Source organism: Azolla caroliniana, unplaced genomic scaffold (genome assembly GCF_043228905.1).
Source record: "Azolla caroliniana isolate FFs.n. ecotype wild unplaced genomic scaffold, voAzoCaro1.0.p SCAF_5, whole genome shotgun sequence".
NCBI lineage: Eukaryota > Viridiplantae > Streptophyta > Polypodiopsida > Salviniales > Salviniaceae > Azolla > Azolla caroliniana.
The window spans coordinates 18,770,208-18,842,296 of NW_028230440.1; the positions used below are offsets into that span (position 1 = coordinate 18,770,208).

The 72,089-nt window shown below is 39.7% G+C and overlaps 3 protein-coding genes across 3 annotated transcripts; 1 reads left to right on the forward strand and 2 right to left on the reverse strand.

The window, feature by feature from the left end:
- The first annotated feature begins 15,808 nt into the window (after nt 1-15,808).
- Nucleotides 15,809-26,798, forward strand: AAPT1 (aminoalcoholphosphotransferase 1). The gene is made up of 20 exons (XM_087320085.1): nt 15,809-15,922; nt 16,610-16,744; nt 21,507-21,658; nt 21,875-21,884; nt 21,991-22,041; nt 22,176-22,253; nt 22,817-22,892; nt 22,986-23,008; nt 23,098-23,198; nt 23,321-23,415; nt 23,507-23,575; nt 23,667-23,736; nt 23,853-23,916; nt 24,057-24,097; nt 24,761-24,845; nt 24,957-25,019; nt 25,520-25,578; nt 25,705-25,757; nt 26,120-26,192; nt 26,298-26,798. Exons 3-20 carry the CDS (start codon nt 21,522-21,524, stop codon nt 26,317-26,319), a joined length of 1,170 nt encoding a protein of 389 aa, XP_087176211.1. The 5' UTR covers nt 15,809-15,922; nt 16,610-16,744; nt 21,507-21,521; the 3' UTR covers nt 26,320-26,798.
- A 15,041-nt stretch (nt 26,799-41,839) lies between these two features.
- LOC147864336 (putative xyloglucan galactosyltransferase GT20) lies at nt 41,840-43,838 on the reverse strand. The gene has a single exon (XM_087319180.1). It carries the CDS (start codon nt 43,822-43,824, stop codon nt 41,989-41,991), a length of 1,836 nt encoding a protein of 611 aa, XP_087175306.1. The 5' UTR covers nt 43,825-43,838; the 3' UTR covers nt 41,840-41,988.
- Nucleotides 43,839-45,465: 1,627 nt separating this feature from the next.
- LOC147864337 (metal tolerance protein C4-like) lies at nt 45,466-55,376 on the reverse strand. Its single transcript, XM_087320087.1, has 13 exons — nt 54,560-55,376; nt 52,339-52,405; nt 51,511-51,643; nt 51,316-51,371; nt 51,037-51,151; nt 50,902-50,959; nt 48,825-48,943; nt 48,615-48,734; nt 46,695-46,796; nt 46,536-46,608; nt 46,274-46,341; nt 46,133-46,193; nt 45,466-46,044 (listed from the first exon to the last, which is right to left on the reverse strand). The coding sequence occupies exons 1-13, from the start codon at nt 55,140-55,142 to the stop codon at nt 45,920-45,922; spliced, it is 1,680 nt and encodes a 559-aa protein (XP_087176213.1). The 5' UTR covers nt 55,143-55,376; the 3' UTR covers nt 45,466-45,919.
- Nucleotides 55,377-72,089: the final 16,713 nt, after the last annotated feature.

The window sequence follows — 72,089 nt, forward strand, 5'->3', positions numbered from 1 at the left end:
CCCTCGTCACAAGACGGCCGAACGTACAAGGAAGACACAAACACACATACAAATGCTCATATGCCTTTATGAGGAGGAGAGGTGCATGGGCAAGCCCGAACGGTCCCCTCGTCACAAGACGGCCGACCGTACAAGAAAGACACGAATAAAGAAAGAAGGAGAGAAAGAAACACGAATGATATTGACCAAAGAGATAAATACGTGTTCGATTCTAACGCAAGAGGACCCTTTATAAAATAGGGTTTTGTTTACAATGGCAACTTATAGTTAACCACAAGCTCAATCAAAACATAAATATTAAATGCCCTTAGAGACAAGGCAAAACCGAACACGGCGAAGATGAACACACGAGCACCACCAAAATGCCACTCCCAACGAACCACGACCACCCGAACAGCGAGCACACGGGCTCGCAACGACGAACGGGGCGGAGCAACGTCGAACAAACGAAGTTTGGGCTCACGAGCACTTCGAGTGCCGACGCGAATAAGACGAGCACGTGGCGATGGGGGGATGAAGGGGTATGAGATGAAGAGAAGTGGTGAATAAGGAGATGAAGAACTTCGAAGGAAAATTGGCGATAGTCTCCTCCTCCCAAAACGTCCTCCTCAATGAGCCCCCCTCGACCTCCTTTTATAGGAAAAAAAGAAGGGGGGGTCGCCAAATTTGTTCTCAATGAAAAAGGAATAAAATTCCTTAAATCACATTGCACTATAAGACTAGATTCAAACCATACACCTCTAGCTAATAGTCAATGTGACTATCCACTAGCCCACTAACTCTCTCTTATACAATATATAATTGTATCTCTATAAATTTATAGCTTGTCTCCCCTCTACCTTTTATCTTCCCTCTCTCTTACTTTTTGCACGAGCTTCTATACCTCATTTTCACCCTTTCTTTTCCTTTTTATTTTGCATATGCACAATTAATCGCTTTTGTGTGCACACACATTGCACATGCACATTTTTTACCCCCCCTTTCGCCGGTTTTTCCCACCCTCGAGCACGCCACATCACGACACCGAATCAGTCGAATCCGAAAGAAAAGCAAATCTGGAGAGGTATCCAGAAATGGCTACATTTGTAAATAGGTTTCGTTGCACCTATTTAGGTCAGATTTGTAAATAGTCCTAACTTGTATAAGTATAAAGACAACTAGGGCAAAACTTTATGTACTGAGAGAAAAGCGACTCTAAAGTTTTGACTGTGTAACTGTGAGTGATTAAGAGAAGTGTAGCATCTCTGTTGTATCCGCTTGTAGGTGAAGAAGACGAGCTCAAGGTTGTTGCCTATGAGGCTCTCTATATACCTCTCATATCGTGAACAATTTGGAGCCTGTGAACTCCAGTGGTTTTCCCACTTTGGGTTTCCACGTTAACATCCGGTGTTGCCTTGTCTCTGAGCGAGCGAGTGAAATTTTTTGTTTTTCTTTATTTTGTGTTTGAACCTTGTTTGTGGTCGAGGACCCCTTTTATATCAAACTGGTATTAGAGCAAAGACTTATAACCTTCAAGCAAAGAAAGAAAATGGAAGACTCATTCGGCGGCATGTTTAAGTTAACTGGCTCCAACTAAGTGTGGAAGTCAAAGATGAGAGACGTATTGGTATGCAAAGATCTCTGGTTGCTAGTGCGATATGGGAAGACCAAGCTTGACAAGATTGATGCATCGACTTAGGAATTCATGCATCTAAAGGCGGTTGCTTACATAAGGTGTTTTATAAACAGGAGTCTATACAACAACTTCAATCAAGAGAACAAAGTGGATATCCTTTGGGAGAAGATCAGCATTATGTTCAAGAACAAGAATGTCGTTAACAGGATCTCAGTCTTGAGGAAGATAGTGAGACTCCGGTATCAAGATGGCTTGAGCATGGTGGAGCATTTGAATGCCTTCCAAGGGATGATAAACCAAACCACTTCTCTTGAAGTACCTCTTGCCCACGAGGTACTAGCATTACTATTGTCGAGATCCCTTCTGGACAGCTGGGAGATGCTCGTTGTCACGTTGGGCAACACCAAACTGGAAGGTAAACACTTATCCCTAGAGAAGGTGAAGTCGAGCTTGTTGAATGAAGAAGCTCACCGGAAGGACAAAGATTTTGGAACTGACCCAAAGGCCTTAGTCACCGAAGGTGACGTGAACCAAGGAAGAGGCTGAAATAGAAGTCCCCAAAACCGAGAAAAGTCGGGGGAGTTTGAAGTCGAGGGGAAGGCCCACATGCTTCTATTGTGGGAAGCCGGGGCACTTCCAGAGAAATTGTTGACATTACCAAAAGGACAAAGGAGGAGCTGATGGTGTCGAGCCGAAGAAAATCCTGGACAAAAAGAACACCTCAACAATCCTCGTGAGTGAAGAGGAGTTGTTCATTAGTGAACAAAATGAAGTCAACCTCGCCGGTGAAGAATCGACATGGGTGGTCGATTCTAGTGCATCATTTCACCTAACCCCCAACAGAGGATGCTTCTCAGCATACAAGGCCAGAGACCATGGATATGTGAAGATGGGAAATGACGGCGCACGCAAAATAGTCGAAATCGGAGATGTACATTTGCTAGCATTGACAAGTTGTAAAATGGTGCTCAGCGACATACGCCATGATATCCGCCATGTTTCGGATATCAGATTGAATCTTATATCAAATAAATGGCTCGATATCACCTGATGTTATGGAACGACCATCAATGACTCCTATGGCTACTAGGTTTGGGAGCTTATTCAAAAGGATGTTTTGTGACAATGCAAATTCACGATCCATGAAACAAGAGTTGGCTCAAAAATCTAGGAGGGTAGAGGCTAGGACTCGATGACATGTAGATGTGGTAAGCTCAACTTGTGTAGAAAAAACTCTACTCACTTGACTCAATGAAATGGAACCACAACTAGGAACTAACTCTATATATCTAGGATGGTCCAACCAAATGGCTCCTATTTTGGCCAGACTTACTCGTTTAACACATCCTCTAATTAACTCAAGACATCGAATCTATTCTCATGGCATGGACTATTAGGCTTATTTATGTTATTAGAAGTAAAAATGGAACTCCAAATAGGGATGTCATGTGCACTTACTTGGTATACTTGACGTCTAGGTTTATGTGGACAATTCACGGCTATATGTCCTGGACCGCCACAATATAGGCATAGGTGATGCACTCGACATCGTTGCTTCTCAGCTTCTGATAAAGGCCCTCGACGTTGTGTTGTCTCTATTTCCATCGTAGTTGGGTCATCCCTTGTAATGGGTCTGGAAACTTGTGGAGGCGTTGTGACTACAAATGCATACGTTTGTTCCGGTTGGTGACGTAACATTTGTTAGCGCTCAGAACGTCACTCAAATAGGCGATTATCACATCGCACGACTCGACTAATGGCCTTTGTTAAAGACTTCGGATCTTCATGGAAAGTAAGAAGAAGATCTTTGACATCATTACGCAAACCTTGACGGAATTGATCCATTAAGGCCGCCTCATCCCAAGGGATATCACATGCCAAAAGATGGAAATCAGCTGCGTAAGCCGACGCGGGACGATCTCCTTGTCGGAGCCTTCGAATCTTGTTTATTGCCGTCCTAGTGATGTCGGTGTCTCCAAAACTAGCTTGAAACTCCTTAACAAATGCCTCAAAATCCTCCATCAATGGTGATTTCTTCTCGAGAAGTGGTGCAAACCATGCTAATGTTGTACCACATAGCAAGGTTACCACTAATCCCACACGAGCAGCATTAGTTGGGAACCAATTGGGATGTAACTGAATAACCAAACGGACTTTATTCAAGAAGCCTCGAAATAAAGACCTTATACCATCAAACTTGGCAAGGAGGCTAATCTTTGGTTCTCGAGGGGAGTTTTGAGCCCCCAACGCTTGTTCTCGTAATGACAATATAGTAGCCTCGAGTTGAAGAACCCATTGTGATAACTCTTCATATTGTTGAGCTTTTTCGGTACTCACTTGTTGTAGGTCGCCCAGTAGCCTTTGATTTTCATGCTCTAATGCCACAAATTTATTCTTGAGCATGTCGAGCTCAAAAAGAACATACATGTATTCTTGTTTGCTCACGGACTCTATAACTTACGAGGGGAGAAAAGAAGATAGAAGAGAACTTGTTGGAAGAGGGAGAAATGAAAAATTGGTTCAAACTGTCAACATAAAGAGAAAGAGAGAGAAAGAGAGGAAAAGAGATATAGTGTTAAGATAGAAAGAGAATTGAAATGAAAGTATTGTATTGCAATATAAGATGGAGTACAAAGAGAAGACAGTAGGGAGCTATAGGATGGCGTTGAACCATTTTGGTTTTTGGAGGATTGATAGATCCCTATTTATAAGTCCCCATAGATTACTCTAGATTATTCTAGGACATTCTAGAATATAGAGTAATCTAGTAGTCTAGAAGGTTCTAGAATATAGAACACTCTAGAATATTCTAGGAAATTCTAGAATATTCTTATCATATTAGATTATATATTCTAAAAACTATACACATAAACATGTTACTACAATGGTTAAGGATTTGACATGTATATAACAAGGTTGTGGGTTCAAATCCTTTTGAGGCATGATGTGAGTATCCTCATGACCATAGATTGACACATTCGTGATATTCTCCATGCGCAATATTATCAATATTCGAGAATACAAAATGGCCCCAAGAATATTAAAAAACCATTCGTTTTGTAAAATAAATATAAAAAATTATTTATTTATTTAAATAAATGTATTTCACCAAAAAAAAACAATTATTCATTAATAGATTATAGTGTCAAGAGAGTTTATGAAACTTATTTTAATTAATTAATTTTTTAAAAACGAATATTTTTATATTTATTATAAAACTATGATTAGTATGAACTTTTAAGATATGATTAGTTTGAAGTACCATTTTTAATGTCAAGATAAAAATATTCATAAATTTTGAGGAAATAAAAAGTGAGAAACTAATGAGCCTTTATTTTATTTTATTTATTTATTAAAAATAAAACAACTATACATTTATTATAAAAATTTAGTAGTGTCAAGTCCCCAAAGTCCCTCTTTTATTATCCCTATTTATTGTTAAGTTCCTTTTTTTTATCTTAGGAATTTTTATTTTTATTTTTTTAAATTTGGGGGGGAGGGGGTAAAAACGAATACTTGACTACCCATTCGTATTCATATTCGTTTGCATTCGAATGGGAAACCCCACAAATGCGAATATGTCAATCTATGCTCATGACAACACACTCATTCTCATCTCCACTCAATTATATTGGCCTAAGATGCGTCCTAACATACATAGCTATGTGACTAAATGTCAACAGTGTCAAGTTAACAAAGCTGAGCGACTTAAAGCCACCTGACTTTTACATCCCTTGGACATTCCCAATAATAAGTGGGAAAGTATATCCATGGATTTTATTGTTAGCCTCCCTCACACCCAAAAAGGCCATGATGCCATCTGGGTTGTGGTTGATCGACTAACTAAAATGGCCAAATTTATTGTTACTAAAACCACGGTAACAGTTCTTGAATTGGCTTACCAATTCATTGCTGAGTTATTTTGTTTTTTTGGTTACAATGGATATCGTGAGTGATCGAGATCCAAAGTTTACTAGCGACTTTTGGACGCTAGCCTTTAAGAAGTTAGAAACTACATTGAGCATGAGCTCCACAGATCCACGGATCATCCTCAATCCGATGGACAGATAGAATGAGTAAATCAAATTATTGAGGACATGCTCCGTGCATATGTTGGTATAAAACCAACAAAATGGGAACGTTATCTCCCAATTTTGGAGTTTTCTTATAACAAGTCCAAAAATACATTGATGGGATATAGTCCTTTATGTTGATGTATGGTTTTTAGCCACAAGCCCCGATTGATGTTAATATACATCATGATGAGTTGTGAAGTACGCAAAACTTTCTTCGGGATATGCAAGAGATGTTGCATATTGCATGAGATAATATAAAAACAGCTCAAGATAGAGCGCTTTTTTATGCCGATCATAAAAGGCAACCTCGTGTATTCAACTGTGGACAAAAGGTATTTTTACGTGTACCTCACAATTCTAAGACATTGTCTACGGGTAAGTGCGCTAAGTTAGCCCCATGGTTTTGTGAACCTTTTATAGTCCTCAAACGCATTGTTTCATCAACCTATCATCTCGCTCTTCCTGATGGCGTTAAAATCCATCTAGTTTTTCACGTAAGTCGTCTAAAAGAACTTCTACGTTCTGGCGACAATACAGGTACAACTGAAACTTTGGTTACTTCTGAAGAATTATCTTCTAAACCACATGTACCAGAAAGAATTCTCGATGTTAAAACAAAAAATTTGTGTTCTAAAATAATCCGAGAATTTAGAATTAAATGGATGGATAAATCTATAAAAGATGCCACACGGGAACGCAAAAATACTCTTAGAACTAACTTCCCTAACTTTCCATTGCAAGAGTGCAATGTTTTAAAGAGGGGGAGTATGTTACGGGCATGACGATATAATATCCCATAGTGAGAATTTATTGTAGTATTCTATACATGTGGATAAAGTGTGAGGGTTAAACGAGAGTGTAAAGAAGGAAAGCATTACTTTTAATCATCAGGATTGAGACAACCCATTAGGCCAAGTGTGAACTTTCCTAGGGGCCTTGGGTCTGGCTATAAATATGAGGTTTATCTACCCTCATTTCATCATCTCTTGACTATGTCGAGACTCCGTTCTTGTGGTGGGTCAACTCTTATAGCGAGCGCGCCAGCACTAGGTACGACTCAATGCCACAACGGTGGTATGGGACGCCGATGGAGGCTTGAGACCATCTCGATCCCTTCGCTCGGGGGTGGATGGGTGGATTGGCACCCTTCTTTCTCTCTCTCCTTTCTTATTAATCTATTATATCCTTATCATATGCTTACTTTAGAACATAACTCTAACACAGGACATCTTTGTAAATATGTCAAAGGGTAGTTGCCATAGCCCAGTTAGTATATAACGGGCTTCGTAACCTAGTTCATAGTTGTTGCATTTGTTAGAGAGTTGTTGTTGCCATTGTATTGTAACCATTTTCTAAATAAAAAAGATTACATTGTGTGCTTCTCTTTCTCTCATTTTGTTCTTTGATCTTGCCTTCACTTGTACACTCGGTGATCATCATCTCAAGGTGTTGCTGATGTTTCCACATTGACGGCCTCAGTTCCCAACATCTGGTATCAGAGTGAGGTTCTTCAACTTGCTGCCAGCAGTCATCAGTCTTCAACAGCATTCTCACTTCGTCTTCCTTGAAGAACCTGAGTTCAAGATCTCATCTTGAGAAGAGAAAGAAAAACAGAAGATTTGCACTCCACTGAGCTAGGTCACTTTTAAGGTAAGCCAGTCGGTAGTACCTAGTTCCTTGTTTATGTGATTGCAGCTGCTCAGAGTGGAACCTCTATCAAATCGGCCTCGATCGTGCTTTACCAGGTTAGACATTATCTACTCATTTGTTGTAACCTCTCAAAGCAGATCAAACCCCAAGGAACAACCCCAATATGTGCTTCATTCGGCTGAATGACATTCAAGAGAACCAGTCGGCTTCGTCCCTCTCATCATTGCAGTCATCCAAAGCAGGGTTGGCCTAGATAATCTACACAAAATATGTGATCGACATCTCGAAATCGGCATCGGAATCAAATCTACAAATTCAATTGTCCAACTCGGCAAGTTGATTCGACTTGTGTTCGAATCCGACTAGAACGATATCGGGGGAGCCGGTCGGTTGCATCCCACCAACATTTGTAGTCAACTACAAACAGATTCTCACAAGCCGACACAGATGGCATCAACATGCAGCTCGTCAGAAATGAGTCTAAGGAAGTTTGATGGATCAAACTTTAACTTCTGGAAGGAGCAGATGCAAGACTATCTAATAGTCAAGAGGCAAATCAACCCCATCCAAACCGAAAATGCTCTAGAAGGATACAAGCCGAACGAATGGTAGAAGCAAGATAGAATTGTCTGTGCCACAATTTAGATGCACTTGTCGGAGTCAATACTTATCGCCGCCACAAATATATATTTGATTTGGCACCTCTACAACCTGCAAATGAAAGAATCTGACTCGGTCCAAGCACACCTGAACAATTACGAAAGTTTAAGCTCCCAGATTTTAGCTCAAGGGACGAGAATCAAAGATTAACTAAGAGCAATGTTGGTCATGAGTAGTCTCCCCCTTTCGTGGGACACTTTCGTTACAACTATGTGCAATGCTTCTATTGTTGATGTGAAGTACTCCGAAGTTACGAGAGCAATACTGACTGAAGCAGTTCGAAGGAAATCATTTGCAAAAGATTCGGTAGATGAAGCTTATGTAGTACAAGGTTCAAGTGACTGACCGAACAATCAAGGAAGAAGTTATTCCCGGCCATGGTTGTTTAAGTACTTGTATTTAATGTTTAAATACATATAGTACCTCATCATTTGTATAGTACGTACTATACCTCAATGTTGTTCAGCCAAATATCATGTACATTTGTCCAATACGGTATTTAACCTATTTATAAAAAAACAAGTATAATACGTATGTATAAAGAAAATGTAAGTAAAAGCCCAACAAAAACCAAAAGAAAAAAAAGATTTTAGTGAAAAAGAAGCCAAAGGAAGGAAGGAAGAAGAATAGAAGAAACGACGATGAAGAAGAAGAAGAAGAAGAAGAAGAGAGAAAAGAAGACATAAACATGTCCTAACTCAAAGTGTGATAATCGCAGAAGATAGAAGAAGACGAAGAAGAAAACGAAGAAAAGAGAAACCTATCATGAGTGTGATAATCGTAGACGAATCCTCAATCTATGAAGGCATAATTGTAAATAATTACAATTTGAAGTAGAACATCGTGATACACACTTACATTGATTTATAGAACAAGGGAATGTCGACATCCATATTGCTACAAGTATTTTAGGATGTGAAATGTTCAAATGTATTATATGCATTTTAGGATGTAGAACTATATTGTACATCACAAAGTTGTGTAAACATAGATGTTTTTTATAATATTATAGATATTTTTAGAAAGGTAAATAATTTTCAAATTCTAGAAGTATTTAACGTACTATACGTAAAATACGTATTTTATGTATTTAACATATTAAGAAAATGTATTTAACGTATTTTTAAATTGGGAGGTACTATATGCGTATTAATATGTTATATACGTATGGTATCCGTACCGTACTTAACGTACCTAACAACCTTGTTCCCGACCATTGACAAATTAGGAAAGCTAGAGCAAGTCCAGGGAAAATCAAATATGCAATTATTGCAAAACACCTAGACATATCAATGTTGACTGCTGCACCCTCAAAGCTAGAAACGAAAAAGCTCAGAGTTAACCACAAGGGGTGGCCGGCAAGAGGAGATCAACTACATCGGCGCCTCCGCCGAAGTATTGTCGAATGACCCGAACATACTATCCATTGAAAATCGAGTCCAATCAGAAGTTCTACTTACGATCGAGGAATCGAGCACATAGTTCTTGGATTCAAGTGTGTCCTACCACATGACTCCCCATAGATCCCCATTTCAGCAATACTCGAACCGGCACTCCGACGCAATTCGAGTCAGAAACTCGCAACATTGCGCTATAATTGGAATCAACATTGTAGAGCTCAATCTCCCGGGAGGCTCTACATTAGTACTACACAACGTCCAACACGTTCCTGAGCTGTCAAGACCATTGATCTCAGTCGAACAGTTTGACGAAGACAACATTCGTGCTAGCTTCTCATCAGGAGGGTGGACACTTCACAAGGGGAACCTCCTGCTTGCGTGAAGACCAAAAGTACATTCTTTGTGCCCATTATATGTCACACTTAGAGAGGGTGACTTGTTACTGGCTGATATTCCTATGTCATCGTTATGGCATGGATGACTCAGACACCTCAGTAAGGCCGACATCACACATTTATCCAAAGCCGAATATATCCCCAAACTCTCCTTTTTGGATCACCAGTTCTATGAGCATTGTCAGTATGGCAAGTAGGTCGCAGCCTCACACCCAACGGCATCACCAAAAGAATCAAGTCCACTTGATTCAGTCCATTCGGACATTTGTGGCCCGATGCCACATCAGTCCCTTGGTGGTGCCTCCTACTTCGTCAGTTTCATTGACGACTCGACCAGGAAAGTGTGGGCTTATCTTATCAAAACCAAAGATAAAGTGTTCTCAGTCTTTTTCGAATGGCTCGCAATGGTAGAGAATCAATCCAATCGAAAGCTGAAATGCCTTTGGACTGACTACAGAGGAGAGTTCAAGTAAGAAGAATTCATCAGATTTTGTCGATAGCGCGACATCAAATGTGAATACTCGGCACCACACAGTCTGGAGCAAAACGGAATTGTCGAACGGATGAATCAGACAATTAAAGAACGGATAATATCCATTCTCCAACACTCCACACTATCGGATGGCTTCTGGGCAAAGGCCCTACTTGCAGTAGTACACATAATCAATATGTCACCGAGTAGGCCTCTAAGACTTTGAATACCTCGAGACTTATGGACCAATAGAAAGCCGAATTACAACAAGTTGAGGATTTTTGGGTGCGAGGCATACTCCCTCATACCAAAAGACGACCGCCACAAACTTGAACCAAGGTCCAGGAAATGCATTTTTCTTGGTTATGGACCAGACGGCAAGTTTGGAAACCGACTCTAGGACCCCGAGCACAGACAAATAATTTAAAGTTCGACCGTAGTGTTCAATGAGCTAGTTATGCACAAGACAACGGAAAGGCCTATTGAAGTCCGAAGGGTAACTTTCTCATATGTGCCAGCCCTTCATGATGGCCCAACCCATAACATGAGGTCGGCTTCATGGGTAGCCGAATCCTCTCAAACCAACTCGACAACGCCCGACTCAGCACAACTGAATGATTTGGCTTTGGACCATCCGACTCTGACACCTGATGCGACTAGTCCACTCTTCGGTCGGGATTTGCCAAGCCAGCTAGCAATGTAAGTTTTACATGCGGATCGTGAATTGAGGAACTATCTCCTGGGGCTCTTGAGAGATGTCATAGAACTGACTCAGTAGCTCTGGCTTAGGGATCTACCAATGAAAGAGGCGAATGAACCTATCTTGGAGTTCTTGGAAGGATGAAAACTCCCCCAAGTCATGTTGGGAGTACCGGTTCACTGCTTGCCCATCAAGAGACAAGTCGAACTCCGTGATCTTTGATGTCTTTGCATCAGCCACGACCAAGCGCTGGGACACATGGTTAGCTTGCCATGTGGTAAGGAAAGTGCGAACATGCGCTTCCACGTCGGCTCCCTTGTTGTATCTAGGGTAGGGGTAGGGCATTGTGTCGATGTTGGAATCCTCCCGTAACACCGAAAAGGGGTTATCGTCGGGTTGGTCAACCTCAGAGGTACTGTCGCTTATCGAGATTGGATCGAGAGCGACAACCGATTGGGCATCCGAGTCTGGGGGAGGTTGCACTGTGAGAGCGGAGTCAATAACACTCTCTTCTTGTTCGGCACGTCGGGATGTCGTCTGAGTGCGTATCCCTTGGGGCACGTTGTTACGGCGACCAAGTCTTTCTCCTACGCATGTTCATTGTGGACTCACTGCGTGAACTGGGCGTGCCGAATTGTGTTACTCCCTTTTGGAGAAAACACCTTCGATTACCCCTCCTGAGTAATTGGTTCAAGGTATTGTGATGCAAAGGAGAGTTGAAGTCTCAACGCCCTATCGAGATTGTTGGCCGAGTCGCTAAGGGGTATATGAATTTCCCAATGCTCTTGGCTGTTATTTGGATTGTTCCACTAGGATGGGATTATGACCCCCGAAATAAGAAAGATATGTTCTGGGATCAGCCACAATTGATCCTCCAATACAAACCAAACTTATATATGTATGTATGTATATATATATATACATATCAGAATATAAAAGAGACAGAACACTGAAGTTACCCACAAAATGTATATTCAATTAAAGTGCAACACACAGATACAAGTACCAATTACTATCAGTAAAACACTCACCCACCCACTATTCTTCTATTCCTATCCTAGTCCTCTCTTTTTCTCCCTCCTCTTCTGTGTTCACTAATACCCGATATATATAGTCCCCTTATGGTTGGCGTTTTCCACCCGTTCCTTCCTTAATATTCGGCTTCTTTTGTTCAGTTGCTAGTGCTCAGCTCTCTTTGATTCATTTCACACCTTGTGACACTTGTCCCACCGGGTAACAAGCAACACTCCAAGATTTGGATGGTGGCATCATCAAATTTCCAAGTGTAAAAAACTGAAATGATGTTGGGATTCGTGAATGGGATAAGAGTCATCATTCAAGGAACCATTGGGCTCGAGCAATGACAAAGGCACCTGCAAAAATTGGGGAACAATAAATTCCATGTATTGTTAAAACCAAGTATAAGGACTGGTTAGATAACATAAAAAGAATACGACAAAGAAAGGTGCAAGAGGGAGATTGGGTGTTAGTATATGACAGTAGCTTGGATAATCAATACAATATTATTCACAAGTTCGTAAAAAAATGGTTTAGACCTTATGAAGTTAGGAAAATAACAGATAAGCCCACATATTTCCTCAATGAATTAGATGGGACAGAAATTCTATTCCAATTGTGGAAAAAAGTATTAAACTATTTAAAAAGAGGGAGTCACTAAAGTCGGAATTTTATGAACAAGAAGAAGAACTAAGAGAATCTAAAAAAGTGGTGGATGAACTCTACACAACCAATGTGCAAGTTCAAAGGGGGTGGGGTGTCATGAAGGAATTGCTTCACGATATTATATTAAGAGACATTTGAGAGACTTGAACCCATAACTAGCAATGGGCATGGTTTTGGTTCAAACCAAACCAAACCATTAAGCCATGGTTTAACAGTTCATTGGTTCCAAAAAAATGTAATGGTTTGGATTTTCAATAAACGGTTCAATTTGATTTTAAAACTCGGGTTTATGGTTTTATAAATTTAAATGGTTTGGTTTAAAGGTTTTTGGTTAACTTTTTTTTCACCTTAATAGTTTATTAATTTAATGGTTTAATTAATAGTTTTTTATTAATTTAACTTAAATGTTTATTTAATTTAATGGGTCAATTAAGGTTTCTTTTATTGATTTAATAAATCTAACTTAAATTATTATTTAATTTAATGTATTTTTGTTTATTTAGATTTTTAATTAGTTTGACTTAAATGGTCAGGTTTAAAGTTTTTCTTAAATGATTCGATTTGGTTTCAACTTTTCTCTAACGGTTTGGGTTTAAATGGTTTAGTTTTCCTTTTCTTAAATGGTTTGGTTTAAATGGCTTGAGAGTTCATAAACAGTTTGGTTTGGTTATTATTTATATAAAACGATTTGGTTTTGGTTCAATTCTGTTTCTTTGCCTTGAAACTGAACCGAACCGAAACCAAATCATGCCCATTGCTACCCATAACCTTATATACCAAGTACAAAGTACATACCATCAGGATAAATTATTGTTTTTATATAATTATATTTTCATCATCATACTTATGTCGAACTATTTTCATGCATGAGAGCTCAGACGATCAAGATGGCTATTAACAATTAGCAATGGTTCGGTTTTAATGGTTTGAAATTGAGTTTTAAATCATTTGATGGTTTTTAAATTTTTAAATATTTTTTTTTTTTTTTGAAAACAACCTTTTCATTTTTAAACCTAATTCTCACATTTTAGGAAAAATCTTTAAATTTTTGAAAATTTAAAATTTGAAATAATGAAAATTTTAAAATTTTAAAATTTTGAAGTTTGACCTAAGTTGAAAACTAAAACCAAACCACAAACTGCAGGTTTAGCAGTTTGGATTTTCACCAAACGGTTTGGTTTAAATGGTTTTAGTTAACAATTATATGGCTCGGTTTAGGTTTCAAATTTTTTAAATGGTTTGGTTTGGACACTCTTGAACCGAACTCAATTGTTGCTGATTGTTAATGGCTATCACACATCACATGCTTTGCATGCATGCCATGCACCCTCACATCGTCATATGCATATGAACACCTATATAAAGAGAGGGAAGGGAGGAATGAAGGAATCAATCAAGGGATAAGTTAAGATAATTAATTAAGAAAAACAAGTTAGCTCATTTGCAAAGAGTCTTGTGTTTTGAAATTGAAGTCAAGGGTTCAACACCGGAGTTTGGTAGAGAAAAGTTTCATCTTTGCAATCGAGCATATTGTAAAATTAGTAAAAGCTTGTATTTTCAATATAAAGCATATTCTTATCGTATACTCTTGCTTCTTAAATCATACATGGTCATTGTCTCTCATATGTGATTGTCTTTCTCATACACATTACTAATAGTCAGCAATAGTTCGGTTTGAATCGAGTTGAAGCGTGAAACCACGATTTAAATGGTTCAATTTAGTTCAGGTTCAAGTTTTTTTTAACAATTCGGTTTGGGGGGTGAACAATTCAGTTTGGTTCGGTTTCAACGGTTAGAAACTGTAGTTAAAACGATTTAATGGTTTTAAAAAATATATATTTTTCATTTTTAAACCTAATTTTCACATTTTAGGAAGATCTTTAAAATTTTGAAAAATTAAAACTTAAAATAATGAAAAATTTTAAAATTTTAAAATTGAAATTTGACCTAAGTTGAAAACTGAAATTGAACCATGAAACCGTGGTTTTAATGGTTTAATGGTTTAGATTTTTTTTAACAGTTTCGATTCAAATGGTTTCGTGGTTTGATTTGGTTTGGTTCAAGTTTCAAAATTTTAAACGGTTCGGTTTTGACACTCTCAAATTGAACCAAACCGTTGCCGATTGTTACACATTACTTTTCACTCTTATTCCTCCTATCCTTAATCTTTGTGACATCAGTGTGCAAGCCTTATAAAAATTTGTTCAATTTCCCCTTAGCCTTAGTTTCTGTGACTTCGCCACACGAACCACAACTACCCCAACAACATGTGACTAGGTATAACTGTCATTGCATAGGTGCACCTCAACGAGCGCATCCTTGCACTCGCCAACAAAGGGTTCATCACGATGTGGTTGTAGTTTCCATGTCGATGTTAAAGTGAATGGATGAGACGATGACCATTTTAGTATATGGAAGTCATAATGGTCATGTTCCAGGAGGATGTATAACATTTGCCATCCCACCCAAATGTATTAAGTTGTTGCAAAGATGACATATTTGATGTTTGGTGTGCAAGGAATGTTACATGGATGAGCATGCAAAACGAAGCATATCATAAGTCCAAGGCTAGTCCATTAGAACTTGTTACTTTTAGATTCTTTATGATACCAAAGGAGGTCCATGATATGGCTAATACGTAAAAAATAAATTGGAAGTGCATTGTCAGAAGTTGATCGATCTTTGATGATGCAAGATACCTATGCACTCCGAGATCTAGGGAAAGTGGCTCAAGTCTAGCCATACTCGTATGGTCCAAATGGATCTCCAACCCGACAACCATTTACCATAAATGGATGTCAGAATTTTCTTTCAGACTTAGAAGTTATCTGAATTGAAGTGATTTGATGTCCGACTTTGAGTCGGGCTATTGCCCTGACTTGGCCAGGCTATTGTTTTGAGTCAGGTTGCTACCCTAAGTCGGTCGGGCTACTGTAGTCAGGGAGTAAGGCTTCTGGTGATAGAGGCTCTCAGGCTATCGGAAACTCGCGTGCTTTTTTGCTTTTTTTGGATTAAGATCTGACGGTGCAGATCCGCATTCCCTCGCCCTGCAAGGCCTCATTATGATTTGGGTGCAAAAATAGACGCGAGCGAATGTATGTATGTATGTGTATGTATGTATGTATGTATGTATGTGTGTGTGTGTGTGTATGTATGTATGTATGTATGTATACCAGATGTCCCTCAGATCTTTCTCTCCTACTGCGCCTGTCTGTGGATCTCTCTGTAGCTTCCTGGATCAGCTGCTTCTTCATCGCCTTCTCATACATAGGTAACCCTATCCATTTTCATCTTCATCTCTTTCTTTCTTGTTTCCTGTTCATTGTTCACTCTCACTCTCTCTCTCTGACTCCTCACCTCACTTCTCATTTCTTTTGCACATTTTCAGTACATGTTTAACCTGTTTTCCCTCCTGATTCCTTCATTTGTGATGGGCTTATTGCCCCCTTTTTTCTAGATTTGTTTTTCACCTTTTTGTAATTTTCTAGGTTTCCATTCATGGTATTTTTTTTTCCTGGTATTTCATTCATAGGATCACGTGTAATTTAAGTTCTTCTTCTCATTTTATATCCACGGTAAGTAGTTTTCTTGTGTTTCTTCGTCATGGTTCATTTTTCTTGTTTTATTTTTTCACTCATGGTTTCAGAATCTTCAGCTCTTTTTCTTTGATTCATCGTCTTGCTTCTTAATTTTTGTTTCTTTATTTTGTCCCTTTTGAATTTTGTTTACTTTATCTCCATCAGTTTGACTTCTTTGATGGAAGGAAGTTTCATTAATCTGCTTCAAAAAATGTTTTCTTAGAGTTTAGTTTAGTTTAATTTTAGTTCAAGTGTTTTTTCATTCTAGCACAGTTAACTTTCTGTAGTTCTAACACCATCAATTTGATAAAAAAACTTCATCATTTTTGTATATTTTCTTTGATTGCTTTCATTGACTTCAATTTTGTGTAAAAATGCAGATGATTTAAGGCTCTGAACTTCTCATTTCTTTAAGTTGAGAAGAGCAAGAAGAAGAAGAAGAAGAATCCAGGTGCTCAGGACAGAACTTCCAAACACTACATAAGCCAAAATAATAAAGAAAAGAGAATCAAAAGGTAATAAACTTTCATCAAAACATCGTTGAAATGCTTAATGATAGATATCTCAATATTTTCTAAAACATCTTTCTAAACTTTCGAGGGTTTTTCTACCTTGAATTTCAAACTTTAATATGCTCTAAACGTGATAGTTGTTCTTTTCCCGAACAATATGAATCTATCATCATTTTTTCCTTTAATACCCATATGGCATGCTCCCATTTATGACAATCATGGGTTTGCTGGCTTATGGTGTTCAATGTGCTTTGTGGTGTGAACATCAACTATGGTTAAATATAACCAAGGTATGTCTACAATATCTTGGTACTCTTGATTATTGACGTAGGTGGGGAGGTGAATCTCATTTATGTAAAAGGGTATATTTTTTATATGAAAAGAATTCCTTTCATAGAAAAGTATACAATGGGATATGTCCTTTAACTTTTAAGTCTCTTCATTGGTGTTTGGAAGTAACAATTGGCAACGGTTTGGTTTGGATTGAGAGGGTCAACGCCGATCGTCGGCGTTTGAGCCGGTCCCCATACATCCGAGTGTATGACGTCGAGGAGGCCTTTGCTTGCGGAGCTCTCCTTTAGGAATGGGAGTCGATGTTGTTTGCCGAGTTGACATGCTTCGCATACTCGGTCGACTCGAATGTCGGAAGTCCGATGATGACTCCCTTTGTTTGCATAGCTTAGAGCCGTTGGAGGTTGATGTGGCTGATTCTCTTGTGCCACAACTCGATGTTCGTCTCGGTTTTGAGACCTTTAGCATACATGGCCGATTTCACCTCGTTCGAATCGAGGATGAACATGCGACCATCTCTTTGTCCCATGGCTATGAGTCGGCCATCTTTCTCGATGAAACAACCTTCGTTGTTGAAGCGGACTTGCATGCTTTGCTCCACGATTTGGCCGACTGAGACCAAATTCTTCGTTATTGTGGGAACGTGCAAGACATTCTTGATGCAAGTTTGTTCACCGTCTTTCCCGAATGGGACATTGCCGATGTGCTGAATGGGTTGTGTGGTGTCGTCACCCGTCTCTATGACGCCGGGTCGATCGGGTGTGCGCAAATCATTGAACCACTCTGCGTGGGATGTCATGGGGTGAGGCGCTGGAATTGACGAACCACACGTCTTCTGAGTTGGAGGTGCTTGTGGAGTCGGAAGCTGTCATAGAGTTCACTCTATCTCATTACGAATAGACCACCGTAGTCGTCGTATTCGAAATTGTTGGCGTAGTTTGTCAGTTGTCAGCTTGTCGAAGCCGACTCACTTCTCTTTTTCCAACACTCCTCTTTGCGGTGGCCGATTTTGCCGCAATAATTGCAAGTTGTGGGCCTCGTTTGCCGACCTTGTTCGACATGGAAGCTTCCCCTTCTTCCGAAGGTTCCTTGATGGCTTCCGTCTTGTTGTCGAAGGTTTGAGTTCCAGTCGTGTGATGTTTCGAATCGACCTCTTCTACCGCCTCGACCTCGTCCTTGGCCACCATCCAAACTCGAGAAGAACATTTGTCCTTCCGACGTCTTGGTCTTGGTTCGAACGTGGTTCTCTTCGACCAATAGCATTGATTGAAGGTCGAAACAAAGGAGGGTTTTCCCTCGCTAAGATTGCCGTCCTCAACGAGTCGAATCGTTGTGCGAGGCCGCCCAAGCATACTTGAACCATCTCGTCTTCGTCGACGTTTATGTTGATGGAGCCAAGCGAGTCGCAAATGCTCTTTGTCTTGGTGGTGTAGTCCGACATAGACATATCTTCTTGCCTAATGTTGTTCAACTCTTGTCGGAGTTGAAGCTTTCGAGTAGTCGTATTGGCGGCGAACATTTTCTTTAAGTTCGCCCACGCTTCTTTCGGCGTCTTGGCGTCTCGAATGTGGCTAAGCATGTGGTCATGGACACATGTTGCCAAGCAATACATGACTCGACGAGCCGCTTGCTCCCATGTTGAGTAGTCGGCGTTCTTTGGGTTGGGTCGATTTTCTTGTGGGCCGTTGATGTAGCTCCAATACCCTTGGCCGACAAGGTATTGGTTCATCTTGTACTCCCAAGATGAATAATTACTCCGGTCTAGCTTTTCACTAGGGAGCGAGCTACCCATTTGTGTGTTCATTTTAACGTAGTTTCTTCCTTCTCTGCTTTCTTTCCTTTGATCACGTGCTACATAGCGGCACTACAGTAGTCGATAGCTGGATTTTGTCGTTGGCATCTTGAACACAATCACAGAGTTGGGTGAGCTTAGGGAATTTTCTAAACCACACGTTCTGATACCATGTTAAGAATTAGGTAATTAAGCAAGGGTTAATTAGTACCTAATTATGTGATTAAGTTAAGTGCGGAAGATTATGTGATATGTGTGTATGTGTGTGAGAGGAAGAGAGAGAGGAAGTTACACTTATGAACAACACAAGATGGGGGATGATTAACTCTATATTAAATTAGCATCATCGAATACAAAAATACCTACAATGAGGTATATATATATAGATCTCATGTGCAAGGGTGCACATGTGTGAGGAGAATATAGGTACAAAGGTGTAAGTCCTATATTAAATGTACTTGGGAGTGGAGGATCTAGAATATTCCACTTAAGTACAAGTTCCTATTTAAGGCGTTATAGTTAACACTTCCAACTTGATTCTATCTAGGTAACTACGAAGTTACATGGTTGACTAACTAAACTAAATTGAGCTTGATCTCTCAACACTAATGAACTCTCTATTTGTGTTCATGTGTACATGGGAAAGCTTAGAGCCCATATGATTGCATTGTACATGAGGGCAAGGGTGACCATGATGTGAACTAACCATATTTTGATTCGAGGCTCTAGGAAGTGTGCCTATTGGCATTGTCATTCTAGCATCACTAAAGCTGCATATCCTTGAGGTAGCCAATCTTTGGCAGCTTAGGTCATAGAGAAGCGCCCATTTGTGCTTGTAAATGTGACTCCGATATATTCATTGGAATCCACTACTTCAACTTGCCCACTTGATAGGGTGAAGACAGCTTGTGGGCAAGTCAACTGGCTGCATGGAAGATCGTGGCCTTAGTTCTTCTTAGGTTTACCAAGAGCCCCTTTTTTGGCAAAAAGCATCCAGGGCATTGAGATGGTATTGTAGACCAACATGAGATTCAGAGACCAAGATTATGTCATCAACATATAGATAGATAGATAGATAGAAAGATAGATAGATAGATAGATAGAAAGATAGATAGATAGATAGATAGATGGATGGATTCTATTATCGTCTTCGGAGGTCAAATATGACCTATGAGACCAAAAATATTACATTTCACGTGATACGTGTGAAAGTGAGTAGCGATTCTCGATGTTCAAGAACTTTACCTGGCCGAAGGTTGCAATCGACAATGCACATTGTGGTTGTGAGAGAAATTCGTGCAAGGGTTGGGCTTGGTTGAAAATGTGTGGAAAGCATGGTTGAATATGATCAAAAGGCAGAGCATTGTATCAAAGTGCGATATTGAGACTCTCAAACTTGTTTAGGGCAAAGTGTGCATAGTCGACCACTCTCATCACTTGTTTAGAAGAATGTGAAAGAATGTACCTGATATGTTGATTCCCATGCCGTCTCCAAGTGTAATGTAGTCCGCTACCTTGTCAATGTAACATTCAAAGAGGATAGGGAAGAATGGACATTCATGCTTCATGGCAAAGGGGATAGTAATTATCTCTGAAAGGCCCCTTGGACACCTCACTTGTCCCAACACATAGTGCATATAGAGCCCACACCATGTCAAATAAAATTTTGATTGCATGGAGGTTTTAGAGGACATGTGCCCTTGGTTCAATATCAAATGCTATGTGGAAATCTACAAAGCATCCATACACACTTCTTTTGTGACTATCTTGGTCCACCAAGCAACGTAATGTAAGGATGTGGTCGGTGGTAGAGAAAGCTATCCCAAATTCCACTTGGCGGAGCCGTATCTCTTTGATCTCATTCTAAGTGTTGAATTTCGCTTAAATCACAGCCCCATAAAGTTTGGCAAGCCTGTGGCCTATCATGATAGTTAGATAGCTCACTGGTTGTAGGAGGGTCACGTACGGATAGAGACAGTCGTGTGCATGGTCCATGTGTTGAGAAAGGCCTCTACTAAGGTTCTTTGAAATTTGAAAGTGTGTGCAAGGATAGGAGCAAGCGTGCTTACCATATATATGAGGTATTTGGCCTTGTAGTCCTGTATGGGTGGATGATTGTGCATGTTGCGAGAATGATAGCATTCTAATATACACGTATTCACCTCTTGAAAGCTTAATGCCTATATCGTATAAGGGAATTTTCTAATATATGGAAGGAGTCATCTTTTGAAGTCATGAAAAACTATAAATTATTGAGATCTTTGTGACATTGACATTCGGTAGGCTAAAAAATATAGTCATCCCCAAACAAATTGTTCAAATTTCTTCTGTTCTAATGTTGTCAAATAGCTTGTGTGTTTTTCATGATGAATGTATCCTTTTTTCTATGGTACTTGCATGAATTATTAGGTGGGATTCCAGTCATCCATATTTTAAATCAACCTTGTGAGATTTACCATAAAGTCTGTTTAAGATTCATTATTTTACATGTTAGACTCGATGTATTTTCATAACACACTAGTTTTACTAAAATAAAACAATTTTTTTTTCTTAAACCAATACTTTTGTTTATTCTTTTATAAATTTTAATGTTGAGAACGTGGATTCAATGTTTATTCTGTTAAATATTTTAAGGTTGACAATGTGGATTTGATCATTATTACTCATCAGAGTTACTTTCAGGTTGATGCTATCATCATGGGATACATTGGAAAGCATGGAATTGAGGCATTACATAGGTATAAATACAGTGGTGTGGACCGATCTTACATGGCAAAATATGTCTTCCAACCTTTCTGGAGCCGTTTTGTGACACTTTTTCCTCTATGGATGCCGTGAGTAGTCACACTGTATATTTGATATGCTATTTTTATTTTGCATGATAGTTTTGTATAAAGACTTTCTTACACAAATTTGTTTTTCTTTACTTTTTTTTAAGCCTCAATGAAACTTTATTTCTAGAATCACATAGAGATCATAATTTTCTTCACAGTTTCTATATTTGCTAACTCCTATTCTCTTTTTGTGCTATGTGGATATTTCTCCATCAGGCCCAATATGGTAATGAGCTGCTTTTATCTTAATGTGCTGTAAGGCATTTTCTTATAGGAAGGCTAGGAAATACAGCTAAAATTGAAGAAAAGCATGTTTATGAATTCTTCTGCAGATCACCTTGACAGGATTCTTATTTGTTGTCGCATCTTCCTTGCTCAGCTATGTAAGTGCTCATTAGAATATGAAGATTTTACTGGTGCACATTAACATTTCATACAAATATGAAAATATAGTCCAACTGATTCTCCTTAATATTAATTCATCTTTGAACTTTTTTGATACCATCATTATATACAGATTTATAATCCAAGTTTTAAGTATCCCTCTCCAAAATGGGTGCACTTTCTTCATGGTCTGCTGCTCTTTTTATATCAGGTTTGCTTAAGATTTAAGTGAAATATTAATCTAGAGGAGAATTTATATCAATCATGTAATAAGAATAAAATATTGAGGTGAAGATTTATAACAAAGAAAGCATAAGGAGAGGAACAAACAACTGTGGAGGATTTTGGGTCACCTCCACTAACTAAACAATATCTTTAAATCCATATAGCAATTAGAAAAAAAGATGAAATTTCGGAAAGTTAAAAGAATGCATAAAATTCCAACAAGTTAAACATCATACATAGGCTCTAGTGTTTTCTTCCTATTATCCGAATTTGTGCAATTTTCAGAAACCTCCCTAAACTAGTCATAAATGCTTAATTGAAAATCCACTCCAGCTTGTAAATAATATGTGTGTGTGTGTGTGATGTATGAAAATGCAATATATTTTTATTTAGTTATGAAATCATTTTGGATTTTTTGAAAAACGAAAATCGAAACCACAGAACTTGGGCAACCACAGAAGGTTTTCTTAAGAGACTAGCTGAATTCCAAAGCATAAATTTAGGCTGGATTGGGTATTGATTGCTGAGTTCTTATTAATTGTTTGCCAGACCTTTGATGCTGTTGATGGTAAGCAGGCTAGGCGCACAAGCTCATCCAGTCCCTTGGGAGAGCTTTTTGATCACGGTATATATCCATTACTTGGTTTTTATCATACAATGGATGCTTCTATTTTTTACCCATGGAGTTGATGCTCTAACCAACTTGCATTTGTTTCAGGTTGCGATGCCCTTGCATGTGCAGTAAGTAGATATTATTGCCTATTTTTCCGTAACCATTATTATAAGAAATTATCTACTCCTGAGCATGATTTACTTTGATGCATATGCAGTTTGAGACGTTGGCTTTTGGGAATTCTGTAATGAGTGGAAAGCACACGTTTTGGTTCTGGGTGATAGCTGTCATTCCCTTTTATGGTGCAACATGGGAACAGTATGTGTTATATATTGGTCGAGTATAGAAGTTCATTGATGAGCTTATTTTCTCTTGAGTGGGATATTGTTTTTTAGTGAAATACATATATCATATGCTAATAAATTTGAATGGACTTGTAGCTTTTTCACAAATACACTTATTCTGCCAGAGATCAATGGGCCAACTGAAGGCTTAATGCTAATATACCTATGTCATTTCTTTACAGCTATTGTTGGTAGTGCTCTTAACAATCTATTAATCATTCTTCTTAAGTTTAAGAAACTATAGAGAAATTAATACTCTTGATGTTATATGCTGTGTTGAAGGGCCATCATTTTGGTCTCAAAGGTTTGGTGATATTTTCAGTATATTTGCAGGCTTTCCATTTCTTTCTGGTCAGTGCAATGTGTTTCATTAATATCCTATTTGGCTTTTTAATATGGAAAAATGTATTTATGGCAATTTCTTTGATCTTGTCTTGGGCAGGTCTAGTATTATATGACGTCGTTATTATATCAATGATGCTATTTGCAGTCACACCTACAGTGAGCTATAAGTATGTTTTCTGTTTCCTCTCTGTGATTCTATGGCGGAGGCTCAAATGGACACTCTGATTCATTGGTAGAAGGATTTCTTGACTATTGGATTTGCATTTTTTCATGCTCATGATAGTGTCTACAATGTATACACTGTGGTGAAGAACAAAAATGGAAGCATGACGCTGGCGTTGGCTATGGTAGGGTTAATACAGCTTTATATTTGATTTATTTAGTGTTTTGGGTGGTAAACACCAGTTATATTTTCTAGATATTTTTACAGGAATAAATGGCATACTCAATGCCATATATTTTGACCCTATTCTTATTTATGTTTCAGCTTTTTCCTTTCTTCTTGCTGATAGCTGGAGTTTCAACATGGTATGCAATTAAACCATATGCTATATGCTTAATTTTTTCTCATTTGTTATCTCAACAGAACAACATTTTGTGGACAATTGAAAGTTTGTTCTCTTTTTAATGTGGTATTGTTGAGAAGACGAGATAAGTATCCATGGTTTGTTTATTCCTCTATTTTACTAGTGTGATATATATGTTGGTTATATTTTTAATAGAAGGTAAAGTATAGATAAAGAAAAGAGTGTATAGAGAAGGATCATAATGTCTCATAGACTTAATATATTTCATATTATTATCACGCGCAATTTCATTTGTGACAATGCTCCTATGATATTTCTCTCATTATGTTTTTTCACGTATTCAATGTGAGCTGAGAGTATCTTATACCTAATTTGTTGTCTAGTGCATGCATGATATGGGGGATGGCAATCGTAGACTCATCTAAGTAGTTTGGTAATTTTATAACTGACTTGGTTGCCTTAGTGGTATAGCTAATGAGCCTAAACAAAGATATCTTTGATTCGAGTCTAGAAATGTTCTTTGTGCTTGTGTGTTTTATTCAACCCTATATTATATATTATATATCTGTGTGTGTTTTTATAGGTTTTGAATACATTGTCACTAGGGATGCTTATGTGTTTTTAGAGATTTTGTCACTTAAATATTTTCACCCATCTCTTTCAGGGGATTACTGTCACCATCGGACATACTGCAGAGTCAACCTCACCTGGTCATGGTTGGCAGTGGTTTTGCATTTGGCTATCTTGTTGTAAGCCCCTTTATTGCCATTCATGATCTGCCCTGCACTTGGACTCAGATGGGACGGAATGATCATTTTGATTAGTGACTGATACAATTTTCTCTTTGTAATTTATCGTAGGGGAGGTTGATCCTAGCTCATTTATGTGATGAGCCCAAAGGGTTAAAAACCGGCATGTGTGTGGTAATTATTAATGCCCATAACTTCTCCTTTCTATTCTATATGTATATGTTTTCTTTATGATTCTGACTGGCTAAGAGCCATGTCCCAGTAGGAATGGGTTAGTTGCACCATAAAATAAAAATAGAAAACAAAAACATTTTATATTCTAGCCTCACCATAATCTAGGATATAAAAAGAGCAAAATGGATTCAAAGTGGAAAGTTTTCCACTTTTACTTCAAAAAGTGAGGAGTTTTAATTTGTTGAAACTAATCATCCTCAACACATGAATGATCGAAGTTTAAATAGTCTTAAAAATTCTTTTTAAATTTTAGTGGTCTTAGTAAAGTAAAAAGAGAATAAAAACCTTACAAATGTGAATAAAAAACATGAAAAACCGGTTTGAGAACTATTTTTTGATAAATCTGAAATTTATTAAATAATATAATCCTCTTACAAATGTGATGGGATGTGGCATTCTGAACATTAATCTCTCCTGCTATGGTTAATGTATTTTTACAGTCATTGCTATTCCTTCCACTCGCAATAGCCAATGCTTTGTCTGCAAAGCTGTTAGGGGGGTAAGTAACGATATTTGCCTAAAATGATGTGCTTCAACACCCTTTATACATATAGATCAATTTATTGATCAACATATATATCTATCTATATGTATCCTTCTTAAGGAATTTGTTAACACATTCTAGGTTTACGCTGGTGGATGAACAATGGATTCTTCTTGGTTATTGTGCATTTACAGGTAAAACTGTTGCTCAAAAAGTTATTTACTCTTTGAAAAAGCATAATTTAGATAGTAAAATGCTGAAGGCTTAAAAGTAGTAGAAGATTTGCTAACCGTTTCCATGTTTGTAAAAAATCTGTTATCCATCGTAATGCTGTGGTCAAACTTCTTTTGCACTTGATGGAGAACTTTGTTGCTAAAATTTTCCGTTAGTTCTTTCTAAAACTTTATTCATTTCTACATTGTTTGGAAGTAATGTCTTTGGTTTTTTACTTAATTTTGGTTCAGGGTCTTTAGCTGGTGTGATTCTATTGGTTGTTTTTATTTATCTCATAGTAGTTTTTTTTTAATTTGAAGGTAATTTTTTGTTTTTCTTCCAGTATCTTTGTATATGCATTTTGCTGTTAGTGTCATTCACGAGATTACAGATGCCCTTGGGATACATTGCTTCAAGTAAGAGCTATTATATATCTCATTTCTTGTCTTTTCTCTCTATACATTTGTTATTACATATGGCAAAACGTGAATCATGAAAATATGTTCTTTTCTGGCTTCCAGAATTGGTAGGAAAGAGGCGTAACTTCAAGAAATCATGTACATGATTAATGATGGGCACACTGAAAAAACAGGGGATTAATTTTCTCACCATTTTTTAGAGGAAAGAACTGGAAATGAATGAACATTTGCTATCAGAAGTTTTTTGGTGCATCACGTTTCAAGAGAGAGCCAATGCTGTATGAAAACTGATATATGATGTAAGCAATATGGAAGAGAGAGGTCGCATTGATTCTTGGCATTCATCATTAATGTGTTTAATGGCTGCCAAAACTGCGTGAAAGGTTTCTGCAATAATGTACTCATTGCATCGAAATCTTCTGTGGGGGAGCCTGATTTCAATTCACAATAATAACTGTAGAAGAGTGTGACAAGTTTGAAAAATGGCTCAAAAGTAAATGGGCGAAAAGTTTTATATTTTTCTCCAGTTTGACAACCCCAGCTGGATTGGTTTTGCCAAGATTCATTTTCCATTTAAAATTTTGTACTTACTATTGTGATTTCTATTATTTTTTGAATGTGGAAAGGTTAATTCATAAAGGGTATGTTTAGGAAGTTCTCCAGTAAACAAAGAACATGAAGAAAAATGAAATAGAAAATGTGTTTATCTATTTGTTCTATATATTTATACCATTATGAATTTGAAATGCATTCGTAAATCTTGCAAAACAAGTTTTTTCACCAAGGGATCTTAATGGAGATTCCAAAAAATTAGGTAGGTAACCAAAAGCTTGTGGAGAAGGCTGTAGCTGTTTATTGCATCCAGTTCATTGTGTCTTGAGGAAGGGTTTTATGAACTAGTATGTCTTATCATTTTTCCTAAATCATTTCAAATCAATCGATTTTTTAAAGTTCTAGGTTAGGGTTTATTGGTTTGCTTGGGCAGGTTCTATGTAGAGGTTGGTTGTTATCAGTTGTTCCATGTTTTGGTTTAACTGTAATAGATAATGGTACTTTGGTTTAGTGTGATGATTCAGTAGTTTGTGTGTTTTGGGTATTGAAATGGTGAGATTTTAGGTATCCAAGTGTTGACAGTTAATGATTGTGTTATATTCTAGTGTGATGAAGGTTATTTATATCGTGTTGTGTATTGATGGAAGTTGCATGGTATCAAGGTGTAATTTACATGTAAATTTTCAATATTGCTTATTGGTAGTAAAATTGGTTTTGTGGTTGTCAACTATTGTTTGGACCTTAAAGTTTCTATACATAGCCCAATGAGTGCTTCATGCACAATGTGGTGTGTTAAAGAAGCATTTAGGAAGCATTTACTTTTCTATTTCAAAACGTTTTGATGACAACATTTCACACCATCTAAAATCCAATTGAACCTTAGACTATTCATACATTTGCTTGGTACATAGAATACACCCATTATATTTAATGGTAGATCCTGTGTTCAAATATTGGGATGCATAGAGCACATTTATTAAAGAAAGGGGAAATATTGTCAAACATGAACCCAAATAGGGTAAGGTGTGAAAAACCTCAATAAAGAAGTGGTGCTCATGTTTCTTTAACAATAATCTAGCTAGTATGTTGAATGACTCCATGCACTAGAGTTCAAATCTCATAAAGTAGATGCCACTCCATACTACATAGTGATATGTTGTGTCTATCATAGAACATTACCGTTTAAGTTTGTAGTTGGATAATAACAGGAAATCATAAAATTGATAGAATTCAAGTTCGATTGTCACCATGGGCTCAACCCTATCCCATTCACAATCAATCTCCTATTGATATTAGTGGTAAGAAATAGTTTTATTAGGAATAGCTTCAAATCATGCCAATAACACACTAATATCATCGTGTAATCAAACCATGTATTCCAATAATAACACTCTAGTACCTCAACAATGCATTCGGGTACTCAAATTTAATAACTAATTTACTTAGTAATATGAGTGATGAAACATAATGGTAAGCAATGGAAAACCCAAAAGCTTCACAAGAATAGTAACTAAATATGTCTTCTTAAAATCTATAGAAATGAATGCAATGTTTGTGGAAACATTTGGAACAATCTCGAAAAGGCCCCTACAAATGCATGTCAAATGACATGCTAAAATTCTATTTTCCATGTCATATATATTCTCTATACATATGTCACTTATTATAGATATTATGAGTGTGTATAATAATATATATTATATTATATTATATTATATGTGTTTTGTATAGTCTCCTTATTATAGCTTCCTTGTATAGTCCCCTTGTAAGAATCCTTCCTAACTAATGGGAAAGTAGCTTCATTTTGGAAAAAGAAAATAAATAAATTATATTATATGTGTTTTTGTTTTTCCAAAAAATTATATGTAACATGCTTAAAATAATATCATAATCATGTAATAATGATATACATATATTCTCAAATATTTATTCTTTACTAATAATACTAGTTGAAATTTGGTTGGAATTTTAAACAATAATCTTTATTAAATACTTTAAGAGTGTAAACTCTAGGTTTGATTTTAACGTTTTAAGTTTTAAGTTAAAACTAAATTTTTTACTTACCTAAAATTTTAAGTAAAACAATTTTTTTCCAAAAAATAACCTTTTTTTCATACTTATTTGTAAAAACATTAACACAATTTTTATTTTTTTACAAAAAAATTCTACTTCCATTAGTTAAGAAAAAGTACATAGGATAATATACAACTCATATGTTACAAGCCACTTTGCAATGGCTACAAGAAAACATCATGTATATAAATGAAGCAACAAAGCCTCGTCACATAATTACTCGACAAACTCCCCTCAACATGAGCCTCACACAACCCACATTTAGCAAAGACACCCTCCAATCTTTTCACAACATCTTTGTGTACTTTCTATAGTAATGAAATGTATAACAATGAAGCATGATATAAAGCTTTTCATTATTAAAATTTATACATCAAATGACATGTTAGTTTTTGCACTCTCATGTCATATAACATACATCTTTAAAAAATGCACGTCAAAAAACTTTAATACTAACTCGTCAAATTCGAGCCTTGATTCTATTGAACACCATTTTTCTTATTTCATTTTGCAGTATGTTTAAATACATACTCTATTTTTGCATGACGACTAATATTTTTACCATAGATTAACACATGCGTGATATTTGTCATATTCTCTATGCGTGATATTTGCAATATTCGAGAATACAAAATGGCCCAAAGAATATTATAAAATCATTTGTTTTACAAAATAAATATATAAATAAATAAATAATTCATTTTTTTATTAAAATAAATTTAATTGACCAAAAAAAGAACACTCATTCATTAATAGATTTTAAACATATGATTAGTATTAACTCTCCTTTATAGTGTCAAATAAAAAATAGGGAAGTTTATGAACCTTTATTTTAATTAATTAATTAAAAAAAAACAAATATTTGAATATTTATTATAGAAATATGATTAGTGTGAAGTCCAATTTTTAATGCCAAAATAAAAATATCCATAAATTTTGAGAGAATAAAAAGTGAGGAATTAATGATCCTTTATTTTATTTTATTTTATTATCTATTAAAAATAAAATGAATACTTTTATATTTATTATAAAAATTTATTAGTGTAAAGTTCCTCTTTTAATGTCCCTTTTTTTAATCTTATGAAACTAAAAAAGAAGGGAGTTCTTGTACTCTTTTTTGGGGGGGAGGGGTTAAATGAATACTTGACCATGCATTCATATGCGTATTCATTTGATTTCGAATGGAAACCCCATGAATGCGAATATGTCAATCTATGATTTTTACTTTCTCGTATTTCAAGATCGATGATATGAGCAAATAATATTTTGTCTTTTGAAGGAGATAAGATACGAAAAATAAAGCACATGCATGATCTTTAAGTTGTTACTAAGTTTATACTATACAAGACTTTCTAAGAAAAATCTGATTAGAAGAATTGCAAGCCAAAAACAAATGCATATGGTAGTTTTCTTAGAAGTTACGTTCTTAGAAACACCAAGCTAAACACATCATTCATAAAGGTGAGGAATAATGTACAATAATGACAATATTTTACAATTGCCTGATGTCTACATGGAGGGATTATCCCACACTTTTTCTCTACGAGATTATTGCATGATGTCTATAGGGAGGGATTATTCCATGTTTTTTCTCATGAAAGTAAGAAAATGTGCCTTCCACAAGCCTTGGACTCAAACAAGCAATTAGTCATTTACCCTTTAATCAGGAGGAAATGTATGAAATAATGACGTCACATTTGACACTTCTCAGAATGAATATACCGGCGGAGACATTCCCATAAGTTTCAACGATTGGTTAAAGGTGACGCTTTTCATCCAACCAAAGTAGTGATTAAACACATCATTGAAGAATTTCCAATGATAATATTGCTAATGGGCCATTTTCAAAGTATACATTAGCTACAAAATTGCCGACCAATTCTCTCGATGTTATGTCACTTTTGCAAATGCCCCTAGTAAACCTCCGAACCAAAGTAATTAAGAGAGACAAAGATATATATATATAGATATAGATATAGAGACAAAAAGAGTTGAGCCAAGTTTTTATTGACCCTGGTACTACTTCAATAGAAGCCTCTAAGGATTGGATGTAGGATGTAGGCCCTCGATGTATTACTATATATTCTACACTAGATAATCCATTATTGTCTACTCTACACACAACTTACCCACGGAGCTACAATTGTCTAGATGTTCGAGAATTGAAAGAACGTGAACGACGATCAAAGAACATTGTCATCCATGAGATTAAAGTGGAGAGTATGGAAACATGCACATCCCTCGAAAAGGCTATTGGTGAATTCTTTAGCATGGATTATGTTATGTCGGATGTGAATGTATATGGGGCACATTGAGTTGGGAAACATGGTGTTGCTCACTCTAGGGAAAGGCCTATTGTATGCACAATGACGGATGATACAAAGAGAAGGATCATACTAAAAAATAGTTGGGTATACCTCAAAGATACACTAGTATGCGTCCTGAGTGAAGATTGTACTACCTCAGAACGAAATGCCCGTCGTAAATCATATGAAGAAAAATTGAAAAATAAGGTTAAGGATGTGCATAAAGACAAAAAAGTAGAAAAATATGGACACATGACCTATGAGACTAATCCACGTCTTCTACGACTATGTTTTCGAAATTACAATTGATACCCATGGAATGCAACATTTGGTATAGAGGAGTTCACTGATGACTCAGATATCACACTTCTTAGTGAAACATGGGAGCATGATACTCAAAGGATTCAAGGTTTAGGAAACTCTAATGTACACTTTTTGATATGGGCCAAAAAACTAAGACAACGAAGAGGACAAGGAGGGGTTTCATGTTTGATTAAAACAGAAATAGAGATATGTTGAGTGATCAAGCTCAACCGGATCCGGATTGGCTGAATAAGCCAGAGCCGGATCAACATCCGGAAGGATGAGCGGGATCGGTATCGGTATCTTGATGGTATCCAGAAAAAACCGGCCAGATCAGGGAGACGGATCAAAGAGCCGGATTCGAGTGCGAACCAGAAGCCTAGTAGTAGCCTAGACTACTAGGTAATCATTGTCTCGTAGTTAGTGTCAGTCTCTCGTATGGGCATTGAAGTACATAGTACTTTTGTCAGTCCTTTTGAGGACTTGTATAAATAGTGATGTTTAGCATGTTGTATGTATAGAGTTTCAGAGTGATATTTTGAATTGAGTTTATGTTTCTCTCTCTCTCTCTCTCTCTCTCTCTCTTTCCCATGCGTATTCTCTGTGTTAAGCTCTCCATTAAACCTTTTCTCATTTTCTGTTGCTATCCTACTGAGCCGGTTTGTCTAACACTTCCGCACGCTAACTTTTACATGGTATCAGAGCGCAAGGGTTGAGAACCTCTGTAGCCAACAAACGCTTTCGAAGACAAACCCTAATAACCGGTAACAACAGACAGAGAAAGGTATCGACAGAGGTATGGTGAGTTCACTTCCAACAGAGAAGCTCGACCGGAGCAACTATGCGTCCTGATCATATAAAATGCACTAGTACTTGTTGGGGCATGGTTATTGGAGCTACGTGGAAGGAACTAACGAGGTAGCACCAGAGCCGGCACACAAAGACTTCCCGGTATGGGAGCAAGGAGTGAGCCGAGTATTGTACTTCCTCGCGTCTTGTGTGCACGATCAGATGCTCGGCTACATAAAGGTTGCAAAGACGCCAGAGGCCTAGGAAAATCTACGGAAGGTTTTCGCCGCGAGTACCACAACCCGTAAGTTGCAGCTCTGGCAAGAGCTGAACAACATCCGGTAAAGAGACATGTCGGTTACGGATTACACCACCATGATAAAGATTTGTGACACACTTGGGTCCATCAACGTGACGGTGGACGAAGACGAGATGGTACAAATCTGCCTCGGTGGTCTAGCGCAAAGGTACGGGCCAATCCGGAAAGCGATCTGCACTCGGGAGAAGCCATTGTCCTTCTTCAACTTGTAATCAATGCTGATGATCGAAGAAAACCACGCGACTGGGTCCAAGACCACTCAAATCGAACAACCGGATGCTGAACATGGAGACAGATCGGCCCCATGGACGTGATGGACAAGGTGGGTCGGCACACAATGGAGGCGCCCGGCAGGAGCAGGACCGATGGCACAAAGGTAGTGCCGACAGCAGTTCCAGACCCTCCACAAGTAGGGGGATTCAAAGCGGCGCCGGAAGCCGGCAAGGAAAAGCCGACACGGAATGCTGGTATTGTGGCAAAAAGGGCCACATGGAAAGCGAGCATTGGAAGAAGCGCCCTTATTCAAACAAATCCGGATCTGGCAAGGCCGGTCGGGAAAACCAACAAAGCTCGCACTACGTAGAAGGATCGGAAGGATCCAGAATCAGGAAGACCAGTAAAGGGCCAACCTTCGTGATGAAGCACAAGGCTAACTCGATGAAGAAGACTACTTCCAAATCGGAGGAAGTATGGTTCGTTGATTTCGGAGCGTCCAACCACATGACGAGCCATGAAGAGTGGTTCTCTTTTTTGGAAAAATCGGAACAACCGGGGATTGTTGAAACCGGAGACGACACCCCTCATCCGATTGTGCATGTCGGAGAAGTCCCTTTAAGCCATGTCAGACAAAAGGGGAAGCTGATGAACGTACTACACATTCCGACTATCACAAAGAACCTGGTGTCGGTTGGACAAATCGTCGACCAGGGGATGCAAGTGCAGTTTACGCACCTCGGGTGCTTCATCAAGGAAGAAGACTGGATAATTGCGCAAGGGTGAAGGGAAGGGAGGATGTTCATCCTCAACACAAATGACGTTGGCACCGCCATGTTTGCCAAGGGACAGAAGATTGAATTAGATATCGATCTCTGGCATAAGTGGATCGGCCACATCAACTACCGAAGGCTTTAGGACTTGCAATCGAAACAAGTTGTTTTCGGTTTGCCAAAATTTAGCGGCCAGAAGGCCGAAATTGTGAAGCCTACCAACTCGGGAAGCAACACCGGCTTCCATTCCCCACCGAACGAAACCGGAGCCGTAACAAGCTCGATCTAATACATTCGGATGTATGGGGACTGACACAGAACGTTAGTCTTGGTGGGAGTCGATACTTCGTCTCCTTCATTGACAACTACAGCCGGCACACGTGGATCTACCTCATTGAATGAAAGAGCAAAGTCTTCAAATGTTTCCGGAACTTGCAAAGCTTAGTTGAATGGGAAACGGAGAGGAAGATCAAGTGCTTGCAGTCGGATGGAGAAAAAGAATACTTTTCCGGCCAATTCAACAGTTATTTGCAATAGAACGGAATTTGGAGAGAATTCAGCTGCCGATACACACCGAAACAAAACGGTATGGCCGAGAGGAAGAACCTGTCGATTGTCGACACGGCAAGGGCAGTGCTAGAGGAGAAGAGCATGCCCCAATTCTACTGGGATGAGGCGGTTCGGACGGCCATCTACATCCAAAACCGGATCAGAGATAAGGTGTCAGCACATGAGCTATACTTCAGGCAGAAGTAGAATTTGAGGCACCTTCGGATATTCGGTAGCATAACATATGTGCATGTACCGGATGAGAAGCAGAGGAAGCTGGATCCGAAGTCGGAGAAGTGCATACTCGTCGGCTACCCGCATGAACAGAAGGGGTATAAGTGCTATAACCCCCAGACTAAACAGGTTCAAGTAAGTCGAAATGTCGAGTTGGATGAGTCGGCATCATGGTACCCCCTACGGACTCCTACTCCAAACGAAGACCCGATCTCGGAGGATGACGCTAGTGAACCCGGAGAGGTTCAAGTAGAAGATGAAGATTTCGGCACTCTAGAAGAGAGTCCGATCTCATTCCAGCTAAGTGGACCGAATGAGCGGTTGAGTCGAGATGACCACCACATCTCTCTAGAATCGGCCAATTGATGGCTCAATAAAGAGTAAAGTGGCATAGGTAAGCGACATATACCTCGTTAAGGCCACAACATCCCATAGAATCGGCCAAGTGATGGCTCAATAGAGAGTAGAGTGGCATAGGTAGGCGACATACACCTTGTCAATACCACAACATCCCATAGAATCAGCCAAGTGATGACTCAATAAAGGGAAGAGTGGCATACTCAACATCATATGCAAAAGGGCCATGAGGTGAGCGTGTGCGATTAGGCCAAACACGCTCGACCCGATGCACAAGAATAATTATTATCGTAAGAGATGGCTCAAGAGAGGGGAGAGTAGGAGATACATCGCAATATGCAAAAGGGCCATGAGTTGAGCGTTTGCAATTAGTGCAAACACGCTCGACCCAATGCATAAGTAGATTAACATCGTATGATGGTAGAAAGAAGAAAGAAAAGAAAAGAAAACGTAATACCCTTTCCATATGACCAAGAAGAGAGCATCACAGAAAAGAAAAGAGAGATCAAGAAAGAAGAGTATTGGGTTAAGAATGTTGTTTTGATCCTGTGAAGAGCATGACGAGCCTTGTTAGATCCCCATCGCTGACACGCAAAAAACATCAAAACAACAAAAAACATTGTTAGTAAATGCTTTGATACCACTGTTAAGAGTCTATTACTAATCAATAGACCAAAGTATAGTAAAAGAAGGAAAATAGATTGGATAGAAGAACCCGTTCCACCCGACCACCCCCGAGCTATGATCTAGACATAGCCAACCTACCACCGAATATTAGGATGACTAATACCTTGGAAGAGATAAACACGATCATTGAGATGAAAGCCTAGCCCGCACCACCGGTGTCTAAGACAACAGCCTTCCGACGTCATGTGATTATGAGGGTAGCTAAGCCTCATATTTATACATTTTCCTAGGCCCCTTGAATAGAAGTGCGTTTCTAAAAGGCTCTACATTCATTGGTTGTCCAAATCATGATAGTGCATGCACCTATCATTCTTTCTATCCAATCATTAGTCCCCAAGTCGGCACATCCACACAAGTCGGAGCAAGTGGTAGCGGCGGCAGAGTCAAGAAGGACAAAGCCAACCGGAAGAAGGCCAAGACTCGGACGTGGTCCAATGTGGTGAAGGGCCTAAAAATGGAAGATGAGTTGGAGACTACCAACTCGGACAAGAGTTGGAACGAATCGGAAGAAGCCTAGTAGTAGCCTAGACTACGAGGTAATCATTATCTCGTAGTTAGTGTTAGTCGCTCGTATGAGCATTGAAGTACATAGTACTTTTGTCAGTCCTTTTGAGGACTTGTATAAATAGTGATGTTTAGCACGTTGTATGTACAAAGTTATAGAGTGATATTTTGAATTGAGTTTATGTTCTACTCTCTCTCTCTCTCTCTTTGTCTCTCCCACGCATATTCTCTGTGTTAAGCTCTCCATTAAACCTTTTCTCATTTTCTATTGTTATCCTACTGAGCCAGTTTGTCTAACGCTTCCGCATGCTAACTTTTACAAGGTATATATGTTGATCATACAAAATGATGAATATAAATGCTACATATGGCTCAAAATAGGAACACCCAATAATTTGCCCATTTTTGTAGTTGGATGTTACATTCCTCATCAATATTCAAACTTTTATGCTTGTTTGGATAAAGATAAACCTTTTGTCAATCTACAAGATAATATTACTTATTTCAAATCCAAATAGGAAGTTATTGTCTTTGGTGACATGAATGCTCGTATAAGAAGTTTCCAACTAGTTGCACAACAATCTTTCATGCCACATATATGAAAGATGTAAGAGGATATTCAAACGTATAGCCACTCTTCTAGTGATGAAAAAGATCTGAACAAATTTGGGAACTTACTCCTACAAATGTGCAATAATACTAGATTGCTTATTGCAAATGGTGTATCCTTATGGCCCAAAACTAATGGTTTTACATGTAGAAAACACAAGGAAATAGTGTGATTGACTATATGTTACTTTCTAAAGGTATTTTGGGTTGTATACATGAATACTCACATGGTGAATGGACACTAAAATCCAATCATAGGACTTCATGTATTGACCTCAATGTATGCATATGTTTGATTGTGACGAGGCCATTGAAGATTATAAACAACTACACTTGAGCATGAACATTAAGTGAGCACCCATGTATTCCAAGATGGTTGAGGATATGTTACAAATGACAACTTAGATACAACATGGTGCCACACTAGAATGCGAATAGGAAGCTTTAAGAAAATCATTCTCTCATGCACAAACAAATGTTTTTCGACCAAGCATGCATCTTGGAAATGCACCAAGAAATGTAGTTCAAAGAAAAAAGGGTTTGATAAAGAATATCATGAAGCTAGGAAGTGCCTTATGACTTTGGATGTAGTCAAGGATACAAAAAATAACCAAAAGCATTTGCATGAGTACAAAAGGCTTATTGAAAGAAAGGGAAGATTATGGGAAGGTACTCAACAATATCTCGAAACACAAAAGAAAGCACATGCATGTGCTAAAATTTGGGGAAATCTAAAGGTGAAATGTGTTGAGAGTTATGGTAACTTAAATCTTCTTGACTTATCTATACATTGTAAGAATTTATATGAGTTATCTCTTGCCGGAAAGATGATGTGTTATGGTTGTCTTTCACATATGTCTCCCTTCTTTACAATAATTTGAAGATATATGAATAGGACTTACAAAATTGGGCTCTTGAAAGGCATATGACCTTAACGTATAAAGGTTGAAATGCTCACATAGATACAAAAGGAAGCACATGCATGGATAAGAGATATGTTTAATCATGCATTACAATATGGCATGTCGTACAATTGGATACAATTTGAGATGTAAATAATGTAAACAACTTGTTGGCATAAAAGGCAGACTCCTTCCAAATTGTATCCGTCCGAGTGTGAACTCGTTAATAAGTTAGGGCTTAGTATATAAGCGAATACCTAACATTGTAATGAGTGATGACGAGTAGAGTATTGTATCTCTGAGAAAGAACGAAGTAAGAAGAAGCTTTCCATTAAAGCTCCATATGTGTAAGTCTCCACGCCTATTCTATTTTCTGTATGTGTTGTTTGTTGTCCAGTACCAACTACAAATCCAGACACGTTTCCGCACCTAGCACTCGTACTCACAACTAGTATCGGAGCCGAATTTCTTTTGTTGTTTGGCGGCAACAAGAAATCAAAGACACAACCGAATTGACAAGAGTCGACAAAGGCATAGTTGCTAAGAGGCCAGTAAGAACCAAGTCGACAACAACACAAGGGAGAACAACCAGACACCACCGAAATCCCAAACCGAGGGCAGGACACCTAAAAAGACTCCTGACGCAACTGGTTCAACAAATACCGATTGTCAATCTGAACCGATTGAAGAACTCGAACCAGATATTACAGCATCCAGGAGATTTGGACGAGCTCGAAGGCAAATAAAGTTTTATCAACCAGGCCTTGACTATGTTCACTACACGGATGCATGCGAACCACGCACGCATGACGAAGCTATGGCTGCACCGGACACCGAAACATGGTTGCAGGCCATGAAATCCGAAATGGACTCGATTCATCATAATCAGACATGGGAGCTGGTTGAACTACCAGCAGGAAGAAAGCCACTACCTTGCAAATGGGTGTTCCGATACAAGTATGTATCCAACTCAGAGAAACCCAAGTACAAAGCTCGGCTTGTCGCGAAAGGATTCAAACAGGAATACGGGATCGACTACGACGAGATATTCTCACAAATAGTCAAGATGACCACCCTCCGACTCCTACTAGGAGTCGTGGCGACAGAAGATCTAGAGCTTGAGCAGATGGACATAAAAACGGCATTCCTACACGGAGATCTGGAACAAGACATATACATGTCTCAACTGGTAGGCTTCACGGCAATGGGGGAGGACAATCACCTCGTATGTCGACTAAAGAAAAGTCTATATGGCCTAAAACAAGCACCGAGAATGTGGTACCAGAAGTTTGACTCCTACATACGGCAGCTTGGATACAACAGATCAGACTCTGACCCATGCACGTATGTTTGGCAACTGGCCAACGAGTCAAGGATCTATCTAATCCTATACGTCGACGACATGTTGATTGCATGGAGCAATCAAGCAAAGATCGGTAAGCTGAAGCGGAGACTTCACGCAAAGTTCGTGATGAAGGAACTCGAACAAGCCCGACACATATTGGGCATGAGGATAGAGTGAGATCGGACGACCAAAACTCTCCGACTCTCCTAGTCTGAATACATCGGCAAGGAGTTGAAGCGCTTCAACATGGAGAACGCAAAACCAGCACCGACACCGCTTCCGACGTCGATCAAACTATCGGATAGAGACTCTCCTACAATGGACAAGGAGAGAGAGCTTAATGGAAAGATACCCTATGCATCGGCAGTAGGAAGTATCATGTACGCAATGGTGGCGACCTGACCTGACCTAGCCTATGTTGTAGGGGTGGTCAGCCAGTACATGTCAAACCCAGGAAAGAAGCACTAGGAGGCCGTCAAGCACATCCTTAGGTATCTAAAAGGAACCACGGATGCACAGCTGACTTTTGGACTAATAATCTTAGCCGAAATCGAAGGCTACACCAACTCCGATTATGCCGGGAACACAGACAATCAGAAATCGACTGGCTACATATTCACCTATGGTGGCGGTGCGATATCATGGAGGTCGAAACTTCAAGAGTGCACGACCCTGTCTACCATAGAAGCCGAGTATATAGCAACATCGGATGCAACGAAGGAAGCGATCTGGCTGCACTGACTGACTGCTGACTTCGGAACTACAAACCGAATAAACAAACCAACGCCGACTATCTATTACGACTCACAGAGCACAATACGCCTCATCAACAATCTCATCTACCATGCGAAGAAGAAGCACATTGAGGTGTTGTATCATCATATCTGGGAGCTCGTGACCGAGAAGAAACTCGAAGTCCGGAAGATCGACACCGAGGTGAACATCGTCAATTGCCTAACGAAGCCACTCCCAGATCAACGCTTCGGAACAGTAAGGACGAAGATGGGGCTACGACAAACGACCGAGCAGAAGAAAGCCGAATGAGGAGCAGAAGGGAAGAGCTGACCGACACTCATACTATACCTCTGCCAACTCGGCTACTTGCCAACAGACTTGTAACATAAGATCTAGTTAAATATGTAATCTAGGTTTACAGGGGAGATAACCCCAAGCACTTGTACATGCAAGAAAGAGTGGTCCTTTTAGGAGGGAGTTTGTTGGCATAAAAGGCCGACTCCTTCCAAATTGTATCCGTCTGAGTGTGAACTCGTTAATAAGTTAGGGCTTAGTATATAAATGAATACCGAACATTGTAATGAGTGATGACGAGCAGAGTATTGTATCTCTGAGAAAGAACGAAGTAAGAAGAAACTTTCCATTAAAGCTCCATTTGTGTAAGTATCCACGCGTATTCTATTTTCTGTATGTGTTGTTTGTTGTCCAATACCAACTACAGATCCATACACGTTTCTGCACCTAGCACTCATACTCACACAACTATCAAGCCATCATGGTTGGCTCGCTAATGGCAACACTATTTGGATGTATAATGAAATCAAAGATAAGTCATAAGACTGAAAAAATGGTAAGAGAGTTGATGGACAAGTTGACCTTTGAAAACACCATTGATCACCTTATCACCCTTCGAGTATTAATGGAACAAAGTATCCTTAAATGTAAAGGTTTATATTGTTGCTTCATAGACTTCAAGAAAGCTTTTGATATAGTACCTTGTGACCATCTTTGAAAGTGAATGGAAGAAAACGAGGTGTCAAGTGAATATATGTTTGCCATTTCTTGAAACTATGAGAAGGTTATATGTTGTATGTATGAGCGACAGACTTTTAGATTTTTTTCGATAGCGCTTTTGGCGTATGACCGATAGACTTTCATTAACTCTATTTGGTCTATGCATTCATGAATTGGAAGAAATGGTTGCCAAGTTTATAACAGAAGAAGTTGTTATTGAGAATGTAGTCATTATGCTTTTGTTATATGCAGATAATGTAGTGCTTTTTGCAAATACTTTAGGAGTTACACAAAAGCTAATAAAGGCATTGGAACAATTTTGCATGCATACTAAATTAATTGTCAAGACTCAATAGCTCTGAAACTAAGATTATGCTTGTGACGAGCCAAAAAAAAGATTTAAATCTTTTTTTTAAAAACCATGCATTATGTACAATAATGAGACACCTGAATGTGTGGAAAGTTTCAAAAATCATAGCCTTGAAGTTCCTTCAAATCATAGATGGAATGAATGTGCTACACGCTGCTTAAAGGTGGGAAAGAGAGCATAGTATGCATTGAAGAACACTTGCAATCATGCAAATATTAAGTGTTGGGTCCTCAAGAAATACCTTTTTGACACTTTGATGACACTAGTGCTTCTCTATGGGGGTTGAAGTATGAGGTGGTAGTGTCCCAAAATCTACTTTGAAAGAGTTTGAAAATGTCCAAAAACATTTTCTTACAAAGTTTCTACGAGTTAAGAACTAATCGTCATACATCTTCCTCTCATAAAGTCCCTCGCATCGACTTCCTAAAATTGCATGGGAAGCAAACAAAAAGATCCAAAAGACGCATAAAAGCAAAATTTTGTGTTCTTATTAGATACAAAATATAGAAAAATGGTTTGGTAGATAGGATGCAACACACTTCATGATGCATCACTAGATTCCTCTGTAAACGAGGATTTTTGTAACGCCAATATATCATGACATGGGACAAATGTGGAGGCTCATGCTTCACACATTATACAAATATGTTGCACCCAATTACATGTTAGAGCCCATCACATTGTTTGCCATTCTAACCATTGTTTTCATATAACTCATCTCACATGCATTGCGATGTGAGACAAGGCGTTGAGGCACAAATGATAAGAGTGGTCGACTATACACAATTTGCCCGAAACAATTTTGAGAGACTTAAGTATTACAATTTGATACAATGTTTTGCCTTTGATCATATTCAATCATACTTTCCACGCATCTTTAACCAAGCCAATCCTTGCATAAATTTCTCTCAACACCACAATGTATACTCTCGATTACAACATTCATTGGTAAAGTTCTTGAACATCGAGTCGCTATTCACTTTCACGTGAAATGTAATATTGTCTCATTGATCATATTTTACCTTCGAAGACGATAATAGAATCTCTCTCACACATTATGATCATAATATACATATTACATTGGTTTGTGTAAATCATAGACATTAGAGCAAGCTCATATGTATATATTGTTTTTTCCGAATTTTTGTTTGTTTTGGGTTTAAGCGTCTTCATCACTGCTTAGTCTTTTTGCCACTTTAGAAAACAAACTCCTCATAGATATGAGAAAAGCATCCTCCACATCCCTTAACTTCGAATTAGGCCTAGCATAAACCAACCCTGGCATTATTTCATAAATGATCCTAACCCTCATCTCTTGCCTTACAGACATTGCAATCTTTTGTAGTTCATGGATAACATTAACTTTCCCTTGTCGAATGTCAAAGGCAGGGATATAAACTGAATACGAGGTTGGGTCGGACGGAAGGTGCCATGGGTATTGATAATAAGCAGTGAAAGGGTCAAACAAGACCGGGATACATCCAGCAATGAGAGAATCGAACAAAGACCTCCTCGTGACACTATGGTCTCCCGAAGGCTGGAGACAAAACTCGGAATGCAAGAGGAAATGCATGATAGAGGGGGGTTGGGTGCACGGGTCTGAATTATCAGCATCTTCCCCTCCACATGCCGAATAGATGCACACCCCTTTGGGCCCATCCAAACATTGTCTTATCAAGAAGGGGTTGATATTCTCATCGTGGTATGGATGTACGGAAGTTTGTTGGAGTGCATTGAGACTTATAAGGCGTGTCCTCTCGGACCCATCCACAACCCCTTGCCAGTCCCTCACATCTCGATCGATCCGAGGGTGGAAAAACGTTGGGTACGGTACCCCCACGTCGTGTGGGTGCCACGGTTGGCGTTCGATCAAGAGTTTAGTGATCTCTTGCATCTCAGGCTGAAGCAAAAGATTATTGCCCCACCCATTACTATTAGCACCACCACTACTACTACTATTGTCATTGTTGTTATTGTTGGGTCTTCTAAAATCCCATGAAGACTTACCCAACACGAGAACATGGTCTTTCCCTTTGTTTCTTCCCCATGTGGGTTGCTTTCGAAGCCAATTGATGAGCTCTAGCCCTAGCCGATCCCGTTGCTCGAGGCTGGCATTGCCGCCCGAGAAGACGTGCCATCGAAGCACATCAAGCCCTCCATAGTAAGGTATATAAAAGAGGTTGGCTTCCGCAGGATTATTGGAAAGGCATTGGAATCTCTTCAATCTCTCGTGAAAGAGTATCTCAAGGGAGAATTGATGGGTATCAAACCATTGCCCTAAAGGCATCATTTCAGCAAATGGGTTCTTGAATTTCCCCATTTTCTTTGTTCGGGTCTTCTCCAAATGGGCACTCAATTTACCCTTTTCTTTCTGTGTCTGGTTATCCACATCCATCACTGATTTGCCCATCCCTGAATTGGAGAAGAAATCACACATACTAGTCCAAGGGATCAAGCTCTCACACAGCCCAACAAGCTCTACATTGAACATAGCAGGAAGATCATATATATAGACCTTCCTTCCTTCACAAGAGGAGCTTATACCGCGAGAGAGGAGCGCGGCATCATCTTCATTCGGGTGACCATCACCGTCGTAAACATCAGCACTTCGGCGAAGCTCTTCCATAAGCCTCTCCACATCTTGATGGGCCATGTGGGCCTTCTCATAAGAAGAAGAAGAAAGGACATTTTCTTGCAGAGATTGAGTGTGACTCTGGACCTGGAGAGATAAGTTATGCTGATGGGTGTTGGGTAAGGGATCATCGTCTTTGAGCCATGGCAGGGGGTGGGAGGTTAGATTAAGTGGGTTCTTATCACTGACAGCATCATCGTGTTGATGGCCATGATGATGGTGTTGGCCAGCAAGTATGGTGGTGGTGGTGGTGGTGGTGGAGCTCTGCAGGGTTCTTCTGTAGAGGAAGGGGAGGATGACACAGAGGGTCCAGAGGCAGAATACGAGAGCGAGGCACATGGAAGCCACATTCCTCATCGGCATGGCTCCTCTCTATCTCTCTCATGAAAAATGACCTAAATAAGAATCAGTTATAAACCCACATCTTCATATATATATATATATATACATATTGTATGTATATACATATATGTAATAATGTATAAGTACATGTATATGTATATGTGTATGTATGTATATGTATACAGTGTATGTATATACATCTACATCTACATGTATATACATACATATAGATATACATATGTAGATGCAAGTGCAAGCCCTCCATCACTACAAGTTCATTTTTCTTGATAAATGGATCCATCATGCATGCCATTCATAAAAACACTAGAGTGGGAACATCATGGTGGTGATTAGGCTCTCCCTCACCACACTCTCATCCACACACGCTACAAGAAAAAACATTTGTGCCTCATATTCGGCATCCTAGGATGATAGTAACATCTTTTTGACCTCTCTCCAGATGTAGATATGTATAGATCTATATATCAACCTTCTTGCACGATCTTTTCGCCTATTTTATATTTTACTCATGCATATACTTTACATGGTTGCTCTCTAGTTCTATTTCCTCATCATACCACTATTTTTTTTTGTCTTTATCATTGGAAATGCCCTTTAACGTTGACTAAAATGAAGCCATGAAAATCATCTCTTAATCATCGTACCTAATGAGGGGCTATGTAGACTCAAATCATGTAATACTAGGATGTGCATTTTTGGAAATGAACAAATGTTAGTCATGGTATTGTTACAATTCATCTATGACAATACATTCAAATAAATAAACTATATTTGATTTAATGCTCTTTGTGATGTAGTTTCTCAATCATGGGTTTCCTTGATTAATAATCCTACCATTAACTATAGAGACAAGTTAACATTATATATACCGATATTTAACTTGATCACCTAGCTAGTAATGGCCTAAGTTACAGAGTCTACTAATCCATCTTAGTGGTGGTAAGATAATATTGAGCTATCTCACACAAACTTTTAATAGCCTTTTTTTTATCTAAGTAGCTTAATCTAGAAAATATTGATTAACAAGGAGATTTGTATTAACAAAATCAATAACAAACATACCGTTAAAACTCTCTAAAACATCCACTATGCAAATGAACTGGATTAAAAGAATAATGTTCCCTCTTGCTTCTTTATTTCTTAATAGATTTAGATATTGCTTTACCATGAATTGACTTGAAATTAAAAGAACATGGCTACCATCTTCATATATGTTTTATGGTACATTCAGATCGTGCTTTTGTAGAAAACTTTTGTAGCATTAATATACAATATCTTAACCAATATTGAAACTTTTATTGTAGCCTCAATTTGTTTGCTACATGTTATGCAAACAATAGATTATAGTTGAGAGTATTGAGACCAAGATACATAGAGACAACTGAGATGCTAACATGCAAGCATCCCTGTAGAATGACAAAATGATATATAGTAAAACAGTTTTAAGTAGTAATTTTGGCAAGTCGAAAGTAAAGTTTTACACATTGTTTAGACATTATTCATCTGTTAATCCTTTTCACTTCATCATTAGCATACACATTTTGCTACTCCCTGATTGAAGCCCCTGAGACATACGAAACAGATATTGTGTTAAGAAACACAACTTTGAAACAATCGTAAATTATGCATATAACAATTGACTAAATGAATCATGATACATGTCTTTGACAGAAATACATAATTATTTAATGGAAAATATTCATGTGTCCATCAAGAACAATTAGTTGTCTCAGGTTTCTGACCTACAATAATTATCTCCAATATCAATGAAATTAAATACGAGCACAAAGTGTATTCCATCACTGAGACACATGCAAAATATTCCAAACTGAAAATTGATGATATACGATTCACGAAGCTTTCAGTCATCAATGTGATGTGACTTGCTGTTGACACCGAACAGGATACAGTATCATCTTTTTTACTCCAGCATAATGTAGTCTCCTCATTTTAAATGTAGCTTCGCTTAACCTTCTACCAAGTGTAGAATATTCATGGTTGCAAATGATCATACACACTGATTTACTCAAGAATTGGTATATCAGCAGTGGCTCACTTTCTCATAGTTCAAGAATACAAAACAGTATAATTCTGATTAAGGAGTAGGACCATTCGGATTATGAGTTTCGATATCAACATATCGAATACCAGGAACTAATCTTTGGATCTCTCTTTCCAGCCTATCAACTTCGCTGCCAAGAGCTAAAACAACTTCTTCTCCTGTAACATATTAAAAATAGCTGTCATATTCAAGTTCGTTTCCCTTCTAAACTAGAAGCATATTTACACACCCACACCATTTATTTACCATAATTTGACATTGCTCGATCCAATGCCAGCCCATCGTTACCATTGACAGCTTGCCGAAACTGCTTAGAGACGATGAAAATAAGCAGAGCTCAAAAAATGTGCATGATATGAATGAAGAATTCAAGTTACTCGTATTTACCTCAGCAGCCCATGCATCGCGACCCACACTTTTGAGATAATTCTGTACAATAACTACACCATTGAAATCTGTATGAATTCAAAATGTTAGGGATACATCATATACATGTATACTGATGCTTTCACAATTTTTCAGTTCACTTTGATAAATGATCTATATATACACATTAGCTATTCCAGGCTAGCCAGAAGCATCCTCGAGGAACTGCCATCCTGAAATTATAAACAAAGTTGCTGACATACGTTGTATTGCTGATGCTTACCAATTTCTGCTTTGAATCGGTATGAACGTGGTCCAATAACCTCACTTTTGCAGTCATAAACTGCATCCACTACCTAAAGCAGTACAAAAAGCGTTATCCAAATCGACACCAGTTTCATGTAGCTGTGCGAAATTGTATTCATTATGATTATGAAAATACCGGATCAGAAGCAAGAAAATCAAGCACGAGCTTCATGTCTTGATTGTCCATTGCCCTTCCTAACAATGCATGACGATTACGCTGTATGAGAAAGACAGCAACCTGACACCAAATATACAATTAGTCCACACGAAAAATGACATTTCCTCTAAAACTAGAGTGATGGTGTTTAACAACAGTCAAGATGGGAAACAAGATCAAAACCGAAATTCTTTTTGGGAGATAATAAATGCAGCATACACAATCCTGCACATACCCAGGAGAAACATTCACAGGACATGGTTTTCCTCACTAGAGGCTGCCTGTGTTCGACTTTCTGGTGTATATGTAGCCCATGGTGCCCATGAGATGGATTTATCATCGGTTCTCTTATATGGATACACATCTCTCATTCACATCAGTTAGAGATGAGACAGGGACACACGAACAGATCCACCAATTGTGTGATTGCGGTGTGAAATTAGAGCAGCACTATGTTCTCCATTATACTGTTTTAAAAGAAACAAGGGATAGATATACCACACCTCTTCCCACAAGACTTTGGCCCAATTTATAATGTAATGGAATATGAAGACCAACAATGCATAATATTATTCTTGCTAAGAAATCAAAAGACAGTGAGAAGTTGTTGAACAGCTGCACAGCTACGAAACTACATCAGCAATGAACCCTCACCACCTCCTTTAGCAACATCATCCCTCCCCATGCTACAATCAATTAGGGGCTACACAAGTAGGGTCTTGACCAAAGCATTTGAAAGGAGTTACATTAGATTGATTGTTATCCGTATGAGATGTACGGAGATTGATAAGTGTTATGTGTTACCCGTATGAGATGTACGGGGATGGATAAGGGTGAAAGTCTATAGTTTTGTTGTTGTGTATGTGCAAATGTACATGAGAGTGAAAGTGTGAGTATATGCGTAATTGTGTGTGCATGTGGGTAGATAGGAAAGGGTGTGAGAGAATTGTGTGTGTGAATGGATGGAGGGGTATGCAACCCTATGTATCTAACCCTCATTGTACTATTTAACCCCCTTACGGGGTATGCATAATAATAAGAAAAAGCTTCCTCTCTCATTTCTGTCTCTCTCTTCTCTCTCTCTCCCTCATGTTAACCCCCTTGAGTGGGGGGTGGAGCCATTCTAGGCGCCACTCCCCACCCCATCAACACTCATCAACACCCCATTATCATGTGGCGACAGCCATTCTCATAACACCATTAACATTGATCAATAGCTATTTGTCACATAGGCCATGTCTAGTGGACCACAGCCTTACTACCCTCATTATCAACAACTCAAGGCCATATTCACCTGACATTGAAGGGTCTTGAATGATGCATTTGAAAGGGGTTAAATAAAATTGATGATCATGCATGTCGGCCACATCCATCTGAACCAATGCCTCTTCACCCTCATTATCAACAAATCACAGACATTTTCATCCAGAGACCTCTCCATCTTTGATTGGCCTATGTTGAAGATCTTTGAAGAAGTTTCAGTCCATCTAAGCTCCCAACATTATGCGTTTGGTTAAAGTAAATACATGGTACCTGATGCAGTCTTATCAATTTATGTTTAATTTGTAGTGTTGTTTTTAATTTATGTTTCACAATGAGATCATATTTTTTTATTTCTCATGTAATCTCTCATTTGGCCTTATGCGCCCCTTCTGGCCTCTTAAGAAACATTGATATTTCTTTCTTTCTAGCTTTACTCACAAACAGCAAACAATTCCACAATTGTAATCCATTCAGCTTTACACACTACAATTCAAAAGCTACATTACCAACATGTAAACCTTTGTGTATCTCTTTCAAACATCATCCTTCCTCAACAGTCAAAGTTCAATGATTCTACATTTAACTTTATGCACACAAATTTCAATGCTGGTTAAGTATTGGGAAATGTCATCTTACCATTCCAAGCAAGTTCCCCACAAAAATTGAGCCAATGGGATCATAAATAGGATTTCCTGTTATAGACACTGCTATAAGAGACATTGATGCAATCACCAGGCCAGCAACAGCTGCTCCATCCTTCACATGAATAAAGTTACACCTTAAACTATTGCCTAATATTGTAATGCCATTTGCTCCTTCACAAAGCCTTCAAAGTCTTCCTAATACCTCCATCATAACAGCAACAGCAGTTGGATCATGGCCTCGCCAGCAGTAATCCCACAGACTCATACCTTCAGCGGATGCACCATTTTTCACAGCCTTTATTGCGACCAATAGAGAAACACCTAGCAGCGAATAAATAAAATGGAGTCAAAATTCAATAGTTTTTCTTTATCGTGAAGCAAACAATATCGTGAACTTTCTTCCACAGGATAGGTAAAATTTCTTTCTCACTTATCAGAAAAGTAAATGCTATAATTATCCGGTTTTTTCACTGGTGATTTGTGCCATTCCATACCTCATATGGAGTAAGGCAATAAGTGCTTTTGTTGGGCCTTTATCAAAGACATAGTCTGTACCCATGAAAGCTTTTAACGAAAACTTCTGAGGTAGTTTCTTACCATTGATCTTGCATCATGCATCTCTATGAGAGACCTATTATTCCCCTCAACCTAATCATTTTGTAGTGGTATGTATGGAGTGGTACATGGATGGATGATACTTCTGACCTTCAAAAAAGCATTGAACTCTTTTGACATGTACTCCCTCAAACCATCCATGTGGAGAGTAATGAGTTTATGAGTTTATGGAACGGGAATTCTTTGAAACCTTGAAAGACAGGAGACTTCTCCTTCAGAGGATAGACCCAAGTTTGTCTGATTGCATCATCGATGAATATACGAAAATGAGTCTCCAATAGATGGTCTCTTCATGGAACTGGATACAGTTGAAATTTTCTTGTTTCTAAAACATTTGCATTCTAAGGATGCTACACAAGGCCACTGAAATTTAAGTGGCCAAACCAGACATGCCAAAGCTCAGTCTTCCTGAGTACTCGAGTAACCACCACCAATGCACTTTGGCCATCAAATTTCCGATATATGTCAAGCCTGTAAAGCTTTCTGACCAAGCTAACTGAAATAACAATGGTATCGCTATTTCTATGATCATGGACTGTGAATTTGTCATAGAAAGAAAGAAAGAAAAAAATACTAAAGTCTTTAAAGAGGCCAAAATGGTCTAGGAGTCTGAACAAGAGATTATATCTTAAAAGGTTTTCTCGATCTTTGAGAACAAAAGAGATAGATATTGGGTACTAATGCATCTAGTTATCACAAAAGAATCATAAGTATAGAAAAATATTGAGAAAAAGTACAGGATAACCAAGCATAGAAACAGTGGGAATAGAAAGAAGATTTTTCTGTATACCCCAGACATAGAGAACATTGCACGAGGAGACAAGATACTCCCATTGGCTGCTGTGCTATGAACTTGACCAATGCTTCAAATGATATAAGAAACATTATTGGCACAAGTAACAATCACACCCTTTAGGAGGATCTTCAAAACTAGAAAAGAAATTCTTACAAGAGGTTATGTGCAATTTCTTCAAACTTTCCCTCTTTTAACCTTGATCCTAGTATGAAGTGATATTCTAGGTGCAAGTACCCCTAGACCCACCATATTCATAGCTGATGGAACTTATATAGACATATTGTAATCTTGTAAATTTATACGCATCATTTGTTAGTTGGTTTCTTACTCTCACTCCCAGATGTAGTTATGATTTTGAGCAATTCTTCATAAACATACTTGTTGATCATATATCAATAATGACTTTTGTAAGTGTGAGACAACTATCACAATAGAACTACATAGCTTTCAAAAGGATTCACCAATTGAGTGCACCAATACAGAAACCTGTGCAACATGTGATGTTTCTATTAGGTAGAAGAGCATCAATTCTGTGTTCATAAACGAAGCAAACAGAACAAGTACAGAACCACCCTATTATTACGGTCACATAGCCTTGTTTGCAATTCTAAGATAAGAGGCAGAGAAAAAATGAAGCACTAAAAAAGGAATGGGAGCAAATACTGTAAACATACACCATAGACGCAAACACAAAAACATTTATACCAGAGAAATAGGGGACAGAGAGGATAAACACAATGGAATGCCTAAAACAGAGGAAAATATAACTCTTAACGTCAAAAGAATGTGTCAGGAGGCCGTGATCTACCACTACAATTCACATGTGACATGTAGAAATTGAAAGGAATGCAATATATATGATCCATACCTTCAATAATCATAGATCCAGCAAGCACCATTGCAGCAATAGAAATGTTCTCTGGAAGCTGTCAAATTAATAGTAAAATCAGGATTAGAAATTGATTCCTTTACAAAATATATCAGCAGAGAATAAGGGTTGAACCTCTGCTATCCACAAATTCGAAAATCCATCAACAATTGTGGCTCCAGATCCCAAACAAAAAATTCCAACAGCAGAAATAAGGGACCAGACAAACCTCTCCTTCGAATATCCATACCTGAAAGACATGAACAAACTAGTCATTGAATTACTTTATCCATCCAGGTAATATCCTTCTCATGCATACCTATGTCAACATTATTCAAACGGTGTGAGTAAAAAGCAGAAATATGAACATTATAATTCACTCCTTCTACAGTTGAGAGCAGGCTGGTTACACACGGATGCAGTTCATCTGGTGCTCGCCTTGAACTTACAAGGCCATATGCCAATAATGCCTGTACAGTAAGATGATGTTAAAGGAAACGTGCTTTTAAAACACCATGATGAAATTCCAAGTTATATCGTTGCCATGATACTTTGCATATATTATTGCCTATCTCATGAATACATTTACTTGCAGTTCCTACTCCTTACCTGATTAGCTATATCAGCAAGAGAATGAACCGTTTCAGCCAGCATTACATGACTTCCAGTGACTGCCCAAACACCGCACTTAAGGCAGAAAACTAAAAAATTGCACCATAAAGCAATCGTGACTGCTCTTTGACTGTGGCACACACAAAAACAGCATAAGCTTGATTAATTGGAAAAGAAATTTACATCAAGCATAATGCAACCACATGCTTGATTTATGATGCACATCTAAAACTTCAAATTGTGGACACATGCAATTTATAGCCCAGACATAGGACTGATTAGCTTGTTTGGGCAAATTCCAATATCTGCGCAACCAGAGGTGGACCCACACCCCCAGGCCACGAGAGCAAGCAAGAATCCCTACTAGAGGGAGGCCGCCTCTTTATATATCAAATTCATGGTTATGTCCGTGACATAATTGTCCAGACTATATGCCTATTCGTCTATGTTAGCCCTAATTTGACAACTCGTGCATAATTCCAAGTTAATGCCCAGTTCTTTTCCTTGCCTGGCTCATGTACTCCTACAAAGTTGTATTAATGTAATATTAAAACTTTATAAACCAGAAAAGTCATAGATTTGCAATGACGAGTGTGAAATAGAGTGAATCCATGGAAGAGAATAAGTATATTAACACATTTAATTAATTGAGTAAGTAGATGACAAAAGTATATAACTAGACAAATATGAATGTGAATCTGCATAGAAATCTACCTAAATCAGTATAGGTTTCCTCAACCACTTCATTTGATCTTCCCACTTTCAATTCAGTATATCTATTGAGCATTCACAATGAATATTAATAGTATAGATTGAGCTTTGTACCTGTGATCTTGAATTTCTGGGTCAACAAGCTTTTTACTGCCATTATTTGCAGCATCCGAGCTGTACACTGTTAGATGGTGGATCCAGAAAATAGCAAGAGTAAGCATCCTCATGCAAAAGCGAAAAACAAGCATGAGAAAACATATAATACAGCAAGGAACCACTCAAATGTACAAGTGAGTACTATCCAAGTATAGACAGGGAGAAAGACCACCAGAATTAGGAGAATAGTTATAGAATCTTGTCCTTTCAAAGATTGGATCCTTAGATAAAACCACATTATAAGTTACAAATGAAAATGAAATTCGATGACAATGAATTCTCATGAAAAACAGCACCATAAAATTCTCTATTTGAAGGGCATCTTGACATTGTGGCTGTTGAAGCAGCTGTCATAACAGAAAGAAAGAAATATAAAGTTTTTTTACTGAGGCTGAAATCATCCTATGAGACAAATCATTATTACAAATATGGGTTAGTTCAGGTTACAATTACAAATATGGGTAGCCTCAAGTTATCCTTTATAAACATGGGCAGCATCTTCAATCGAGAGAGAGAGAGAGAGAGAGAGAGAGAGAGAGAGAGAAAGATATATTAACATCTTTTAAGAGACCAAAACGGCCTATAAGACCAAACAAGAGATTACATCTAAGTGTTGTCTCATCTTTGAGAACAACAAATCAAAATAAAATAAATATTACTAAGTAAATTAGATAAAAAGAGACGAAAGATAATCACATTTATGTGTCGATGACAAGGCTGGTAAGGTCTTGGTCCATGTGGCCAGGGCCTACATGCACGATAAATTGCTATTGCCTATAAATTGTTATTGCCTGACCTATTGTAACCCCTTTGTTATATGTCCTGGTCAAGAGCCCATTTGTGCCGCCCTTGATTGACTTGTCGCATTAACAGTGATGGGGCTACAGAAAGTTGTGATTGTTCTTTGTGGATGAGCTTTTTGTGACTATATTGTTGTCCTTAAACAACTTTTCCTATGTCTCTTGAGTTCTAGCAAGAAAAGTCCTAGGCACCGTTGGGCCTCTTGCGTAGTGGGTCAAAGACTTGTTTAAAAAGGCAATGGTATCTCCCTCTTAATTCATAAAAAACACTACAATGACAAACATGGCGTTCTTCAAATTCCACTCTTTGATGACACAATTGGCAAATTCTTTCTTCTAGAGGTATTCGTGCATATCTGCCTACCTCAATAAGAGCGAGTGAAAGAGAGAGAGAGAGAGAGAATGGAATTAAGAGATACTTTTAACATCTATTAAAGGCCAAAATTGTCTTACGAGACAAATCAGATGTACAAAGATGTGCGCACATCCTCTATAGGGAAATTTTACCTCAGAGTGACCTATGAGACCAAAGTGAAACATTTTTGCATAGTTTGTATAGAGTTTATAAGAGACTCTCAAATGTTCATGAAGTTTACTAATGAAAGCACATTGTGACTGAGAGAAATGTGGATAGGGATTGGTCAAGGTTGACAATGTGCGGAAAGCAAACGTGAAGGCGGGATAGAGTGTTATAATAGAGTGTTTCTCAAAATCGCAAATTTGTTCGAGGCAAAACATTCAAGAGAATATGAGCTAAGCAAAATGGAAGCAATGGTACGTATTGTGGGCAAGGGGATGGGGATGGGCTCCAGCATGCATTACTGAGTGAGGTTTATCCATTCAGTGAAGTTGTTTCTGTAATTTATTGCAACATAAGTATTATATTGAGTGCAGTATAAGCCTCCACATCTTTCCTATACCATGATACATTAGGTATTGCAAAAAGAAAACATTTTTTACTGAGGAATTAACTAGGCATCAAGAAGCAAAGGTAATGCACCCCACATTGCACCCCACATTGCAAACCATTTCATCAATAATACAGTAATGGCAACAAATGAGAAAGATGTAAGGTCAAAACACACATAAAAAAGTGTAAGTCTGCATTGGTAGCATATGAGAAAGATGGTATGTAGTATAAATGTTCAAAGATTAAGATCAACAATGCACATAATATGCATTTGTAGCGTATGAAATAATGATACACAATCATAATGAAAGCCATAAACTGTGTAAAAACTTATAAGAACACAGCATTGTATTTCATACAGAATGAAGTAATGAAACAATGAAACAATTGAAAATTGAAAATTTATATTACATTTACTATAGAAATAAGAATAATGCAATGATAGCCAAATCAAAGAAAATTTGCTTACATCTTGAGAAGGATAACCTTGTACTGAAATCCCGGATGACATTCGAAGGCCTGAAATTCTGAGACCTGTGCCAGCCTCCATCTCTCCTTGATCTGTAATGTTCCATACTTTTTTCAAGGGCTATATCTTGGCTGACTTGCGAGATGCTTTTACAATCTAAAATTTGTTTACGACCACCCTGCCAGATGCTGTCATAGCTCATTTCCCAAATGGCAGGCAATGTGCTTTTCTCTCCATGACGAGAAATCTCTTGAAAATATTTCTTAACAAGAATGCAAGCTGAAACTGGTAACAATTTCAACAACCTCTCTTTCTTGCCATGATTATAAATCTCTGAAAGATTTCTTTGACCAAGAAACCAATCCAAAAGTGATAATCTTCTCTGAAATTTGGACAATGAGCCTTTTTCTCCACAATGAGAAACATGCGGAAGATATCCATGGTCAGCAGTAAATGGGATCCTATTTTGGAAAACTCTCTGGCCTGCTTTGAAACCAGCATCCCCACTCAAAGAGGAACCCTTCTTTGCATTTGCCTTTGCATTCGAGAAGGCTCGCCTGATATCATTTTTAGCTATCCGCATTATATAATCTCTTGAGAGTGAGAGAGGAGAGTCTAAGTCTCTACACAACAGGGAGAAAAACGAACGAGAGAGAGAGAGTAGGAAAAGCCTCTCCCTGAGAGGTATAAAATCTCAATACGGAGAGAGAAATCTTCTCTGCCAGAGACATGAAAACGTCAAGAGGGAGGACTCATCTTCTTCTCTCTGTCTCTACAAGAGAGATCTCAATCTTGAGGTTAAGACTCTCTCTCTCTCTCTCTACAAGATCAAACAAAAAAAAAAGATCTAGCATTAGCAGGAAATCAGGTGCTGAATTCTGGCTTAGATAGGGGAAAGGGGGGGGGGGGAGGAGAAAAAACTGTACCTTGAGTGCTCTGCGGACCAGGAGGAAACCTGTTGGCTGCAATGAGTATGAAGAAGAGAGAACATCACTTACACGACGATGGCGACTGATTGGAAGCTTGGGAGCTTCTCCATAGCCAGGAGGCATGCAGAAGCCGGAAGCTACAGATCAAAACCTTGGGCTACACCAGAATTCCTGTGTATAAGCATGGTATGTATTGTATGTATTGTAATTTGTATGTATTGTATGTATGTATGTATGTATGTATGTATGTATGTATTGTATGTATGTATGTATGTATCGTGACTAACTGCTACCGAATATTAAAGAGGGCAAGTGAGGGAATCGCGGAGAGGGACGGTGCAGGTCGCACCGCTGATGGCGCGTTCGATCTCCACCGTCCAAGATGGATAAAAAGTTGACAGCGTCTGTCACTAGGAGCTCAACTCTGTGAAAAGGAGCCCAACTCTTTGAAGCCTCTGTCACCAAGAGCCCGACTCTGTCAAAAGGAGCCCCGTTATCAGACAGCCTCTGTAAGCAGGAGCCCGACTCTATCAGAAGGAGCCCCGTTGTCTGACAACATCAGTTAGAAGGAGCCCGACTCTGTCAAAAGGAGCCCCGCTGTTTGACAACCTCTATCATCAGGAGTGACTCAGGGAAGGAGCCCGAATTAAAAACAAATATCTAAAACTCCAAAAAAATGGTAAGTGTATGTAAAGAATCGGGTATGATTCTTGTGTAGCGGAATAGGTGAGAGATGTGCGTTATGTGAGTGTAAGAGAAAGAGAGTGAGAGAGACAAGGAGTAAGACACAGAGAATACGCAAGGTGGGAGGAGAAAGACTCAACATTATACAAGGTGGGAGGAGGGTGCTTTATATAGTCACCCTCTCTCTTCATTAACTACAAGACTCATGGAGCATGGGGAATGTGAAAGCTCATAAGTTATATGTCATAGAATATGATTCTATGACTCATACTAAATGTTAGAATACAAAGTGGTGACATAATGGTGACTCTTGACCGTTGGAGTGTCTATTCACTCTCAAGGTGAGTTCACACACTAGACCAAGTTGAGCCTGATTCTCAACACGCCCCCTCAAGCTCAAGTCGGGTCGATTTCAGACGGTATCCGAAATCCGCTTCGACTCGCATTCTGGAGTTCGCGTCGACTCGCATTTATGCGGAGTTGCGGAATACATGCTCCAAGTTGCGTTGTGCGTAGTTGCGAAGTCTATGCTTCGGCTTGCGTCTTTCGTTGCAGCTTTGCGCGGTAGATCGGCTCTTCGCGGCTTCGTTGCGTGGTTGCGGAATCCACGCGCTATTGCGTAGTGTGCACGGGTTGCGGAATCCACGCGTTATTGCGTAGTGTCTTCAGTCCTCCCCCTCAAGCTTGGTAGGTCAGGGATCGTCAATCCGAGATCGGTCGTGAATTGCCATAGCTTGTCGGCTCCTACAGCTTTAGTGAAGATGTCGGTCGTTTGAAGATTTTGTGCTAATGTGTTGTAGGTCGACATTGCCAGCCAGAACGCGCTCTCCAATGAAGTGATAGTGCACTTCGATCTGCTTTGTCCGCGTGTGGAACACCGGGTTCCGAGCCATATAGATACTGCTCATGTTGTCGTAGTAAAGGGAAGTCAGATCCTTGAGTATCCTTTTGAGCCATACGGCTTCACATGCAGCCACTGTCGCGCCCCTGTATTCCGCCTTTGTGCTCGAAAGAGCGACGGTTGGTTGCTTTTTGTTGCTCCAGGATATTGCTCCGCTGTCGAGGGAAAAAACAAATCCGAAGGTTGATCTTCTATCGGCTTTGTAGCCAACCAAATTGGGGTCTATGTACCCCTCGAGTCGTATTGGCATCACGGTCTTGTAGAGGATGCCGCAATCCATTGTGCTGCTCACGTATCGTAGAACTCGCTCAGCGCAATCCAAGTGAGTATCACGCGGTGTTTGCATGAATTGACTACGGAGACCGACCGGATAACTGAGATCGGGTCGTGTGATCGTGAGGTAGATGAGACTCCCGATGAGTTGCCGATACTGCTTCGGCTCACACGCTTTGGTGCCGGAGTTTGCATCTAGTTTGAGATTGCGATCGAGTGGGGTTGCCGCGGATTTGCACTCAGCCATATCGAACTTGTATTACAAGTTGAGGATGTAGTGCCGTTGAGAGATCATGATTCCGACCGAAGTCCGAATTACCTCAATGCCGATGAAGTAGTGGAGCTCCTTCATGTTCGTCATCTCGAACTTGTCGGAAAGGAGGGATTTGACCTTATTGATTTCGACGAGATGCTCACCTCCAATGACTAGGTCATCCACATATAAGATGCTGACGATCGGACTTGCGGAATCACTTCGTATGTAGAGGGAGTTGTCCGATTTTGACATACGGAAGCCAATTTGATGAAGATATTGCGTTATCTTCGAATGCCAAGCACGTGATGCTTGCTTGAGGCCGTAGAGTGGCTTCTTGAGTTGGCATACAACTTTTGGATGGGTGCTCGAGTTGAAGTCGGGTGGTTGTATCATGTACACCTCCTCTTCTAATTCGCCTTGTAGAAAGGCGTTCTTGACGTCCATTTGATGGAGGTGCCACCCTTTCGCCGCGGCAAGCGCAATTATGGTCCGTACCGTCGTCATCTTTGCCACCGGGGCAAAGGTCTCCTCGTAGTCAACTCCGTGCGTTTGTGCGTAGCCTTTCGCTACGAGTCGCGCTTTGTAGCGGTTGACAGAACCGTCGATGTTGTACTTCACTTTGTAAATCCATCTGCATCCGATCTCCTTTTTGTGTGGTGAGGTGGGAATGAGATCCCACATCTCGTTCTTGCGTAGTGCCTGCATCTCCTCGTTCATGGCTTCGATCCATCGCGGATCCTTGGCTGCTTCGGAAAATGTTTATGGCTCGCATATTGTTGCCTCCTTCATCATAAAGGCATAGTGATATGCCATGTAGTCGTTGTAGCTGAATCGGATGACCGGATTCTTTTTACGGGTGGAGCGACAGAGCTTTTCACTTGCAGAGATGAGGGCTTTCTTAGCTTTGATTGGTACATCGAAGCCGCCAAACTCACTGTCAAGTGAGTGAGTCGACTCATCATCGTCGAAGCAATCATCTTCGTATTCCGCCATTTTCGCCTTGCCTTTGTCCATCTTCGGGTTAGGCCGTGATGTGCTTTGATCGCTCAAAGGCTCTTGTGGTCCGCTCAGTCGAGTCATGATCAGACTTTCTTCAAACATGCGCGTAAGGCTATCTTCATCCTCTATCTCTTGTTCGGCGGATTCTGGGTCAAGCGGAGTCGGAGTCGGAGTTATCTCTGGTGCGTACCAGGATGCAGACTCCTCGAAAATGACGTCTCGACTTACGCGAGATTTTCGAGTTGAGGGGTTGTAGCACTTGTACCCCTTTTGCTCCAATGAGTATCTTATGAGGATACATTTCTCCAACTTTGGGTCAAGCTTTTGACGCTTCTTGTCGGGGATGTGCACGTACGCTATTGCGCCGAATATCCGGGTGTGCGATAAGTCCAACTTCTTTCCAAAGTATTTTTCGTGCGGAGTGACCTCGTGCACGCCGGATGTTGCGCACCGGTTCATTAGGTAGACGACCGTATTTGCAACTTCGGCCCAATAAGACTTGGGCATATGCTTCTCGTTCATCATAGCCCGCGCTACTTCGAGGATGTGCCGATTTTTGTGCTCGGCTACTCCGTTTTGTTGCGGAGTGTGTCGGCAAGTGAATTCTCGCCGAATTCCTTCCTTTCGGAGATACGCCGTGAAATCGTCCGAGAAGTACTCCTTGCCGCCATCCGATCGAAGGCATCGTACATGTCGGCCCGTGGCTTTCTCGACTTCATTCTTGAATTTTTGGAAGTGTCCGAACACTTTTCTCTTTTGCCGCATCGGGTAGATCCAAGTGTGCCAAGAGAAGTCGTCGATGAAGAGCACGTAATATCGGCATCCGCCGAATGTAGCCGTCTGCGCCAATCCCCATACGTCGGAATGGACTACGTCGAGTAGACCTTTGCTCACGTTCTGCTCTTTCGGGAATGGGTGTTGGTGTTGCTTGCCGAATTGGCACGCTTCACATACACCTTCAATCTCCTTCTCTTTGAATGTCGGGAGTCCGATGACGACTCCTTTCGATTTCATTGCTTTGAGTTTGTTGAGATTGATGTGGTTGATTCGCTTGTGCCATAGCTTTATGTCGGAGTTGGCTTTCGTGCTTTTTGCGAGCATGGCGCGAGAATTGAGAATGAACATCCGGCCCTCTTTTCTTATGCGCGCGATGATTCAACCCTCTTTTTTGTTGGGAGACAGGTCCCTCCGGATGGGAAGGGTGAAGAACAGTGCCGATGAACAAACTCGGCCGAGGCCGAAACCGTATGAGGTGCAGACCCGGTATGAACCGGATGAGGAGTACCCGGCTACGGAGAGCCGGATGGTGCAGACCCGGTATGAACCGGATGAGGAGTAGCCGGCTACGGAGAGCCGGATGGTGCAGACCCGGTATGAACCGGATGAGGAGTACCCGGCTACGGAGAGCCGGATGGTGCAGACCCGGTATGAACCGGATGAGGAGTACCCGGCTACGGAGAGCCGGATGGTGCAGACCCGGTATGAACCGGATGAGGAGTACCTGGCTACGGAGAACCGGATGAAGAGACATATTCATAAATATGTTTTCTGATAGTCCACCGAGGCTATATTTGTAAATAGCCGAAAAGTCATATTAGTATAAATATGACTTAGGGCAAACTAGTAACTGTTGTTCTTTTCATTTTGTTTGTGCAAGAAGAAAAGAGAGCACGTAACAGTGTACAGAGAGTGAGAGAGAAAGAGGTCGTTGCCTCTGTTGTAACCGCCGCCTGTGGCGAAGATCGTGAGCACGAGGTCATTGCCTCAGTGAACTCACTGTTGTACATTCTTACATAGTGACAGTTTGCAGCCTGTGGGCTGCCGTGGTTTTTCCCCTAGTTTGGGGTTTTCCACATAAACCTCCTGTGTATCTTCCTCTTCTTTGTGTCGTGTTTTATTTCCCGTTTTCTGTGTATCATTCTAAGCTCGGTTGTGGCCGAGCGTTGTGCATAAGGAGCGTTGAGTTCTTGTCATTTTTCGATGAAGCACCCTTCTTGGTTGAATCATACTTGCATCCCTTGCTAAACTATTTGGCCGACTGAGACCAAATTTTTCGTGATGGTGGGAACATGCAAGACATTTTTAATGTATGTTTGCTTACCTCTTTCGCCGAACGGAACATTGCCGATGTGCCGAATCGGGTGCGTAGTGTCATCTCCGGTTTCGACATAACCGGGTCGCTCCGGCTCTCGAAGTTCGAGAAACCATTCTTTATGAGATGTCATATGGTTTGAGGCTCCAAAGTCAACAAACCATACGTCCTTCGGATTGAGGGCACTTGTTCAGGTAGAGGCCGACATAGAGTTTGCTCTATGTTTCATCGTGAACATTCCGCCATGATCTTCATAGTCGGAGTTGTGCCTGTACATTCCGCTATGACCTTCGTAGTCGGAGTTGTGTGTGTAATTCATGAGTTGTCGACTTGTGGAAGCCGATTCGCGCTACTTCTTTCGGCACTCTTCTTCGTGGTGGCCGAGCTTTTTGCAATATCCGCATTCGGTTGCGTTTTGACGGCTCGGGCCGGAGTGGAAGCTCCCCCTTCTTGTGAAGGTTCCTCGTTGGCCTCCGTTTTGCGGGCGAACTTGGGAGTTATTGTCGTAGGTCGGACCTCGTTCGCCTTGTCCTTGGCCGAATCGACCTCTTGCTCTTCCGCGTCCTCTTCCTCTGTTTGAGTGCGTGTAGAGCATGTGGTCTTCCGACTCATTGCTCCTTGTACGCATGTGGTTTTCTTTGACCAATAGCATTGATTGGAGCTCGAAGAAGGACGGAGATTTCTCCCGTGCTAGAACGACGGTTCACATCGCACCGAACCGTGGTGCGAGGCCGCCGAGGCATATTTGCACCATCTCATCATCATCGATATTTACGCTTATTGAGCTGAGCGAATCACAAAGCTCCTTGATCTTCGAGGTGTATGTCGTGATGGACATGTCACTTTGTTGAATGTTGTTCAACTCTTGGTGGAGTTGAAGCCTTCTTGCGGTTGTGTTCGCTGCGAAAATCTTTCGTAAATTTTCCCATGCCTCCTTCGGCGCCTTGGCTTCGCGAATGTAGTTGAGCATGTGATCGTGAACACATGTCGCCAAGCAATACATCACGCGGCTTTCAGCTTGCCCCCATGTCGCATATCCGAGAGCCGCTTCGGCGGGTCGGTCTTCGTGCTCTCCTTTGATGTAGCTCCAATAGCCTTGTCCGACAAGGTATTGATGCATCTTGTACTCCCAAGATGCGAAGTTGTTTCAATCCAACTTCTCGGTAGGGAGAGCGCTCCCCATTTGAGTATTCATTATGTCGATTCTTCTTCTTCTTCTTCTCTCTTCGAATGCAAGCTATGTAGCGAAGCTACGATAGCGATGAGCCGGTTCTTGGTCATCGGCGTAGAGCACAACACACGATCACGATGAGGCGAATGGGCTAGATCGAGCTACCAAATCGCTCTAATACCATGTAAAGAATCAGGTATCATTCTTGTGTAGTTGAATAGGTGAGAGATGTGCGTTATGTGAGTGTAAGAGAGAGAGAGTGAGAGAGACGAGGAGTAAGACACAGAGAATATGCAAGGTTAAGTATATTAACAAAGGAGAAAGACTCAACATTATACAAGGTGGGAGGAGGGTGCTTTATATAGTCACCCTCTCTCTTCATTAACTACAAGACTCATGGAGCATGGGGAATGTGAAAGCTCATAAGTTATGTGTCATAGGATATGATTCTATGACTCATACTAAATGTTAGAATACAAAGTGGTGACATAATGGTGACTCTTGACCGTTGGAGTGTCTATTCACTCTCAAGGTGAGTTCACACACTAGACCAAGTTGAGCTTGATTCTCAACAGTGTACAACAAATATTTGCCATGAAAATGATCATAAAATTTCTCAAAAGAACCTAAAGATTCAAATAACAAGTCTTACATAAAATATTAAAATGTCAAATGTTGACAACCCTAAAATGAAATATGAATATACACATTACATATTAAGATTATGGCTCATGTCGGGATGATTGCAAGATGCAACCACAATTTTTACAACATGTAACATTCGAGTCCCTTGAAGTCAAGGTCAAACCATTTCAACACAAACACCGAACCTTCTCATGGTCACATATTGGCAATCACCTCTTAGCCCGACTTGCACCTCTTTGTTGTTTTCCAGAGTGGGATTTGGAAGTGTTTTGGGAGTTGCCAATAAGTTCTTGCGAGATGTCTATTGTTGCACTTCTTTTGGCACCAATTTGTTGGTTGCGACTTATTGATCTGCCATCTTCTTCATTGGTTGATTTTGGTGCACCAATGCGATACACCTTCTCAACCACATCTTCCAGTGTTTGTATACCTTCGACAATAGTTCCACGGTCGAAGGTTCCTAACCCTTGCTCAAGACATTGAAGTGCTTTCATGACCGTGTGTATTTTGGACTTGAATGATTCAATCTCGGATGTTGTGGGGTTTGTCTCCTCGACTTGTTCTACCTCTGCCTCCACTTCTATTTCTGTATTATGGTCCATTAGCATTTGGGTCACGTGATCTATAAAAGGCAACGAGCCACATAAATGTGGCATATGCCTCTCAATAATCACTCGGATACCGAGTAAATGCTTAAATTTACTCGCAATGTCTTGGCAATCACAATATGAGCATTGGAGTGAGACATTATACCATAGAGTGGGAGTCGTCATGCTCAAGATTCTAAATCAACATCGGGCCTCGTCGACAATTTCCATTATGGAAGTATCGTCGACATACCTTTCCAATATTCTCTCCGCTTCTTTAAGTCAGGACCTTTGATCCCTACAATTCGCACGGGGTGCAAACCGACCACTCTCACACATTTCTTGTTGTTGCTTGTACCACTCTATTACTGTTCCTCCTATGCAAGTGCTAGTTTCATTGTCCTTGATTAAGACATGAAGAAGGTCGGTAATTGATCAGTTTATTCTTCCTCTCAAGACAGTATACTTGATAAACTACCAATGTCTTTCCACAATATTGGTAGTGTCAACGTGTCCATAGTTGAACATTCTACCAAATCTTGGGCCAGAGTTTCCTACACACATGTCAAACCACACCATCCTCCTTCTATATATTGCCAAACACCGGGCTTGTCTGCATATTCTACCTTTAACTCCTCACAAATCGCATTGAATGCGGATTCAATAATGCATTGCATCAGTTGTCACATTCGTTGATAAAGATGGCTTCTCTCAGTTGCACTTACTTTTGGCAACAAGTTGTCCACCCATGACTTTTTGGCGTGAAACTAACACAACAAAAGTCAACAATGTGTTTGCGACTGTTGCCCATTTACAACAATCCAAGATTGACGGTCTGTTGCAACCACATTAGTTATGGCATTATATGATGTCCAACATTTATCAATCACTATCGCATTTGGCCTCACCGTGGGCATCCTTGCGAATATGGCTCTCAAACAAGTTTCTAATGCGACTTGCTCATGGTTTGACCCCTTATCATAACTACAAAGCATGTACCATAACGGGATCCCAATTCCCATGGCGTTGGGGGCAACATCTGCATATAATGGTAGCCCGAATTGGTTTGTTTGAAATGTCGAGTCAATTGCCCAAGAGTTGTTTAGGGTTAACCACTCACACATTTCCAACATCCATTGATCTTGAAGTATCAAGATAAATGGTTGTCTAGCGGGAGATCCTGGTTCACCAGGTAGTGTTAGGAAACAAGTCCCTCCGGATGGGAAACCGGATCTCGAGTACCCGGCTACAGAAGACCCGGTGAGAACCGGAAGAGGAGTACCCGGCTACGGAAGACCCGGTGAGAACTGGACGAGGAGTACCCAGCTATGGAAGACCCGGTGAGAACCGGATGAGGAGTACCCAGCAAGAGCCGGATGGTGAAGACCCAGTGAGAACCGAATGAGGAATACCCGACAAGAGCCGGATGGTGAAGGCCCGGTGAGAAGTGCTCACCGGATGAAGGGACATATTCGTAAATATGTTTCTTGAGAGGCCATCGGGGCTATATTTGTAAATAGCCGAAAAGTCATATTAGTATAAATATGACTTAGGGCAAACTTAGGATAGGGTGTTGTTGTTATTCTTGTTGGCGTAAGATTAGAGAGCGCGTAAGATTAGAGAGAGAGGAAGAGGTCGTTGCCTCTGTTGTTACCGCCGCTTGTGGTGAAGATCGTGAGCGCGAGGTCGTTGCCTCCGTGAGCTCACTGTTGTAACCATTGTGATATAGTGATAGTTTGCAGTCTATGGGTTGCCGTGGTTTTTTTCCCTAGTGTGGGTTTTCCACGTAAACATCCTGTGTACTCTTCTCTTCACTGTGTTGTGCGTTCCATTCCCCGTTTTTTCTGTGTATGATTCTAAGCTCGGTTGTGGCCGAGCGTTGCGCATAGGGAGTGTGTAGTTCCTGTTAGGTAGGTAGGGTTGAACATGAGCCACTTTCCCAAGATCTCGGAGTGCATAAGCATCTTGCATCATCAAAGCCCAATCAACCTTAGTCATGGCACTTCCGATTTTTAACCTATTTGCCATGTTATGGACCTCCTTTGGCATCATAAAGAACCGATAACTAACAAGCTGTAATGGACTAGCCTTGGACTTATGATATGCTTCCTTACACATGCCTTGTACTGGCAAATGGTACACATATGACCTACTACATGGTACATGACCACTATGAGGTCCATATATTGAAATGGTAAGTGTCTCATTGTCAACAACGTCATTCATTCTAACGTACACATGGAATGTGCACCCACATCGGGGTGTGCACATGCGTCGTCGAGTGGAATTAGATGCAAATCGAGATGTCCCAGCACGATGGCAACTATACCTAGTCACACGCATACCCTTGTTGACTCCTTTCCTTAAATGTGTGTGGTACTTGGTTTGCAAATCTGTGAGCACATCATCTAACTAGTGGGTTTCTACCTTGATCACTTCTATGGGTAGGGTCTTGTTATATTTGGCCATGCTTGATCCCAAACCTTCTATCGGGTCGACCATCGATACCATTTGGCAACCACAACTTGTAATGAGTGCTTTTACGTACTCCGGTGTGATGCTATAATCACGTACATCAGTCGCATAAACTAGCTTTAACTCTTTAAGAGTCTTTGGAAACGTGTGATGGGATGTGCCACCATGTGACGCTAATACTACTTCCCTCCATTTCTCAACGTATACTACTTGAAGATTAGGTGATGCTTTAAGGTAAATTGCACTCTCATTCTCGAGTATGAGATGACTCTTCATGTGCCTCCATGCATGAAGTGAAAGTGTTGCACCCCTTGCGACATCACGTAATGCTTCCAATGTTACCTTAACTTGTCCTAATAAATCTTTAACCATCAAATTATATGTACCTCTTGAAAATGCAAAATACATGGGGGAACAATACATGAAGGGATTCACCGCCTCATCCTCATGATCGGAATCTGATGACTCAAAAGGAATATCCAGTTCGTCCTTAGATACAAACGATGCATTGGACGACCATGACGTATCCTCCGATTCATATTCCGACATGGCAAAGACACCATGATGCATTGTGCTCATCATAACAAATACAATATGATCAAGAATGCCAGTGATTGAGGTGAATGAAGTGAATGTGAGAGATTATGCGAATGAATGAAATGAATTAATTCAAATAATTCACTTGAATGGAGTGGATTATTTCAGCTCTTCTTCAATGATTTAGTTCGAGAATGTTTAGGGCTATTAGTGAATGATCGAGAAAGCGGGTGAATGAAATTAGTGCGAGTGATTAATAGACCGTTAAGGAAGGGAAGGAATTCAACCCTTAGTGAATGAGTCTACCTCTTAGTGCATGCTATTGAATTTGGTGAATCAATTTAGTGTAGTCGTTAGTATGATCGTTGAAACACCATCATTATACGTAGTTGGGCACTTGACTATTAATGAGTCGGGCTCCCTTTTTGAAATGAGTTGGGCTCCTCATTAATCAGTCGGGCTCCCTCTTTTGTAACGAGTCGGGCTCCTCATTAATCAGTTGGGCTCCCTCCTATAACATTGTTGTACATTGCTTTGTCTACCTTTTCCATTATTGACTAGTATTGCGTTATTGTACATTGCTTTTGAATAAGATTCACATTGAGTCACACACTAACCAGAATGAGATTCAAATTGAGTCATATACAACCAGAATGAGATTCAAATAATAAGACTCACAACCAGAATGTTCATCAAATTGAGTCATATACAATCAAAATGAGATTCAAATATTGATTTGATATTACAAAATGAGATTAAGATAGAGTCCACATTGAGTCATATACAACCAAAATGAGATTAAAATATTGATATTATATTACAAAATGAGATTCAAATAGAGTCCACATTGAGTCATATGCAACCAAAATGAGATTCAAATATTGATTTGATATTACAAAAAAGTTGGCAATCCGCATGAGATAGTACATCGAAATCATATGTTTGATGTTAGAAAGTACAACATGCTAGTGATTAAAATAACCCTAAGCCCAGAGTCCTTCGTGACCATTTTGCCATGATTTTCCGAAGGAGCTCCACGTCTTCGAATCCAAACCATTGCTCCTTACCCTACACCACAAGATGCCATCAACCTAAGCCCTTACAAAAACAAATGCTCAAATTCAATTCTCATAAATACTTACAAATTGATCGGACTCAAATCCTTGAACGAACTCCTCGACCAACATTCGAATGGTTTGCATCACGTAATACCCACAATACGTCCCATTAGGTTGGGTTGGGATATGCAATACATGGAACCGCTCATTGTTGATGATGCAATGGTCATGTGTGGTGCTAGAGATATGTCGTACATCCAAATTACCCAATGTCTTCATGTCAGCAGTCAGATGATTATTTAGTGGATCGCAGAAAACAATTGGGCTCCTCACCTTGGCATTGAGACTGGTAGGAGTCTGTCACATCTTCATCCAAAGCACCCAATGCCCTGAGTGCAATATTGGAATGAAGACATATTCCCGTTCAGGGATCCGAGTGAGTATGTCTTCTACCTTATCACTTTGGCCATCAAATGGTTGTACCCATAGTGGATCCATAATATGAAACTGCTTGTTGATCTCGGGGGGCAGTGAGTACTCCATCCATAAGTGGAAGAGGGTCATCATCCATGTGGATGCCATCTCCCCTATAGTGCACAGCAAACATAGTTCTACCTCTGTAAAAAAGACCGCTAGATCTAGTCGTCAACAAGCCACCTAAAACCTATTTATTATGCCAGATTAGTAACTACAAAAAAAACATGAAGTTAACTATTGATCTCGTGCCCCCACCATAATGGCATACCTAGTGAACTTATTTCCTGTTGTGTTATCCCATGTTTTCGTGATTGTCCCAGGACCAACGTAGACAATCCCAATGTCTGCACCCTCATCAGTGTCAGATGATGTAATGAACGACAATTTACCAGGGTCCACTTTTTTCTTGCGAATTTGGATTTTAAGCCTCCTTGGTTGTCGATTCTGACAGTTGGTCTTGACCACCATCAATCTCGACATGTGCCTCATCTTCTGGCATGGGAAGCCCATGATTCTTACATTGAAATTCATACATAAGATTCACACATAATCATTCACACACTAGATTTAGACTCACATAAGATGCACACATAATCATAAAGCATACTTACATAAGCTTCAGATGTAGCCGCAATCTTCAACTTCAATTTTGCCATCCTATGTTCCTTCCCCCCGTCATACCTGGCCATCTCTTGGCTGACGAATTGGGCAATGAAATCGGCCTCCTTGGATGTTCGAAGTGTGTCTGGAGTGGCTTTGAAGATCTTAATTGCTCTTGTCCTCAACTTCCTCATGTGTGATTGGTGTGATCTATTGTACTTTAGCTCTGGATCCAAAAAACGCTTTATTGATCGTTGTATTTCGTAGTGGTTGAAGAATGACGTGGTTGTGCTCCTCATGGAGGTCGATTGCTCTTCTTCTTCTATCTTTAGCCCCCAAGGTAGTATTACATGGATGCCATGTGCTTTCTGTAAGTGAGCCTCCATGTCAGCTTTTTTGCGAAACCTTCATACCTCTTTTCTACAGGAATCTCCAATGATACATGTGCGACATTTGATACCTGTCGAGTCTCTTCCACACTTGAAGAGGGACATAGGGTCCACTACAACAATGGTGTGACATTTGCATTAGAAAAAACCAATATATACTTACTTCAATAATGATTACAAGAAAGTACATCAACTCACCATTTAGTTTGATATCTTCAACACTGGCCCCACGTCATGTATGGGGTTCGTATCCATGTTCGAGTCTTCAGTAATGATGTTTTCAACATCCATATCGTTGAATTTGGGGCACCTAGCACCCTTTCTTACAAAAACCCTAAACCATCATTCAAGTTAGCACACAAACATCACAATTTATACACAATATATAGTTGAGAAATGATTCAGGCCATAACTCCCTTCATAAGGTATTGTTTCACCCCAATCTGCATCAAAGTCTATGAAGGTCTTGGACCGACTAGCCATCTGTACAAAACACATGCCATCTTCAAAAACCACCAATTTGTGCAACCCACCCAAGCAGTACATGATTGAAGGTTCAAGTCTTTTTTCTTCTTACTCTGTTTCATATTAATATGGATTCCATATTATCTTATCAAGATTCTAAATATAATTCCATATTATCTTATCAAGATTTTTACTCTGGCATGCAGTGGAGGTCAATAATAATATGGATTCCAGCTACGAGGAAAATATGATTTCAAACACAAAACTCGAAGGTATAACCTCCACAAAGTCTGGTGATACATACCTCTAGATAGCAGGACAACAAGTGCTCGCGGACAATAGGACAACAGGTGGTGCGCCTCGCTGAAGATGCCTAAACCCTAAACCTCTAGCTTCCTATTTGAAAACAGGCAAAAATGACAAGTATATGGGTTTTTATACTCATCACAAACTAATGAGTCGGGCTCCTTTTCACAGAGTGGGATCCTTTTCACAATGAGTCGGGCTCCTTCTTTAGTGAGACAGGCTCCCCAAAAAGAGAACTTTTGATGGCGTGCTTTTTCGCGCTTTTTCTTCATCCACATTGGACAATGCAGATTGCACGCGCCCTCATCTAGCAACTTGCACTGTCCCTCTCCGGGATTCCCTCACTTTCCCTCATAAATATTTGGTAGTAGTTAGACACGTCGATGTATGTATTGTATGTATGTATGTGCGGCTTGTGACTAACTACTACCAAAAATTTAAGAGGGCAAGTGAGGGAATCACAGGCGCGGACAGTGCAGGTCGCACCGTTGATGGCGCGTGTGATCTCCACCGTCCAATGTGGATAAAAAGCTGACAAACGACTGTATGTATGTATGTATGTGCGTGCGGCTCGTGACTAACTACTACCAAAAATTTAAGAGGGCAAGTGAGGGAATCACGGGCGCGGACATTGCGGGTTGCACCATTGATGGCGCGTGTGAACTCCACCATCCAATGTCGATAAAAAGTTGACAAACAACTATCATGAGGAGCCCGACTCTGTCACAAGGAGCCCCGTTGCCTAACAACCTCTATTACCAGGACCCCGACTCTGTCACAAGGAACCCCGTTGCCTGATAGCCTTTGTCACCAAGAGCTTGACTCTGTTAAAAGGAGCCCCGTTGTCTACCAACCTTTGTCACCAGGAGCCCGACTTTGTCAAAAGGAGCCCCGTTGTCTACCAACCTCTATCACCAGGAGCCCGACTGACTCAAGGCAGGAGCTTGACTTAGATACAAACATCAAAAACTCCAAAAAATTGTAAGTGTACAACAAATATTTGCCGTGAAAATGATAGATAAAATTACTCAAACAAACCCAAACTTCCAATTGCTCTCAAAACCTAAATTTTAAAACTCAAAAATCACACAAACTTATATCTCCAACCTTCAAGTAACAAATCAACTTAAAGATTCAAATAAAACGTCTTACATAAAAGATTAGAACATCATATTGATAATGGGAATAATCCAAGCCTTGGAACCCTAAAATGAAATATGAATACACACATTACATATAACAATTATGGCTCATGTCCTGATGATGGCAAAATGCAACCACAATTTTTACAACATGTAACAATCGAGTCTCTTGAAGTCAAGGTAAAGCCAACACAACGCAAACACTAAACCTTTTCATGGTCACATATTGGCAATCGCCTCCTAGCATGACTTGCACCTCTTTGTAGATTTCCGATGTGGGATTTAGAAGTGTTTAGGGAGCTGCCAATAAGTTCTTGTGAGATGTCTATTGTTGCGCTTCTTTTGGCACCGAGTTGTTAGTTAATACTTATTGATCTGCCATCTTCTTCATTGGTTGATCTTGGTGCACCAATATGATACACATTCTCATTCATATCTTCCAATGTTTGTATACATTCCAAAATAGTTGCACAGTCAAAGGTTCCTAACCATTGCGTGAAACATTGAAGTGCTTCCTCAGCCGTTTGTATTTTAGACTTGAATGATTCAATCTCTGATGTTGTGGGGTTTGTCTCCCCCACTCGTTCTACCTCTGTCTCCACTTCTATTTCTGTATTATGGTCCATTCGCATTTGGGTCGTGTGATCTATAAAAGGCAATGAGCCACATAAATTTGGCATATGCCTCTCAATAATCATTCGGATACCGAGTAAAGGCTTACATTTACTCGCAATGTCTTGGCAATCACAATATGAGCATTGGAGTGCGACATTATACCATAGAGTGGTAGTCATCATGCTCAAGATTCTAAACCAATATCAGGCCTCGTCCACAATATGCATTGTTGAAGTATCATTGACATACCTTTCCAATATTCTCTCGGCCTCTTTAAGTCGGAACCTTTGATACCTACAATTTGCACGAGGTGCAAATCGACCACTCTCACATATTTCTTGTCGTTGCTTGTACCACTCTACGACCATTCCTCCGATGCAAGTGCCAGTTTCACTATCCCCGATTAAGACATGCACAAGGTCAGTAATTGATCTGTTTATTCTTCCTCTCAAGTGCAAATCGACCATTCTCACATATTTCTTGTCGTTGCTTGTACCACTCTACGACCATTCCCCCGATGCAAGTGCCAATTTCACTATCCCCGATTAAGACATGCACAAGGACAATAATTGATCGGTTTATTCTTCCTCTCAAGGCACTATATTTGATAAACTGCCAATGTGTTTCCACAATATTGGTAGTATCAACATGTTTGTGGTTGAACATTCTACCAAACTTGGGCCAGAGTTTCCTCCACACACATGTCAAACCACACCATCCTCCTTCTATATATTGCCAAACACCGGGCTTGTCTGCATATTCTACCTTTAACTCCTCACAAATCGCATTGAATGCGAATTCAGTAATGCATTGCATCAGTTGTCACATTGTTGATAAAGATGGCTTCTCTCAATTGCACTTACTTTTGGCAACAAGTTGTCCACCCATGATTTTTTGGTGTGAAACTGACACAACAAAGTTGACAATGC

Bases quoted from the DNA above. Each gene is read 5' to 3' on its own strand.
- AAPT1 (XM_087320085.1), top strand. From the start codon at position 21,522: ATGGGATACATTGGAAAGCATGGAATTGAGGCATTACATAGGTATAAA. The intron at 23,009-23,097 runs GTAAGTAGATAT...ATGCATATGCAG, and splicing joins GCGATGCCCTTGCATGTGCA to TTTGAGACGTTGGCTTTTGG. The intron at 24,846-24,956 runs GTAAGCCCCTTT...AATTTATCGTAG, and splicing joins TTGCATTTGGCTATCTTGTT to GGGAGGTTGATCCTAGCTCA.
- LOC147864336 (XM_087319180.1), bottom strand. From the start codon at position 43,824: ATGCCGATGAGGAATGTGGCTTCCATGTGCCTCGCTCTCGTATTCTGC.
- LOC147864337 (XM_087320087.1), bottom strand. From the start codon at position 55,142: ATGCGGATAGCTAAAAATGATATCAGGCGAGCCTTCTCGAATGCAAAG. The intron at 51,372-51,510 runs GTAAGGAGTAGG...CTTACTGTACAG, and splicing joins TTGCTGATATAGCTAATCAG to GCATTATTGGCATATGGCCT. The intron at 51,152-51,315 runs GTGTGTAACCAG...CATGTCTTTCAG, and splicing joins GCACCAGATGAACTGCATCC to GTATGGATATTCGAAGGAGA.